This window comes from Drosophila sulfurigaster, chromosome 2R (genome assembly GCF_023558435.1).
Source record: "Drosophila sulfurigaster albostrigata strain 15112-1811.04 chromosome 2R, ASM2355843v2, whole genome shotgun sequence".
NCBI classification, from domain to species: Eukaryota; Metazoa; Arthropoda; class Insecta; order Diptera; family Drosophilidae; genus Drosophila; species Drosophila sulfurigaster.
Genome location: NC_084882.1, coordinates 9,032,518 through 9,104,382, shown reverse-complemented (window position 1 = coordinate 9,104,382; position 71,865 = coordinate 9,032,518). Strand labels below are relative to the sequence as shown.

At 37.9% G+C, this 71,865-nt stretch overlaps 5 protein-coding genes and 1 long non-coding RNA gene across 8 annotated transcripts; 5 read left to right on the top strand and 1 right to left on the bottom strand.

Annotated features, from left to right (window-relative positions):
• The first annotated feature begins 8,780 nt into the window (after positions 1-8,780).
• On the top strand, positions 8,781-9,577 carry LOC133838527 (uncharacterized). Its single transcript, XM_062269653.1, has 3 exons — positions 8,781-9,139; positions 9,191-9,313; positions 9,373-9,577. The coding sequence occupies exons 1-3, from the start codon at positions 8,865-8,867 to the stop codon at positions 9,506-9,508; spliced, it is 534 nt and encodes a 177-aa protein (XP_062125637.1). The 5' UTR covers positions 8,781-8,864; the 3' UTR covers positions 9,509-9,577.
• A 12,957-nt stretch (positions 9,578-22,534) lies between these two features.
• LOC133836899 (uncharacterized) lies at positions 22,535-25,558 on the bottom strand. 2 transcript variants are annotated; one of them, XR_009893756.1, is made up of 3 exons: positions 25,289-25,558; positions 23,270-23,728; positions 22,535-23,205 (listed from the first exon to the last, which is right to left on the bottom strand). It is a non-coding gene; the product is annotated as an uncharacterized LOC133836899 (long non-coding RNA). The 2 variants fall into 2 exon arrangements; XR_009893755.1 differs by having other exon boundaries at positions 22,536-23,205; positions 23,274-23,728.
• Positions 25,559-26,975: 1,417 nt separating this feature from the next.
• On the top strand, positions 26,976-28,941 carry LOC133836666 (ionotropic receptor 75a). Its single transcript, XM_062267258.1, has 5 exons — positions 26,976-27,244; positions 27,308-27,494; positions 27,575-27,705; positions 27,763-27,933; positions 27,996-28,941. Exons 1-5 carry the CDS (start codon positions 26,976-26,978, stop codon positions 28,939-28,941), a joined length of 1,704 nt encoding a protein of 567 aa, XP_062123242.1.
• A 14,034-nt stretch (positions 28,942-42,975) lies between these two features.
• Positions 42,976-44,953, top strand: LOC133837150 (modular serine protease-like). Its single transcript, XM_062267825.1, has 4 exons — positions 42,976-43,094; positions 43,163-43,451; positions 43,519-44,594; positions 44,650-44,953. The coding sequence occupies exons 1-3, from the start codon at positions 43,037-43,039 to the stop codon at positions 44,504-44,506; spliced, it is 1,335 nt and encodes a 444-aa protein (XP_062123809.1). The 5' UTR covers positions 42,976-43,036; the 3' UTR covers positions 44,507-44,594; positions 44,650-44,953.
• A 137-nt stretch (positions 44,954-45,090) lies between these two features.
• LOC133837149 (uncharacterized) lies at positions 45,091-54,178 on the top strand. 2 transcript variants are annotated; one of them, XM_062267824.1, is made up of 8 exons: positions 45,091-45,464; positions 45,529-45,698; positions 45,758-45,907; positions 45,966-46,175; positions 46,238-46,396; positions 46,454-46,740; positions 46,791-46,936; positions 53,765-54,178. In XM_062267824.1, the coding sequence occupies exons 1-8, from the start codon at positions 45,185-45,187 to the stop codon at positions 53,905-53,907; spliced, it is 1,545 nt and encodes a 514-aa protein (XP_062123808.1). In that variant the 5' UTR covers positions 45,091-45,184; the 3' UTR covers positions 53,908-54,178. The 2 variants fall into 2 exon arrangements, with proteins under 2 accessions (XP_062123808.1, XP_062123807.1); XM_062267823.1 differs by lacking the exon at positions 53,765-54,178 and adding an exon at positions 47,256-47,693 and having other exon boundaries at positions 45,092-45,464.
• Positions 54,179-65,822: 11,644 nt separating this feature from the next.
• On the top strand, positions 65,823-68,093 carry LOC133838722 (cGMP-specific 3',5'-cyclic phosphodiesterase). Its single transcript, XM_062269916.1, has 2 exons — positions 65,823-65,932; positions 66,998-68,093. Exons 1-2 carry the CDS (start codon positions 65,918-65,920, stop codon positions 67,703-67,705), a joined length of 723 nt encoding a protein of 240 aa, XP_062125900.1. The 5' UTR covers positions 65,823-65,917; the 3' UTR covers positions 67,706-68,093.
• The last annotated feature ends 3,772 nt before the right edge of the window (positions 68,094-71,865 follow it).

Genomic DNA, 71,865 nt, shown 5'->3' with positions numbered 1-71,865 from the left:
GAATTCAGTGCACTGCGTACAGGGCTCAGCTTACAGTTGTGCTTCAGTGCTTAGTATCGACAAAGGCCCTTCGACTTTACTGGTCAGCCGGGCTGTGCAGGGCAGCGCCTGCCTTAGGCGAGGGGCCAATGCTAGCAATCCACACATCCGGTTCCGTAGCCCATTCAAATCCACTGACGAGCACTACGGACCGGGGCCAGGACACTGCAGTGTGGGCTTACAATTAGGATCGGCTGTTGACCAATTGCTGCACTTAAATGGAACATTTTCAGCTCAGCGAGGGCTAGTCGCAGCATTTCAATTTAATTTTATAGATTAGATATGCAGATTCGTTAGACTATTGACATGAATTTATGTTAGCCTTATTTATTTATCTCTGTCGGTATCTCTTCAATTTGACATTTATAATATTCCTAGCTTTAAGTACGAGTTGCAGAAAAAAGTCAAAACTAGTTAGCCTGGCAATTAATGCTGTGTTTATGCCTGAAGGAATTGCGTTTGTAACTTCTTTTTGAGGGAAATTGCTTATTGTTACACTCCTCGTTGCCTGTCGGTTCTCCCATTGACAGTCAACTATGGAAATGATAAAACCCAAACAAGAGTCTCTGCTCTGACAGGCACTAACAACGACACGAACAACAACACCAGCAGCAGCAAGAGCAGCAGGCAGGCAAAAAGACAATCGGCTGCCGCCTGCTACTTACAACAACAACTACAACAACAGCAACAACAACCGAAACGAACAGGGCCAACAACAATGGCTAACAACCAACAACAACAGCAATGTTGGTTAGCTTCCGCTTTACTAACTTTTCGCATTGCGCTTTCAGTTGCCGTTGTCTTGTTCTTGTTGTTGTTGTTGCCAAATGTTGCCGCCGTTGTTGTAATCCTATTAAAATGCTAGCATGCCACTGCCACTGCCGCTGCCACTGTTGTAGCGGGCTTTGTTTGTTGTTGTTTCATTTCAATTCGCCGAAACAAAGACTTAAAGTGCTCATTCACCTGATTTTCTAGGTTTTAGTGGCCGCTCACTCGCGTTCAAATGTAGGCAACACTTTTTGCATTTTGCACAAGCGGCGCGGCAGCTTCATCTCGCATGTTTATTTTAAACCAACAACGCCGGCAATAAAACAACAAGTATGAAAGCCATAGTCGAGTGTGCTCGGCTGCGAGATACTCAATCCATATCATCTGTAAATATGGATAATATAAAACACATGTGGGAGCAGGATGATGCAGCAAAAAGAGAACGCAGATTGGCCGTTCACATAATACAATTGTGTGATGAATATTGAAGCTTTGGCTATAACTCAAAGTACATTTATTTTTGCTTCTAAATAAGCTTCCTATATATCTTTCATTCAATACACTTGCTGCATAAACGATAAATTCATTATTTTCAGTTTACAAAAGAATATTTCCTCTTTAAATAACAGTTCCCATTTTAACTAATATACTAACTAAAATTACTAACTATTTTACTGTCGAAATAGCTGAAGTCCCATATGTAATACAGTATGGCAAAGAAAACTATTCGCTTTTTGCAAAGAGAGTGTAAATTATACATATATTTTTTAATTTTACATATTTTAATATAAAATTTTGCTAGGATATTATTATTAACGCGATGCCAAAGTTCAAAATAAAAACAAAAATTTCTTGCTTTAAAATTATGCTCAAATGAAATTGACAGTTTTTAACTAATACCTTACTTATGAAAAACTGTAGTTTTAAATTTAATGCTTAGGAATTGTTGTATTAAGTAAATAAAAACCTAATAAATAAATAATAATAAATATACATTTTGCAATATTATTAGATGACTAACTCTCAAATATTTGTGTCCAATCATAATCGAACTTTCAAAGATCGTTTAGATTATGGTTATTGCTATGCGACTAAAAATACAATCTCAAGCTTCACAGTAACCACCGATATTTATTTCTTTTTATAAATGTCTTATCAGATGGCGCGTGGTCAAATTTAAATGCTAACTTGATCTGTGTCGCAGTTTAAAATCTATACGATTAAAATTAATATGATATCTGTGATAGTCGCTGATGAGAACGTTTATGAGAACAGACGAACGGACAAACATATTTGTTTACTTGGTTAATTTATGAGTTTCATTTCCCCTAACACTAAGTTATAATACCCTTCTACTGAATAGTTGGCGGGTATGAAAACATCGACAATAACAACAACAACAAGCTAAGCATAGCAGTCGGTTGGCTTTTGTTCGTCTGGCGTCGGTCAGAGTGGTTGAATTCTGGGAAAGAGAGAGTGAGGAGGGGAGAGCTACAACTGAAAGGTGCTGAATGGTGGCAATTGTTCAGCTCAAATAGGCCTCATTTTAGGCCAGCTATTTGTGATGCTCAAGTGTATATGTGTGAGTGTGTGTGTGTGACATACTTTTCAAGCTTCTGTAGTGCCTAATACTTGGCACAGCCATTGAAGTGGTGCCTTAATTGGTTTTGCGAATTATGCACTGATTGAAGTGCTTATTATGACCGAGAGAAATACATGGGAAACGCAACTTAATAACTCATTTTTAGTGCTGTTATTAAATAGGAGTTTCAAACTGAAAATTATTTATAGTGCTGAACTATATGTAGTACAAAGTATTCATGCTTGGAATCTCAACAGTGGACAGCAGCAGTCTTGTGAGCACATAAAACTTCACAAGAATTTTATGTGTGAGGCAATAAATTTCAGGCACACCACAAATACACACACATACATACACAGAGTGTACTCCGTTGGTACGCAACATTTGCTATTTATTACGATTTGCAGCAGAGCAACAGCTTCAATATGGCGCACTGATCGACCGATAGCATTGCCGCTTCTTTCTGCTGTATCCTGCATTATTCCTTCTTCCAAATAAAAAAGCACAAATACTCACGCCCACTGTTAGATTTATGGCAAGTTTTGGTTGTTGTGCTTTTTTTTGCGCAGCTTAGAAAACTTTTAAGCTGTTTTGATTGCGTCCTTGAGGCATTTGCTTTGTTTTCCACTTCTACATTGATTTCCCTCCAACCTCCCTCCTTCCTCTTCTATTGACGAGGGCAAGTCCTTGACCCTGCTTTGCGTTGTATTCTGTGTTTTGCCATTGAACTGCACCCGCAGACAAATTGCCGTAAAAGTCACAATAATCGTCAGTGGCATCGACATCGACATCGTCATTTCAGTCCATTGGGCAGGCAACTTTGAGTAACCAGAAAGTGCGTTGCGGCGGCCATCAAGTGAAGAAAAGATGCCATTGCCATGGCTTAATATAGCAATAGTCGGGAACATTTTCGGTCCTTCATTGGGGCCGCTGTCACGTATCTCTCAGCTGTATTGCCGGCCAGGCGCATCTATTTGGCCAGAGTCTGCAAGAAATCACGTCTCAGCTGACACAGGACATGTTTATGGCCATTGAACCGTGAACTGTGAGCTGTACGGGGCCAGCCAATTCGGGGAGCAACTCTTTAAACCATAAATAACCACAGAGCCTCTCATTATGCAGTCGGCAATTTCAGCCGAAAATCTACGAAAATGTACTCCATCTGGTGCTCCACAGTTATCTATTGCCCAGTTTCACGCACGTTTCGTCTATTTACGGCTATTGAACTGACACTGAGTAACAAAATACCACGAAAACACAATATTCTAGGAAAAGCATCTCTAAATAGAAGCAAGCATGTTTGAAGTATCTAAATTGCGTGCCAGACTGAAGTCGAGAGGTAAATATGAAAAATTACGCAGAAATCAAAGAAGTAATCGAATGTTTCACTATATGAAGGCTTTGATCCTTTCACTCGCTTTAAATGCGAGCAAATTTTGTAGGCTGGTGTAATTGAAATGGTCGCCACTTGCACCGCGAGTTCAATTGAAAGAGTAAACAAATCAGAATGTTCCGAAAAGCATGACATTAACACACACGCACACACACACACAGTCACATGGCTGTGGCACTATCATTTGACGGGTAGGGAAAGCTCCTCGAAAAGACCCCGAAACTCCAACTCAAAGCATTTCTAATTTGTCCAACACTGAGCTCTGACGCTGATGTATGGCAATAGACATTCGTGAGTGGCAGCGGAAGTGCCTAAAATGCGACAACAAGCTTTTCGAGGCGGACCCACAAATAGATTCCAAATGTGAACGCGGCAACGACAGTCCGACAATTGCGAATTGTTCTGTCCTGTCCGGCTGAAATGTTTTAGCGGAGGCGGCGGCTTCAATGGAAATGGTAACTGTCGTCGAGTCTTGACATTTCGGTTTGTTATGGCCGTGCGTGTGCTCGTATCTAGTATCTCGTATCTGTATCTGTGTCTGTATTTTTATATGTATCTGTTTGGCCACCAGCTGTAGATTTGTCAGCAGCAATTACTGTTGATCTCGAGTGTTTTTTTTTGGACGTCTTTTGCTGTTGCTGTTGTTATTGAAGTTGTTGTTGTTATAGCTGTTGGCACGTATTCCCACGTTCAACTCATCGCATTCAATTTGCTTGATTTTATTTCCGTTTTTCGTCGCTCGTTCAAGTCTTTTCTTCGTCCTTGTTGTCGTCGTCATCGTCCTTTGCCCAACGGCACCTGCAGCTTGTCTACCAGCATTTTCCTCATTTTCTCCTGTTTTCCTTTGTACTTTCTGCTCTGGTATTTCTTTTTTCTTTTTTTGTTGTATTTTTTGAACATGATTTTGATTTCGATTTTGATTTTGATTTCTCGCGATACCAGCGCAGCGCCGCACCGTTTGCAAGTGCAGCTTGCAACTTGAGTGTGCAATTTGATTTGATTTTCAGCAGTCACGGCAACTGTTGTGCCAAGTGCTTGTGGCATGTCCTCTTGATGGGCAGTTGCGGTCTCGTTTGCCATTAAAATTGACGTTGCCAAATTTACCCACTGCTCCATCCGATACCTCGACACACTCGCTACCTCGACATACAAGTACAGCAGCAACAGCAACAGCTACACAAAATTGCCATTTTGTTTAATATTCGACAGTGTATTTTGAGTGTTGTTTTATTCTTGCTTCTTCGTTTTATCGTCGCTTTTTGCAGCCTGAGAGGGCAACTATCTGTGCCAGGATATGTCGTTGCTAGTTGTTGTTGCTGTTTGTGCAACTACAGGATATGAAGTGCTGGTCGATTGGCGCTGAGTTACACTCACACACTCACATACTCACAAGCGCGCATAAGTGTAAGTGTGCCACATGTCCAACGCTGGCACACTATGGCTTATTTGGGCTACCGTCCCCATGTCCTAGTCAATATTTATGCTATCTCATGATACTATTTATTGCAATTGTCAGAGTGAGCAGTGGCAGAAAATCGGTAATGCAATTTGCCATGTGCATGCTATCATATTAAAATTGCACACATATGAGTACTCAAGTGGTTTTTATTAGAACATCACTGTTTAATTGAGGCTAATACGCGTTAATGGCAACTACTATATTCTTCTTCTTTTCTAACAAAACGCACAAGTTGCTTCATTCGCTCGATTTTCCTACAACAGCATTATCAAATTAATGATTGTATTTTGCATCGCATAAAACATCTAAGAAAGCTGCAGTCGATTGTTCTTGATTGTCAGATACCCGCTACCAACTTTAAATAAGAGCTAAACAGTGCGGTATTATTCTTAAAATATACCAAATTATTATTATTCTATTATCGAAAGTTAATTTTGGTATATTCAAGTTGTACTACATTCAAAATATACTATGGTATATTAACCAGATTGTTAGCCAAAAGCCTTTCTTAAATAACTTCTAAATATTGTATTTGATCGTTGCGATTGCGATGCTGATCAAGAATACATATATATATTGAATGGGTTGGAGATGCCCTCTACTCCATGTAACATATGTATATTCTATGGAGGTATAAATACGTGGAAACCCTTAAGTGACCCAATTGCATTTTGTATAATATCTTGCGACTTTAATTTGAAGGTGCTTGATTTATTTATTGTTTATACATAGTACACATGTATTAATTGCGATTTTCATAATTTGTTATTAATAATTTATAGATTTGCACGTTGCTTATTTAAAATCTTCTTGATCTGTATGCTCTTGTAAAATACAGTTTTTTTAGCAAAGGTTTCCATAATATTTTCTCTTCTCTACCTAATATTGTACGCACTTTTTTGGCTCAATAGGTTAACCTTTCAGTTTGTGATGAAATTCGGCAATTACAACTCTTGGACCTATTTAGATAACTGAAAACAATCTTTAATTGCAAAAAAATATCAGTGAAATAAATGTTATGTTTCTGAAATGCATAAATTGATAGCTTACTAATAAATAATTTGCGAATTATATCCTCGTAAATCATAAATCTATACAGATGAGCGGAAATGTACTATAATCATTTCATTATCTAAATTTAAATTGTCAAAAGTAAATTTTTATATGTCGACTGTTCTTAGCAGACTTTAAATAAAATTAAATACAGTACTTAATGAAAAAATATTCATTTTATATAAAAATATATTTAAACAAATTTTTTATTGTATTACTTTTATTAAAATTATTGCGAATTCATATTATTTAGTTTTCATACTTTATTCAATTTAATTTTTACATTATTTAATAGCTGAGCTCTCAATTCGACCACAAATAACCGGACCACAATCACTCAATAACCACACGGGCGTTTTTGCCACTGACTCCTTGACCTCTGCAGTGTTCGGTATTTGGCTGAACATGCTTTCAATAATTATTCAGATGTATTTAATACACTCAGCTGAAGCCCCATGAATTGACCCCATTGGCGGAACGGCAAATGGTGTCCTATATAGAAAGTGATGAGTTGACGAGGGGAAGTAACAGTCACCGTTATACTTTAACACACTTGCCATGCGTATGGCAGCCAAGGACATCCTCAGTACGCCGTACGCCGTAAGCCGTACGCTGCTTTACGCCTGATTTGGCAAGGACACACGGAATGACCTATGCCACGAGTCGCGTTAGGTCGGCGGGAATAAACAGACAAGATGACAACAATGTCTGGGGACAATTTTGTGTTTGTGTGTGTGTCGACGCTGTTGGTGTTGTCTCTCTGCACGTTGTTTTCGATGTTGCTTTCATTTTCAGCTGTCGCCCTGCCAGAGCCGGCAGGCTCTATTTCTATTTCTTCTACAGCCTCTCCTCCACTTACTCGACTTGGTTTTATTTGTTATTCATTGCGGGGTATTTGGTACGGAAATGTGGACTAGACAACTGGCAACCTAAATATGGCAGTGGGATTCCATTGTCAGCAGCCGAAATCCTCAACTATTTCATTTCATTTAATTTGATTTATTTGCTGGTCTCTCTCGCTTGACTCTTGTGTTTTTTACGCAATTTTTTTACTATGGAATGTTCGCCAGGGAACGCCCCTCGGTTAACGCCTCCATTCCATGAGAAATAGGAGCAGGAGCAGGAGCAGGAGTGGACTGCTCATTTATAATGAAAACACACAAATCCAAATCCACACAGTCACAGTCACAGTGATGCAGTCAGGCGGGCTGGCCTGGGCTGTATCCTTGAAGTGTGCGAACAAGCGCCACGTCCTTGAGCCATAAAATCTTCTTGGCTCATGTTGTAGGCCGGGTTAGTTGTATTTGGCATTGACTTGGCCAGAGAGAAAAAGCGTGAGCAAGAGAGGGTTGCAGAGACAGAGAGAAAGAGGGAGATAGACAGCTCAGCGCAGCTCTGTTGCAGGCATTTCTGTTGGCAGGCAAAAAATTTGAAGCCAAAAGATTAAAACCATAAATTCTGTTGCGCTTAGTGGAAGCAGTAAGGGCAAGACTAGGCCAAGGGGTACGGTGCCAAAGCTCTAAGAGCATTTCTTTGGCTAAAGTCAAATAGAAAATATAGGAAACTTGGAATAGGGTGCAAAATTAAATTATGAAATAATGCTACATCTAAGACCAAAGCAGACTGTGATAAGAATTTTATAAATAAACGATTATTTCAATAGTGCAGGAATATTCTTAACAACTAGCTTGGAACTTTATGTGCTTGAAACATTCTCTAAAAAAAGATGAACATGTAATTTAAATAAATCGATTCTTATTATATTTCCAGCTCTTAGAATCCCAAATTAAACTTTTTTAGTTTTTAAAGAAAGTGAAATAAAAAACGAACTTCAAGTAAAGTATAACATTAAATGTTGTCTTTGATATATTGAATTGATACTCACCTATTTGAGAGCGCTGGTTTCTTTGCTAAGAGTCAGATATTTGGCTGCTTAATAATATTACACATACGCCGTGTATGCACACGCAAATACAAAGACAGCACTTACATACGCGCACGCACACCCAAAAGCGTCTCTCTGCAATCTTTTGAAAGGTTTTCGGTTAAAATATTTTGCATATTTTTACGGAGAATGTCGAGCCTGAAAGGAGCGCTTACAGCGCAGACTTTTGCGTAGGCTTGCGAAAGGAGAAACGCGAAAGGGTTATGGGAATGGAAGTAAGGCCGCAACTCAATGTGGGCTCGTGTATATGATACATAGTTGATAATTTCATTATGGTTTACTGTAGTTTATTGATTTTGCCAGCAGATGGTAAAATGAATCGCATATATTAATGTCGAGGACTTGTTGTTCTAGGCTACTTAAGATTCATGAAATATTTATAACTCTTGCGGGATGCACATTGACTGCGGGCCTTTAAATAATATGGAAATTATTTGCCTAACAGGTGATATTGTCTTGAGGGCAAATACTCTTTAAACTTCAATATTTACATGGAAATACCTTTTTAATTTCCGTCATCTATTCACTTGTTTAAAAATAATTTAATAGTCAGTTTGTGTTTTCAGTTGGAGTTGAGATAGTCATTCCATTTTATTGTGTTTCTGTTCGTACTTTTGTTTAAACCATGTCTCGTCATTCTCGTTTTCTTCGGACAAAGACCGTTCGCTCCAATCCGAGTTATAAGCGCTATCTTTCATCGAAAGGCTCAAAAGTTGACGTGCCGCCAATTGATTACAACATTAGCTTTTGGTTCTACACTAATCGCCATAGTTTGGATTCGCAATATGTTGATCGCTCCTATGATGAATATGAATCAATTGATTTCACAAAGCGGAAAGAAAAGGAATTTTATGATGATATTAGCCAGGATCCAAGTTATTCCAAATTCAAAGTACCATTGTAAGTATTCTAGACACTACCCATGAATTATTAACAACCATATCATTTTAGCCAGATGATATGCCAAGAGCGTTACTCGGATAGTATTAAACGATATGATCAACAGTTTTCCCATGAGATAAGCAACATAATCGATAATCAGCCAACGGCCAGAGAGGCATGTTATTTTGTGCGGTATGGTAAAATGTTAATGAAAATTCAATACACGCATAATATTAAATTTCTCTTTATAGAACTGTCGCGTATACGACTTTATGGCCACCCTATCATAATGAAAAGGAACTGGACCACTCAAGTCGCCTTTTCTATGCACTGACTCCTGAAGAAAAAGCTCGCTTTCAATACATTATGTCGAATGATTTCTCCTAAACGTAAACTTTCGAGAATTCGAAATAAAATTCAAGTTAAATAATAGGTTTAAACAAGGATAAAATTGACTTCTTAACCGTGTGCCTCAATTTTAAGTTTCCACAACTTCACAGCACCCAGACATAGAGACGGAGAAGAAACAGCACATTGCATATTCACTGCCATTGGCATTGGCATGGCTGAATGTTGCAAAGTTATTGTAGACTCGAGTCTGAATATTTTTACAATTGTAATTTTTATAATGGTCTTTGGTTAGCTCCGAGTGCATTTCAAACACCGCTGAGTGGACAAAAACAGCAGCATAAATTCAGTAAAGATGTACAAGCAGAAACATTCAAAAGTGTTCATTGCATATTCGATCTACATAAACAGTTTCCGTTTCCGGGCAAACACATTTACATAGCGAGCTACTCCCTCTGCGCTCTGCTCTGTGCTCTTCTCTCGAATGCTGGCTTGGGGTGCTGGCTGGAGTGCACGGTGCTTGGATGGAGGAGCATCATCAAGGCGACCGCAGCAATGGCCACCATGCCTGTCATTTACATTAAATATTAACCCAAAATGCTGATAACCGCCACACATTACAAAACATGTTGGACAGCTACCAACAGTTGTTGTTGTTCTTGTTGTTGTTACACACAAAAGTAAAAATAATTTCCATCTTATAGTTTTTTTTCTCATTCATATTTTGTTGTTACAAAAATACCCGAAAAATGCCAACAGCACAACAAGAACAACAACAACGACAAAAATGAGGCAGAGCAAACGCAAATTTTTCACTTCGCTGAATTATTCATGAATGCAATTTTTGCCAACAAATAAAATATAAGCAGCAGCCACGCGCTGCCTTCTGAATGGCGACGTTATGGAACGGCGCGTGGGCGTGGCATACGAAACTGCAGCTGTGCGTTGTTCTGTCGCCTCAAATGTCATTGCAATATTTAGCTTAAATTAAAAAAAAAAGAAAAGTATACTGCAAAAATATGCAAGGGAATTGCTCACAAACTTTATGTGAGTTATGGAGTCGTATGTCAAAATTTCGTGAGTTTCCCCTTCCCGCGTACTCTGCTTTATATTTATCATTCTGTATTTCGCTACATTTTCAATAGGTCTGTGCTTAATTTAGTGGAAATAATGTTTGACGCAATAAGGTCGAACTATTTATTTACTTATTAGCTGTAAATAAGCAGCATGTAAACTATGGATCGATTATCACAGCAAAGTTAAAAACATGGTTAATATCCTTGCACGAATATCTATAATGTTTATGTTACATTCACATTCCCCCTTTTATTATTGGTGAAAGTTTGAAATCGAATTGAGTAAGGTTCAAGTTCTTTATTCTTTGAAAACTTTGCAGGTGTTAACTATGTCTGCATTGAAAATAAAGTGAAGCTATCTCTGAGCACGTTAAGTTCCAACTGTGACAGTAACTGAGAAGAGCCATTAAAATAATCGCTGCAATAACCGCATTTTGCACAAATTTGAACAGTTTTTTTTTTGCTTTTAATTTTTTTTTGTTTTTTGTTTTTGTTGTGGCTTTTGTCTCTTACCTTTTCGAAGTCAACAACGAGAGAAATTTGCATGCATAAGTTATGGATGCGCTAGTTGAACTCAGTTGGGCCGGGGCTCCGTTCCAAGGGATTGGGGCAACTGGCACAAGTCGAGAGTTGCTGCTGCCGCTGCTGGTACTGCTGCTTCTGTCAGCGCAACATATTGACACAGTAAACTGCTTAGATTGTCAGAGTTCGAGAGGAGCCGGCTGGGTGGCAGGTGCATTGAAGTTTCAGCGAGTGAGCGACTCAAAGGTAAACCCACAATACGCCAAGACTACTAAACGTTGCATACTTTTTTTGGCATGCAGACTCAGTCTCAGCAAGTCTACGTCTCTGTGTGTGTGTGTTTGTATGCTTGTCTGAGCTAGAGTATGAGTGTGCGTGTGTGTGTGTACGTGCCATGAGGCATATGTGTGCCAGAGCTAAGTCAGCAGTCGCTGCTGCTGCTGTTACTGTTGCCCGGTTCGCGTTGTATTTACCAACTTCAATTTCCACACGCTAAGAAATCCATGAGCCTCGGCTTTGCATTCTTTTTTGGGTTATTTTACTCAACGGTTTAGTTTGTTTAAGGTCTCGTCAGAGGACGACATGCCATTTAAACGAGAGAGTCGACGACACGCTTGTGTTCTCTCAGTCGCTCTGCTCTCTGACTTATTCTCTACCCGGTACCGATTACTCTAAAGCGCCATTTGGCCCGCTGTCTCGATGTGGTTCGGAATTGTATTTCCTGCTCTCAGCATAAAATATTCGCACATGCGCTCAATGTCGAAGCATAGCATGAGAGAAATTAAGACTCAGAGATATATTTTTAGAGAATTATTCCCTCACATTGTGATAATCATATGAAAATCTTTATATTTTACCCTCACTTTGGACCTGAGCTCTTGTTTTGAAATGTTAATGCAAATATAAGAAAACTAAACATCGAAATTAAATTATTTTATTAAAATTTAATTACACAGATTGCCTTATTATTTTATTTACATTTAGTATATTGCTTTACATAAACATGTTATTTAATTCTAATTAAAACATTTTAAGTAAGTACTTAGGAATGTTATTATTGATGTAAAAGTATAAAAATTCGCCCCAACTTTGTAATTTTTCTAGAGAAAAGGAAATGTCCCCTTTAAAAATATCCCTTTATTTTCAGTGGAAATAAGGAAATTCGGGGAAATAGCACAAAATTGTGCTCAATTTCCCCTCAAATGGACAGCTCAAGAGAGACATTCTCAGCAGCAATATTCTCTCCAGCATCCGACGACGTCACAAGGCGAGGCGTTATAAGCCGAGTTGAACTCTCTTGGTGTAGGTCATAAACAGATGCAGGTGAAGTGTTTGTTGGTCAGAAGCAACAACTGGGCTGGGGTCTATACAATTTAACGAACGCATCTGACCAACTGCAGCTGATGTGCTCATGTTACTTTATACCATCTGCACACACATACACACACACAAGCAAAGAGTGTGGCACCAATACAAAGGTAGAGATTTATATATTTTCGCCTCACACACTTGAAATGTCTTTTGGTTGATACTTGGCTACTTGATTTCTTCTTTAATGGCTTCGACTACAATTCCTTGACCTGTTCATCTTGGGGCTGCAGTCAAAAGCATTTACTTGCGGTCATTAATTTCGAATAGAACAGAGTGTATCGGAGGATGATTAGCATCAATCTGTTATGCGATGGTCCATAAACAGTTCGTGCAACTCGGGACTCAGCCAAGAGTTTATGCATCTCGTCTTTTCGGTCTGCGGGCTGTTGCTTTTGTAAATGTTGTTTGTTGTTGCCACTGCAAGGTGGCGTTCGTTGGAGCCGTAACCGAGCGACTTTAAGCTGGAACTGTCCCTGTCCTACATGTGACGTTGTTAATGTGGCGAATCTGACAGTTGCCATGACGTTGACTTTGTCGTATTTATCCGCTTCACTCCCCAACACACGGTTGCATATCACGCTTTTTGCTTGTCCCCTTTCCACCACTGTTTTTTTTAAACGTGCACGAGACTCAATTATGTTGGATTGACATTTGGCGAAGGTTTTTCGCATCAATCAAGTTAACTTTTTCAACTGCAACTGGGCGTATACGTAATGGCTAACAGCACAGCTGCAATACAAACACATGCAATTTATTGTCTTCCCGGAATGGTAGGAGTATGGTGTTAAAATGACCTGGAAGTATCTTTTTTTTTGCTATTCTAAAGAAATTGATTTTAAGTAAATCGAACCTATTAGCTGGAAGCTTGGCAGATTTCTTACTTACCAATATCATTTTAATCGACAAAAATATTGGTTTCTTTATAACAGTCTTCAATGATTATTATCGATTGCTTTAAATTATGACTCTCGTTGGCCATTAGACATATTATTGGCCATAAATATTTGCTTTCAAATTCAACCTACCAAACAAAAATTATTTCCGTTGCAAAATCCTTCCCCTCCCCTCTGAAGCCCTTTTAGGACACACCCATACACCCCCTGCCACAAGTCGAAATGTTATGGCCTAAACAAACAGCCAAGGCAGAAGAAGAAGCTAAGGCGAAAGCAAAAGCAAAAACAAAAATAGAAGCAAATGCAATCACCTGTAACACAAAACTGAATACACAAACAAAACAAAGGGCGCACATAAATTTAAAAGCCAGACTTTGATGTTGCCAATCGCTGTTGTCGGGGCACCAATTGAGGTCCGCGGATGTCCTGTCAAGGATTGCGGGATTGCGATAATACGGCGAGTGTCTGTCTGAGCTCAGGCATTTGTTTTAATGCTTTGATTATGGACAAAAACCGAAAACCCTGTAAAAAAAGAAAGAAACATTATACAACAACTGAAATGGTTTCAATGTCGAATCTCCTTGTCTTTTTTTTTCCACGCAAAAATAACCGCAAGGGGTGGCCCGAGAAAATTGGGCCCACTTTTTCAGCTCTTTTGTACAGTTTTGGTGTTATTGGCAAATTCCGTTTTTGTGTTTCTTATTTATGCACATTGGCTGGCTGCTTTGGCGTTTTTCTATTTCACTAAACTTTACAAGAAACCAAGTTTATTGTGTGAGCGCCCTGCAGAAGCTATGAAAGGAAAAAAAATGAAATCAAATGAAAGGCGACTGCACAAAGCAACAAAGTGGTACAAAAATGGGGGACACAACGGCTTTTCTGCCATTTCTCCGCCCCCCAAAATACATACACTCAGACAGACACAATAAGAAGTTGAATTTGTTTGTAAGCAAATACGCGATTCAGAATTTCGTCATAGCCTTTGCTATGATTATGTTCTCGTTTTGGGTATAATGCTTCACTCATGTAATGCGAATTATATATTAAACACAATTTATTTATATAAATATTTTATTATTCATTTAAGTTTCTTCCTAATTAATATAGAATATCGTTATATATATGTCGAAATAAATTAAATACAAATTGTTTTTAAAAGATTTCTTAGATTAAACATTTTTATAAATTTAAGTTCTTAAAAATAAATAAGCACCATTTCAAATTGTGTTTTTAAGTTAAAACTACATTTTAAGTTTTGCGTTTAAAATAACGCAATAAGGAATACCTTAAAAATATTAAAAACATTCTTGAAAACAGTAAAAAAAAACAAAAAAAAGTGAAGGCAAAGGGATATAATATATATACTCGATCATTTTTTGCAATTATCCTAAAATATAAAATTTAATTCCAAAATCATTCTTAGTTTTAATTAAAGTAGTTGCCATCTTCTTTCAAAAAAAAAATATGTTTTTATATTTTGTTTGTACTTAAACACAAAAAGGGGTTTTTAAGTACAATAAACTGCATTCTTGCAACTTTTTTTTGAAAATGATATTCATCAATTAATATATCCACTGCATGTATCTTTCAATCGTTTTAACAAAATTTATGAACGAATAACCAAAGCCCGACAGCAACAAAATATCCAATCTAACTTTATTTTTTTAGTCTACGACGTAGTCTTAGCAATCGATCCTTTCAAAAATAATTACAAATTAAATTATTTGAGCGGGATTATCAGGTAATCTTATCTTTGCCAAGATTCAGTTCTCGATCAAATTGATCTCTCCCGCCATCGCGGGTTTAAATTCGACATTTGGTCTGAATTACTGCCTGCGATTTTTACCATTTATAATTACAAATACTCATCTACGAAAGCACATTAAAGTTCTAAACTTAACTTGATATACTTGCATATTCTAGTCAATATATAAATAATAAATAATCAATATAATAATAAATAATCTATTTATTATTCTTTAATATTTGGATCAATGAGTCGAAAAAAATCTATTTATTATATTTTAATATTTAGATCAAAGAGATCCAAACTGTTGATGACAATTGCATTAATTTAAAACTCAATTTCTAAAGACTAAAACAGTATTTCCAAAAGTCAATAAATAATTCTTGAATAATGCTATTACTTTAATTTTCTATTCGTCGATATGTTTGTTAACCAGGGTACATAAAAGTGAAATTCTAAAAATGGAGTTTCGGGTAAGGGTAACTCAAAGTTGAGTACTCTCTATTGCAGTGTCTATGCTTGTTAGATGCGTCTTTTTTTGCAAAAACCTCAGTCGAGGATTTGAGCTTGCATTAAAATAAATGAAAGGAAGTAAATTTTACACAGAATATGCAAATAATGCTGACAACAATGACTCGGCTCTGTGAGCGAGTGGTCGTGGGGGCGTTTGGTGCGTGGGCGTGGCTGGTGTATGCCTTGCTATTAGCAAGGACTGCACTGATACAAACAAGTAAGAAAGCTACAGTCGAGTGTACTCGACTGTGAGATACCCGCTACCCATTTTGAATAAAAGAAATGAATTTTTCGGTATTATTCTCAAAATATACCAAATATACTGCAAAAATACTAAAAAATACCAAATGGTATATGTGGTATATCGATATAGTACCGCATTTAAAATATACCATAGATAGCTCAATATACCAGATTGTCAGCCAAAGCAACTAAGACCCCTAGTAAGTGGGCGTTTTGCCTATATAAAGTATTTCTTTAATAACTTCGACAATTTTATCTGATCGCATCATAACTACTATAGTAATTATTGTACATACCAAAATTCGCAACTCTAGCTTTAAAATTACGCTTGTTATTCGATTTTTTTGATTTTCGGGGGCGGAGGTGGGCGTGGCAAAAATTTGAAACAAACTTGATCTGCGTGCAAACATAACAAATGCTGTCGAAAAAATTATAGCATCTCTTATAGTCTCTGAGATCTAGGTGTTCATACGGACAGACGGACGGACACACAGACACACAGACGGACAGACGGACATGTGTCTCGGCCGCTGATCAAGAATATATATACTTTATAGGGTCGGAGATGCCTCCTTCTACCTGTGTCGGCACAAAGTTATAATACCCCTACAAGCGGGTATAAAAAGCATAAGATGTGGCCCATTGTATATTGTACACCCCCAAGAGCAGCTCCCTGCTTTTCCCACAGAAATCAGATATGTGCCTGAAATGGAATGTAAATGCGAGTAAATAATGCAACGAGCATAAATGGCAACAATTATGTTATTGAATTTGGAAAGTGGTAAATTGGCACAGAGTTTTCAATGTGCAGTCAGCTGTAAAGAAACTGGAACTTGCCACACTTTCACATTATCTTTTGTGCAGAAATAACATAGAGGTATATGTATATAGAGAGAGAAAGTGATTCTAATAAAAAAAGAGTCACTTTTAGCTAAGCAAAGATTGTACAAAAAATACTTTCTAAAGAGAATCGCAATATAAGTTATTGGGACATCTTCAAAATCGTGTAATTCGGAAATCCATCTAATTGATGAATTTCGAGAAAAGATATAACACTTATGGAAATTGATCCACTAAATCGCTTTTCAATTACTTAACCACTTCATTTATTCATTGTATTACAAGTGTTCAAACTGGCAGCTCAGCCAAATCCTAGCCAACTACAGCCCAAACCATTCAAAACGGAGCACTTGCCGGACCGACCACCCATTGTCAGATGGCAGCAGTTTGCCACCCATTTTCAATCCCGTCGTGGGCTGCTGGTGTTTTTATTGTGCACGCTGCTCGCTTCGACACCATTAATCCGCCTGAAATGAAAGGTGAGCGATTTTTTCGCAAATCCAATTTGTTGTAAAAAAAAAGAAAATGTAGAGAGAGAGAGAAATGAAGAAAAGAGCACGAAGCGGAGAGACTGAGATGGAGTTGGAGTTCCGCCCAAAAATAAAGCACATTTTGCAGCGCTACTCTGGACATGGGCGGGGCCAAAGGAGAGTGAGGGAAAATGTGTGATGCGGCTTTAATGCACGCCCATTTAAGCAGCTTTTCACTATGGCAGATGCCCCGCCCCTCCAACACCTGAGTGAACGGTGGTGTGGGTGTGGGTGTGGGTGACTGAGTGTGATGGGGTTTTGGGTAGGGGTTGGCCCATCGCCCATCGCTACTTGTCAAAAGTGTCGGCGTTAAGTGCAGCTTCATTTCTTCGATTTAGCAGGCAACGTGGGCGCCATTATCGGTTCCCGTTGGCGGGCTTATCGCCAGTTAACGTCAAATGATAATGCTCCCTAATGTGAACGTCTTTCTGGGAAATGCGCTCCATTGATTTTGCACAAGTTCTCAACGAGACTTGCCAATTATGCAGCTGCCATATTGGAAAATCAATAAGCGGACACTCGTCAGCTGAGGTCGTTAGTTAGATATACATGGAGAGGCACCACAGTCAGCACCTCTGCTGCCAATGGACACATCCAGACTGCCAACACAGAAAAAAGAAAGAAACCCAAAAGAAAGTTGCAAAATTGTCTCAAGTGTCTTGAAAGTTCTATAAAGTTGCCTCATGCTCTCGACCAACGCCGACGCGGCACAGTGCGTCACTTCCGCATTTCATGGTTGGCTGAGTCTCAAGGGGAAACAGCAAACCACCTCGCGCTTCTCACCTGCTCCCATTGGAGCCAGGTGGATGTGGCGCTGGCCACCTTGTTGAGCCAAGTGTGCGGTTTGTGTGCACCCAGAGGCCAAAGTTGCTTGGCGAGCAGCAACGAGGCCATCACATCTCGAGTGTTCACTCTTTGAACATTCTTCGATGAACTTAATGGCCATTGAGTGTGCGACTCCAAGTGCGAGTGCGCTCCTCTTGCCTGCTGGTCTGCTCTTCTGCCTTACCCAAAAACCGTTAAATGATTATGAAAATAGTTGGCAGCCCACTCGCAATGACCTTAGTTTATTTTAAATTATTTTCAAGATTGTTTTTTTTTTCAACACTTCGATTTCTGAAATGTGAAGTAGGTGTTTTAAAGACGTGTTAGAGTGAAATACTTTTTAGTTATTAAATTTTATAAATATGTATACGTAAAAAAAACGCAAATGATTGTCAGGCTGGTAAGTGTGAACTCAGCAATTGAGCAATTGCACGCGCTGAACTTTTAAGAGCTAATATTATCTTTCGCTCAAAGAGAACAAAAAGTAATTATAAAATTAGGTTAACAATCATGTGTTTATTAACACATTACATTACAATTAACTAAAATTACGTATTAATAATTAATATGACAAAATACTTCAAATTTGAATTATCTTTTAGTGGTTTTTTGTAAATGTATGTATGTATTTTTTATACAGAATTCTGTAGGGCGAATCAATATATACAACATGAGAATGGATCTGGCAACGTCAAGAGACTGTCGTATCGATTACAGCAGCGCGTGTCCTATTGATTAAAGAAGGAACGAGTATCGATTGTCAAGAAAGACCCTGGAACACCTTTAACGAAGATGAGAACTAAGTCGTGATACTTAATGAAATGGGGTAAACCATATAAGATAATAATAATAACCTTCATAAATTCAATCCTTAAAGAATAAAATCGTTTTGTGTTCGCATTTGATTTTTATTTATAAGGAATGCTTAAAATTTATTTCGTTTGGAATATCAGAATTTGTAATAAGTAATCATAAATAAAGTTAATCCAGGTTTAAAGCTAACTAGTAAATTACCTTTAGAAATTAGACATTTTGATTGTAATTTATCAATATACATTTATTCTTATTGTTAGTGACTTAGTCAGGTGAAACTAATTTACGAAGGCGGGTATTCATTATTTCTAGGAACCAACATTTTATATCAGGTTCAATCAATTCGAATTTTTACTTGATCCAATTCCGTTGAATGATACGCAATAAATATGCAAAGCTAAATTTACACACGCAAACAGAATAGAAGAAGAAAATAATTTAAAATTTGGATCTGCTCGTTTCCTGTTATTGTTGTTGTTGTTCTTGTTGTGGCTGTTGTCAACAGTCATCAATTATGGGACACATACTACATATACATGGAGTTCGATACATATACATCTATATAGGCTTAGAGTGCGCAGCCAACTGGGTATGAATCCGTTCGGGTCGGTTCGGTTTGGTTACTAGTAAAAATCCAGGCAAGAGCCAAGAGCACAAGTGTCGCCAGCGGATGCGTCCAACTAACTAAACTATGCAAATTGGTTATTTTATGGCCGCACGACGAAGACATCGCCGGGGCCGGAATGGAGAAGAACCCTTTTGTTGCCGACAAGGATAATGTTGGGACGCTGAAAATGGGTACCAAGGACAACGCCGGCTAATGGCACAATTTGAGCAACTAGCTGAATGGCTGGATGGCGGATGAGGATGCGAATGTAGAGTCGGAGTAAAATAGGAGTGGGAGTGGAAGTGGGAGTCGGATATGTGAGAATTCAATGAAATGGAAACTAACAAAATAAAATTGATGAAAAAAGGCAGAAGAAAACAGAAACCTTTAAAGGACACTCTCACACAGACAGTGACAAGAAATCAGCGCAAATCAAACGGCGAAGCACAGGAAAAATTGGGCGCAACTATGAAGTCCGGTCTTGGGACCGGTAAAAGGTGGGTGAGGGAGATCGAAAGAGACAGAGAGAGAGAGAGAGATAGAGATTTCGTGGGCGACGAAAAAAAGTAAAACGTAAAACGGAAGAGCAGCGACAAAAGGGCGGCTGCCCCTGAACAACAAAAGATGCTGAAACTGGCCGAGCTATGGACATGGAACAATGCCTCCGCCGCTGCCGGAGATTGCAAGTAGGCATGCCCGGTTGATGCTTGGCAGAGGAGAGGGAAAAAGGGCTGGATAATGGGCGGTAGGTTGCTAGAATGGAGGCGGTTGGGCATGGCTGGAGCATAACTCGTGCCGTGCTTCCGTTCAATTTGAAGCCTGTTTGTTGGCCAAGTAGAAGAAAAGCTGACTGTAAAAACAAAAGCGGAAACGAGCAGTTGGCGGCCGATTGGAACAATTGCAGCGCCAGTTGAGCAACAACAACAACAACAACGACAACATCAACAACAACCGACAGCAAACTGGCAACGAAGGCGCAGCGGTGGCAAAAATTAAACAAACATGGCCAGCAATGGGAGTAGCTGCTTTGCTGCCGCCATTGTTTGAACTTATTATTGGTACAGTTCTGAGCAACAACAAACACAATCATCGAATTCCATGCCATACCGAGAGCTGTTCGACTGACTTGTTATTGCCTTTCCTCATTGAATATCGCTTGATTTTCTGCACTGACTTTCTTCCCTTCATTTTACTCTGTCTTCAACATAATTTATACCCTGTACACATCAAGTTTCTCAACAGAGTTGCATATGCCATTATTGAAATTTAATCATTTTTAAATATTGAATCCATATTGAATTTAAATTCAATTTTAATTATAATTTCACTCAAATCCTTGTTGATCCAAAGTGTTTACAGGGTACCTTATAGTCGAGTGCATCAGCTTTTCTACTCATTGTTTGTCTTTCTCTGTGCAGTTGGCATGTGAGCGTATAATTTGTAAAAATTATTTGCCTTGCTGTCGTCGTCGGCATCGTCGACGTCGCTGTGGACTCCGGAAAGAAAATATTTTTTCATCATTGCATCGCTGAACCGAACCGGTCAGGGACAGGAAGCGTTGCGGTCAGCGCCTCAAGTAAAAGGGTTAAATTTTAAATTAAGCTGCGTTATTGTTGGCAAAGGGTTACGAACTGGGATAACAGCAAAAGGAGCCCTTTAATTGTCTCAAGTGTTCAGGGGATGGAACTTTAATTGAACAAAGATGATTGTCCGATCAATGCGTCAAGTGTGTCACTGAGAGATGGGCAGGTAAAAGAACACTCAGGCTCTTTGTTTGCGTATTCACTTGGTAAAAATGAAGTTGCTGGGTAAATGTGTACCTGGTTAGATGAGATATCTATTGATAATATTTATTAAACTTCAGCTGCAACTTGTAGCAATTCAGTTCAAATTGATTTCTGCAATATGCTGCAGACAGTTTCACACTCTGACACTAAAGAGAGCACTTTGACTATGTTCAATCAGCCAAATACATCTCATATTCTGCTCTTCATAACTTGACGTTACTTAGAGCACACCAATATTTTCTTCATTTTCACATTCATATTTTATGAAAATTCAGCCTGGATAGACAAAAATCAATGTTCAGTCCTCAAACAATTTGGGAAGGACTAAAAAGAGCTGCCAGATTTTAATGCAGCCATCATGAAGGACAGCAGCTCAAATGAGAGTTGGCAGCCAGCAGCATCAACATCAGCATCAACATTTTGTGGGCAACATCAATGGCCATGACTAAACAGCAAGTGAAAAAGAAAATTGGCAAATCCAAACCGGCTGACCAAAAATCATAAACGGCAAAATGTCGGAGGCAGCAACCGTAATTGAAAATGATGCTTCAAGTCTCAAGTTGCGTGAAGCATTAATGACACCCTCAAAAGCAACGACAGAACTGATTGTTATTGTTGTTGTTGCTCTGCTGCTCTTGTTGCTACTGTAGCCAATGACAACCGAACAGCAAACGGGAATGACGCTGATGATGTTTGGCGTCTGTGATAATGTGTTGCCGCTAAATGAATTGAATGCGATGCCTTTTAGTTGAGATTAAACAGCGGAACCAAAAGAGCCAACAGCACGCAAATCATCATCACCATCAACATCAGTCTCGGCAGCATCATTGCTGCAAACTACTCTACTTGCTGAGCACTTGCCGATTTCACTGTGCAACAAAGAAATGCCAAAAATAATCTTTCGATTATAAGCAACATTTTCAAATTGTTTTGTATTTGCAAATGCCATTCAGATTATTTCAAATTTACAAGTTATAAAATATCCGCGTTATATTTAAAAAGGTCGAATTTATTTATATACATCCATTAAGATTATCAAATCTCTAGAGGAATTGATTTCCGCTAACAGCACTTCCGTTTGAAAATATCAATGGTGTCAAAGGACTTCAAGTGATTTAAGTTTTTTAACCTTTAACCTTTTCGATCTTGGATATTCTCAGGGATTTCATTTTGTCAGGTTAAACAGCACAAGTGATAAGCAATTTCTTTAATTTTATCAATGGAGTAATTAGCAATAATATAAATACTCGTATAATATGTATAATTTAAATATAGTATGTAAAAATATTTAAATTATTGAGTGCTGAACCGTTTACCATAAGAATATATTTAAAATTTTTCTTAAGTGGTTTTTATCTGCTTAGCCCGTTTATAAAGCTTGGCTGAACAGTGTTAAGCACCAAGAATGCGAACAGCATTGCAGGAACGTTGGCAGCCAGCTGGGCTTTGCTGCCAATCTCTGGTCTACGTTCTTAGTTATAAAGCACTGAAATGGCATTTCATCTTTTTAATTGAATTTTAATTTGTTTAGAATGCGCTTAGAGAGAGTGAGAGATAGAGAGAGGGAGGGAATGTGTGAGAAGGCGGAAGATTTTCACGCCAAGTAGCTTTTTCTGGTGTTGGCCATTGGTCGTTGGTCCTTGGTTGGTTCCCGTTTGGTTCTCGTTGAAGCGCACTTCACTTAATTTTCTATGCGCCTTGGCAAACTTCTAGTTTTAGTTGTACTATTTCTGCAGTAGTTTTTCGTTGTTGATGACGTTGTGTTGGCTGGCAGCTTTTCACAAATCGATTAAATTTAATTTGTTTTCTTTGTCGGCTTTTCGTGCTTCCCGTCATCGCCATTGCGATTTTCTACTTATTTTCTTTACGGCTTTTTTCTTTGCAAGCAGCAGCAGTCGTAATTTCATAATGAGTTGACTTAATGTAGCTCAACTGCTGAGGGAATTCATTTTCTTTACTTTTCCCTCCACTCAATGAAAATAAAATAAAGAAAATTGTTCACGCGACCATTAAATAATAATGAAAGGCAGAACTTACATATATTAAACTGTGATTACGCTTAAAATTTGCCTAAAATTTCGGTTTAAAAAATTTAATGGCCGCTTATGACCCTGGGAGCCAAATTGAATTTTCTCATCAATTTTGCGTTTATTTAGTTCACATTTTCTGCTTTCCGTAGTTGTGTTTCATGCCTAGCACCATTTGTTGATTTTTATTTCCACGCTTAATTGAAGTAATTTTTATTTTTCCAACAATATTTCCTCTTTGCTAAGGCGCCTCGCATCGCCTCCGAAAAGGAAAGTTCCCAGTTCTGCAGGCTGTTAAATCATTTTATGGTACATTCGTAGCTGCAGGGGTTTTTCTTTCCTTTTAATTGTTGTTTTTCCTTTTTTTTTTTGCATATATTTTTATATCAAATACACTTCAGCCTACGTGCACAGATTTGCCAGAGCTTGCCGCTCGAAATGCCAAAATAATTGTGAGAAAAAATACTGTACGGAAAATATGCAAATTATAATAATGATGTCCGTTATTGTAAAATTAATTAAAATTTATTTTTCTACATCACATTGTTGATATTTCAGCTCTGGATGCATATCATTTGCCATGGCTACTCCAAAGCTCTTTAGCTGCCCTGGAAATTAGTCTTGTGTGGCAAAACTGTTGTGCTACGTAAAAGCTAATGGCGCAAGCATAATTTTGTGACAATTTTAAATAAATTATTACCCAGTGGCATGTCTGATATTAAATTCGAGTATAATTATACTTGCCACAAACAACACAAAAATAAAAAAATGTCAGAATATTCCGTGGGGATAAGACTGAGATACGAAGACATCGAGATAGCTGCCATGTAACCAGACAGCGCCGCGAGTATCAAATGCGTCAAATCCGCCAAAGGTTGTTTTCGCTGGGAAATTAACATTTATTAACTGTCAGAACATGCGGAGCTTACCAAGTCAGATGCCAAATCACTCATCAAAATGCATACGCTAAGGCAGACAGTGAAGGCAACTTCCCGGCGGCCAATTTAGCAAGGCGGGAAAGGTGGAAAAGCTGGCAAAACGCAGAGAACACTGCATGGAAACATACCATCCATATACGAGTATATTTATCGTATGAAAAATTAAATGAAAACTTTTTACCTTCTATTTCTTTTTCGGTGAATTTTTGCACGTTGTGTCTGACATGTGTGACAAAATGTCAAAAGAAAAAAACACACGATATAACCGCCGAAAAGGAAAAGAGAGAGGAAAAGAAAAGCACAAAACGAGAAAGACAAAATTTAAACAGAAATATTTAAATGTCACTTGCGCTTTTGTCGCGTACACGGTTAACATGGCGTATGCGCAATTTTTGTCTCTCTTCGGCATGTGTTTCTCGCTCCATTTTTAATAGAACAAATTCTTTTTGTTCCGAAAGCGTGAAGCGTTCACTCGTTGCCTTGCGTCCGTATGCAACTCGCGTATTTGATGCAAAAATCTGCGATAAAATGCAGAAACTTCCCTCCTCCTTCTCTTTGCAGACGGATTACTCCTATGTTGGCGAGGACTCCGACGATGTTGCTGTGTTGCATTTGCATGTGGCCTTGCAGCAAATGTTTTTGTCATTACCGGCAATGTGAACTAAACAGCCACGCCCCAGTTAACAACCACGCTCACGCCCATGTCCGCCGGAAGAAAACAAAACAAAGGGAAAACAAAGACGTTTTCACCCAAAATGTCAGCAAATTAAATGTAATTCATTTTCATTTCGTAGCAGGCTCTTAAAGTCCTGTTTGCCGTTGCCATGGCTGTTGCCGTTGCTGTTGCTATTTCTAGCTGCTGCCACAGCACGTGGCAAGCTCTGTCGTAGCAAATTGCCCAAACGAGGCTGCTGCTGCTGTTGCATGCAACGCGACATTGGCGTGCTATGAAATTAAGTTGCAAGCTGCAGGATTTGCTCTCTCAAGTTTCACCAAAATTTGCCGTGCTGTATTTTTCCTTTTTTTTCCTTCACTCTCCCGCTTACACACACACACACACACACACCCGCTCGGTTAGTTTACAAACCTCTATAGCGGAGCATAGAAAGATTCTACGTTTCCCTCGATGTTAACACGCGTTTCTGTCGTTTCTTGCAGCTTCTTGGCTGCAGTCAGATAATGTCACGCTAATGCTGCAAGCTTTGTCCTGCTTAATGTTCCATCTGCTTGTGGTTCTTAAAGTCGCCAAATGAAAGAAAAATTTAAAAAGCCAAAACATGATTTTACTGAAAATCGTGAAAGCAAAGTTTAACTGATATTAAATCATATTTTACAAAGTTTTCAAAATTAGGAACACTTTATTTATAGTATAGTTATAAAAGCGGATTTATGTAGAAATAGAAGTCAGGACACTAATGTCAATTAAACACAGAATGCATGCTTCTGCAACACTTCAGATTCTAAATGACTGAAATAATTACGAAAGCTGCAGTCGAGTGTACTAGGCTATTAATATTAATAAATCAATATTATCAAAATGTATTAAAATATAGCGATGGCTATATTTGGTACATCGATATAGTGCTACATTTAGAGTTCACTATATATACAAAAAAAATATCATATTGACAACCAAAGCAGCTAAAACTCTAATGAAGTAACTGTTTTTGACATGAAATCAAAGCTGTAGCTAAGATTGTACCATATGTATCAAAAATCTGGCTTTAAAATTACGCTTGCATTTCAATTGTTTCGACATCTAAAAATATTTTTTCACGTATAGTCTAGGTGTTCAAACGAGCAGACGCAAAACGGAAAGACAGACGAATATCTTTGACATTAATCATGAATATATGGTATACTTTATGGGACTTGAGATGATTCCTTCTGTCTTCTACATAAATTTTTCTCTTCTAACCTAACCAGGAAGCGGGTATAACATATAAAACATCTTTAACAAAAAAAGCGATTATAATTATTATATATTCATAATGTGGACATAAAAATTAATTCAATCTTAAAATTGATTAGAAGTGAAGTAATTATAGTTAGTTAGACATAGGATAAAAATACTATCACATATTTTGTAAGTTGGTAACAAATAATATATGTATATATTAAATGAAGCTATTGGTAAAAACAAGCACTTAAAAAGTTAAACCACTGGTAATTAAAATAAATTGTTCCTAATACCTCCGATTCGCATAACAATCTAATAATATTGCTAATTTTCTGGTATTTTTATGATTAGGAAAATTAATCTGTCATGTGGCAGTCGCAGTTAACGCACAATTTGCTTGTCTGCCTCGCAATTTGTGGTGTTACGTAGGATAAAGAGCCCGTTTCACTGACAAAAGCGCATAAATTATGCACATGCGATGGTATTTGTGATGCACTGCCCTTTGCTTTATAAAGCCGGCGAGGCCATCGCAAAAAGCCAAAGCAAGTCGCGGAACGAGAGAAATAATAAAAACGAGAAGAAAAGTGGCTTGGGCAAGTGAAAGTAGCCATATAAAATGATTAAGTTGCAAGTGAAAATAAATCTATGGATTTTTATAATTTTGGCAAAATTTTTATGTGGCGCGCAAATTGAAAACATAAATTCCAATGACCTGCTCGCCTTTGAGGACTTTTTACGCTGCCACCGCTTAAAGCATGCGCTTCTCTTGCGACTCCCACAAGTTGAGCCACCCAACTGGACCTGGACACAGCAAATGGAGGGCTACCGAAGACTACTTGTGTCCAACTATAGGATACAATTCTTTACACCCAGAATGGGAGTGAATTTTAAAGAGCTCTTCTACTATGAGGCGCCACGCACTGCAATTTTCGTCGATGCATTCGAGAGCGATGCTGCAAAACTTTGGGTATACCAAGCAGCCTCAGAGGCGGGTCTCTTTAACAATAGTCAGGCGTGGTTTATGCTGGGCTCCGGCCATGCGAATCGAACAGACGAGAGTATTATTAAAGAGCATTTGTCTGCATATAACATAAGCATTGATGCGGACATAACAGTGGCAATCAGAGGCGTGCCGTGTGGCAAGTGAGTTGTGTACAACGAGGCGTATGTGCAATATTTGGCTTTCAAGATTATAATTGCTTTCAGACACAGCAATCTCTGTGCAAGCTGGCTGTTGTACGATGTGTATAGGTTGGGTCAACAGACACCGTTGCTTGTGGAATCAAAGGGTGCATGGAGCTTGGCAGCTGGCTATCGACTTTGGCCGAAATTCAACCAGAGTTGGCTGAGGCGACGCAGTAACTTGGGCAACATAACGCTGATTGGCAGCACTGCGGCAAGTAGTTGCAACAGCTGGAAAGCATAAAAGCAAAAGCAATTTAATCACTTCAATCTGCAATCTCGAATCCGCAGTTGATTGAGAAGCCGCCGGGTTTTGACGATTTGAGCTATCTAAGCAACGACAGGCAATTGCTTCAGTTGGATCCGATGCAACGGAAAACCTTTCAGTTATTTCGCCTCATGGAGAGTCTGTTTAACCTAAGGTGAGCAGACTAACTTTAGAAATCTAAACCGCCAGACTGATTGACTCCAACTTGCAGCTTAGACGTTCGCTTCACCGACAACTGGGGCCAGCTGCAGCCAAATGGCAGCTGGTCAGGTGTGATGGGTGAAGTCACAAGCGGCGAGGCGCACTTTGCCCTCTGCCCCATGCGCTTTGTGCTCGACAGGCAGCGCTATGTGCAGTTCTCGCCCGTGTTGCATACACAGCTGTAAGTACTTCCTTCGACACATGTGCATCTCAATTAATGAAACTCGCCAATCTTCGATTCAGCATACACTTTTTGTTTCGCCACCCGCGCCGAAGCAGCATCCGCAACATATTCTTTGAGCCACTCAGCACACAGGTCTGGTGGTGTGTCTTCGCTCTGGTGCTGTGCAGTACCATCCTGCTGCCATTGCACATCAATCTGGAACGACGCGAGCACACGTTGCAACATCAATTGCCGGCAGTGGGCGGACACCTGGCATTCGTCTGGTTCACCATACTGGAAACGTATCTGCAGCAGGGTCCAGCCTTGGAGCTGTTCCGTTTGCCATCAACTCGACTGCTAATTAGCGCTAGTTGCCTGTTCAGCTTTATGCTGATGCAATTCTATGGCGCCTTCATTGTGGGCTCGTTGCTCTCGGATACGCCTCGCACAATTCTCACTCTCCAGGCGCTGTACGAGAGCAACCTCGAGATTGGTATGGAGAACATTTCATATAATTTTGTGCTCTTCACCAACACCACCAATCAGCTGGTGCGAGATGTCTACACCCATCGCATTTGTCGTGACCACCAAAATAACATACTGGACATCCAACAGGGCGCCGAACGCATTCGAGGCGGCGGCTTTGCCTTCCACTCGGCCATCGATCGCATGTATCGACTGCTGATTGAACTGCTCGATGAGCAACAGTTCTGCGAGCTGCAAGAGATCATGTTCAATCCCCCGTATGTTGCCGGCTCTGTGCTGTCCAAGAGCTCACCATGGCGAGAGCACTTGGCCCATGCTGTGCTCCATCTGCGCGAAACTGGTCTAATGCAGTACAACGACAGACTGTGGACGCTGCCAAAGCCAGATTGTTCGCTGTTCAAGGCCACCCAAGTGGAGGTGGACTTGAAGCACTTTGCTCCCGCTCTATTCGCGCTGCTCTTGGCCATGCTGGCCAGTGCTGTGGTGTTCCTTGTCGAGTTGCTGCTCGGATGGATCAATGCTCGGCACAAACCAAAGTAATCAGCTGTCGAATAGGGGAAAACTACAAATTTGTCGTGCTTTTTGTTTCTTTGCTTGCATTTTTAATAATATTCAAAAATGTTTAATAATGCACAAGCTTAGCGCATAAATTAAAAATTCCATTAAACTGCTAACACTTGCAAGCTGAGAGCAGTAGAAGGTGAAATTAAGTTCTACTCGCTGACCTCACTTTTCATTTTGGCTATAGTTACAAAGTTCTTCGAGAGAGCACAATAAATGTCAGCTATATAAGCACTTAATCTGACAGAGTATAGCATATTTAATCAACAATATTGAAGTTCAACATGTTCAACACTTAAAGTAAAACAGAAATGTTATTAATAAATCCACATAGCGACTGGCCAAAGCTCACTCAGTAGTAAACGGCAACGGCAATAATAATCACTAAATAATCGTATTAAAATGCAATTGACGACTCTCGCACAATCTGGCTGTATAAAACTGAATGGTTATGGCCTGGTTATATCTATTTAAGCATTTGCCAACTGGCGTCATGCATAACCTTCAATTAAATGTTCATAATGTGACACAGACAAATGGCCCACTGACTGGGGGTAATGTGCGTCTGGCTCTGATCTTGATAGCCGCAATGAGTCGCTACTGACTGCAATTACACCTGACAGGTGGAAAAGTGCTTTACTAAAGGCTTGTCGTGCCTAGCAATGTTCACTTGCGTAATTGGACTACATTACATCCTATCTAAAAGGCTGGCAGTGTTTCAGTTGGCATTAAAGTCAAATCAAGTTGTGGTGGCTCATTATAAAACTTGGCTTAAGCATATGAAAAGTTAATGAAAATAGGCTCAGCCTTAGTGAGTTATACATTTTAAATAGAGCCTATGTCACTTAAACGTTTTCTTTAGAGTTTCCAAGAATAAAAGAAATGAATTGAATTTTTTATTTAATATTTGTAAAGAAAGTTAACTATTCTTTCTCGTTTAAGTGTCAATTATTTTATAAAAAACTTTTTGTTTTAATTATCAAAGTGAAGTTGTGTATTTGTGTATTTTATATTTACACTTTAAAATGTTTTTCCTTGTTTTAATCGCATATCAACGCGTATTAAAAAGGCTTATTACGAACAAATCGAGACCCATATAATAGTATATTTGGTAAATATAAATTGTTTTATAATCGAGAGCTAAAATATGTATGTATAGTACATATGTATATGTAATTATACCCGTTGGTAAAAGTGTTTTATAACTTTCTGTGTACAGGAAATGTCTGTATATGTTTGCTATGTTTGCTTACTACTGCCCCTTTATGTCAGGCCGGGGACTTATTGAGCGATGTGTTATAAAGGTATTTTTGACCCAATAAAGTATATATAATGAACACCTAGATCTCAGAGACTATAAGAGATACACATATAATTCGACAGTAATTGTTATTTTTGCAGGCTGATCAATTTTGTATCACATTTTTGCCATGCCCACTTTAGCCCCCGACAAATCGGGACAACAAGATTTACAAGCGTAGTTTTGAAACTAGACCCTCGATTTTCGGTACATACATAATAATAGTTACAGTATTTATCTTTCCTGAATATTTGGCTGCAATCAGATAAAAATTGTATTATTATTTTACCTATTATCCCATTATTATTATACCAAAAATAGCCCTCGGCATATTTAGTTTTTTGCGGTATATGAATTCGGTTTATTTTAAGAATAATACCTCGTAATCTCACAACCGAGCTCGACTGTAGCTTGTTTTTATTAAATTTCACTAAGTGAGGTTATGTTTACTTATTCTGTTTTATTCTGTCAATTTCATGTGCACAAATTTAAATGAATCGCATATCAAATCATATTAAAAAGTTTAGTTACTGACATATCGATTGATATAATTTTATGCAATTTATTATTTGAGAGATTCATGACTCTTTTCAATCGAAAGCTAAAATATGTATTTCTGTTACAATTTATATATTGTTTTCAATGAAAATCGATTGTGTTGTGAAGAGCAGACGAATTGATAGTAAAGTTGATTGAAATATATACAAACACATTAGCCATCCATACATTGTATTTTATTCAATCAAATTCGATATATTCAGTTGTCTGGCCAACTACTTCTGCACACACGTCAAATTATGCAAATTTACAAAATGATTAAGTTCGTTCGTCCTCGGAATCATCATGGTCGTCGTAATCATCGTCATCGGCCTGTGTTTGTTTAGCAATTCAAATGAATTTTCTTCAGATCTTCTTCCTTCTCTCCTCTTCTGGTCCTAATGCCTTTTAGCTTGTTGGTGTGTTGGCATTTAACTACATGTCTACTCGGCTCTTAGGGTCTCGCTCCTCGGTCCTCTGGCATTCGACTAGATTCGTTGAATTTGTTCTCGATAGCCTGCCTAGCCATTGGCTTGTTCCTCTACCAAAGTATCAATTGTTCGGCATTGCCGTTTATTTATGCATTGTTTTTGTCAATGTTGCTGATGTTGGTGCTGTTAGTGTTGTTGTGTCCTGTCTGCATGTGGTGGCTTCTGAATGTACTTTATTGGTTATGCTTATAGTTTTGCCATTCTGAATGAATTTATATTGTTTTGTAAGTGCTTAAATGTTTGTATCTTGCTTGTGACGGCTACCGGGGCGTCTGTGTAATGGCATTTCTGCACATCTAATTCTATTGCGATTACCGTATTAAGCGCTGGAAGCACAGACATAATGTTACCAGCATAAACTGGTTTATGTTAATCTCAGAAAGAGTACATAAGCTTTATAGTATGTCCAAATAAAACAAAGTAAACAAAAGTTTGTTGGATACAATACACACAAATTTAATAGAATAGAAGTCTGTTGACCTGATTTAATATGATCCACGTTTCATCAATATGTTTTAAAGCAAGGCAAAGCGCTGTTTAATTTGTGTTCAGTTTGAGTGCAATTTGCTCAGCTGGGTAAAGTTTCAATGAAACTAAATGCTAATTGTCATTCTGTGGATTGAAATAAAAACTCCATTTACCAAATGAAATTAACTTTGTTTATAAAATTACAAAACATTTTCGTTATTTTCTTGAAGTCGCTCGCTTTGTGTTCACTTGATGTTCTTTAATAACATTTGCAATTATTTAATGTCAGCCGAGGCACTAGGGCAGACTCAAAATCTGGCCGCAAGTATAAAAACAACTTTTCCAAATCAATATTAATTGCTGAAATTCATTCAACCATATATTAATAAAGCGATAGTGGAAGCGACATCGTGTTAGCGAGAGAAAGATTGTGAGAGAGTGAAAGAGAAAGAGAGATAGCGAGAGAGAGAGAGAGAGAGAGAGAGAGAGATATCCGCTTTGGTTGCTGTGGAAGCAAGACATAACAATTTGTAATATTTTCACAATTTATGCTGTCTCCGTTTACTTGAGTTCTGCTCCCCTCTCACCCTGTTTTGTTCTGTTCTGTCCGATTGCCGAGTGGAAAAACTTTAGAAACTTTTGCGCTGCATTTACACGGCTTCCTGCTTGCCTTATACTACAACACAACTCCTCTCCCCTTTCCACCACTCCAGCGTGAGCATCATCTTTTTTTGTAGTTTCGTTTTCTGCTGCCTTTGGGGGGCTGCGTTGCGCTTGTAGCTCGCTTGTGTTATGTGCTTATTATAAAATAATTAAGTCCTTTAGGAAATTATAGTTCTTGTTGCTTTTGCTTTTGATTTCGCTTTTTCTACTCAGTTTCTTTGCGTACAAAATCTGTGCACGATTTTCTTTTTGCTTCTATTTCTTTTTGTTGTTTCATTCCCCACTGTGATTTCTGAACATTCTCTTTACTATCTGAACTTTTGCGTTTTCGCTTTTAACAGAATTCTCAAGGCATTTTTTTTTAAGTATAAATGCATTCATATGAGTTTCCTTAACCATGTTAATTCTTAGACTTTCCAAATTACAAGAAAATCGATATCAAAAATTGAAAATATTTGATTTTTCCTTCTAGAGCATAATTTCAAATTGTACACCACATATTCTTGGCTGTGAATGAACTCTGCCCAAACGAGTCATTTAATGCCGTATCTTGTGATTTTTGTTTGTTTATCTGCTGCTTCTGTCGTGTGAGTAATTTATTGTGTTTCTAATTAATTTCTGCTGTCTGCGTAAGTTTTGTTTTTTCCCTCTCTCTATTTCTTTGCCACTATCCGAAAAGGCATTGGCCACTATTCATTGACTTAATGACCAAGCCACACAGTGTCTATACCAACGTCTCTATTAAGAGCCAAACCCAAATCTGTTGACATCGAAACTGTGACAATGCCAGTCAGTGTGTGTTATATGAGTTTGTATCTCGGCCAGCCAAGCAGACGGTACATGATCTATGCGATGCTCTAGCTTCATTTAAATTTATGTCTCGCCGGCTAGAGCACACTTCAAAAATGTATCACATGAGCCGCCCATTCATTTAAACATGCCGTGGAGTATGACAAGTGTCGGTCAGCTCTGCTCTATAGAAACAGATTCGGTGTGACACCAGCAAAAAAGGCAGCAACTGCCGTTATGAGGCGACACTTGATAAATGTCGAGGACGATACACGGAAACAGACAACAACCCAGAGAAGTAGCCATGACTGGTACAAAGGAAGTTTCAGGTGCATGAGCAGACAGAAGAACTTTAGTTCTCTTTTTAAATTCTATCAAAGTGTGTGATTTTAAATAATAATTTAAGTGAAAATTTATAAATATAGGCATTTCTTCATTGTGAGATTCTAAAAAATCAAATTGGCAATTGTTCAATTTTCGAAACTTAGTCGATTTTTGCTATGTATATTATTAACTACAGTAATAATGAGTCATAAAAATTTGGTTGCAATCAGATCAAAATTGTAGAAGTTACTTAAGAAAAACTTTTGTATGGCAAATAACTCATTCTGTAATCGGGTCTTAGTTACTTAGGTTGATAATCTGGTCCATTTTGTACTCTATGGGTAATTTGGAATGTAGTATAAAATCAATATACCAAATTTGTATATTTTAGTAATTTGGTATATTTGTAGAATATGGTTTTATTGTAAATGTATAGCGAGTATGTCACAGTCGACCACACTCGACTGTAATTTTCCCACTTGTTTCTCAATGGCTCAGATTTCAATAACGTTTGTAAAGCTTGTTATGCATTTTCCAACTTCAAGAATGCCATAAATTTAGTGATTTTTGCTTGTGAGTATAATGAACTGAACAAAATACAATTTTATTTATTTGTACACATCTTTATGAAGTGAGTACTGAAAAATGAAAAGGGGGCGTATCAATTATCAATGATTAAAAATAGCCTCACTTCACGGCTGACAAACTAGATTAGAGCGCAAACTGATTCAATTTCAATTCATATCCACAGCAACCACACACTCACACTAGTATTCGGTTGCAGTAGTTTCTCTGAGGCCCATAGCTTATAGTCAATTCAACTGATAGTTCGCTGCCAGGCTTCACAGATGGTGTGTGTGGGTGTGTGATTTGTGGTTGCTTTGGTGAGTGTGTGCATTTACCTGCGAGGAATTGCAGCACTCTGGTAAATTGTTTGCACTGCAAGAGCAACAACAGAAACATTAGTAGCAGCAGAAGCAGTAGCAGCAGCAACAGCATCAACATCAAACCGTAAACAAAGCCAAAACGCGTTAGTCCTAGAACGTGACAAGGATAATAAGCGCTGGCAGGCCTTTGGTCCAACCTATCAGATGACTTGACTTGTTAACTGAATTGAACACAAACAAACCCACATAGCGAAACAACGAAATGATCGAAATGATCGGGTAGAAAATTCGCTAATTTTGAATTCGTATACTCCAACTAATGAGTAATAATTTCACATTCAATTCAAAATCAAATTATAAAACTTTGTGGCTTAACGATTTAATTGTATACTATTTTACATAAATGGAATTTAGAATTTCTTTGTTGTTTAATAAATGTTTATCATAAATTGTCCAAATCTTGAAGTATTTACATGAAATTTGATTCATGTCTTATGTGTCTTATTATATTGCTAATACAGACTGCATAATTTGGAATTAAAATACTTATATCTATAATTATGGGCTTTTTTTCTGAAGTTTATCTATACTAAAAAAAAAATGTTTCGAAGCTTTGTTTACTATTTTTGATTATTGACATAAATTTGCAAAAACCTAACAACTTCAGCCCATACACGACCAAAACTCAACAAAAAAATCGTTAAATCGTTAATCAAATTAAAATTTATTTGTCGTTTGGCCAAATGCAACGCAGCTAACAAATTAATCGTGGTCGAGCACTGAAAAGCTACCAACATGTGTGTATCACCAGCTGCAGTTCCAAACTGCAAAATGCATTCGCATCCGCATTTTGTATCTTCGACTGCGACTGAACGAGTATCTGCATCTATAACTGTAACTGTAACTGTAACTGTAGCACAAGTAGTTGTAGTTGTAGTTGTCTGCATGTACTCTGCATAATTTGGACGCTTTGTTTTTGGGTCATGGTTTGGATTTGGGTCTGGTTTCGGTCATTGGGAGGTTTTTCCTTTGCTAGGGCCCAGTTGGTGCATAAATTTGCATGCCAATTGGCTGTTATTCGACGAGCGTCGTCGTCGTTGTCGTCGTTGTTGATGTTTGTGTTATTGTTGTTTTTGTTATTCTTGTAGTCGTGGGTCATTGTTACGCTTCTGCTTGTTGTTGTTGACGATTTGCCATTTTAATTAGCCGTCCATCCGTGCATCTGCCTGTTTGCCTCAGCTACCCAACTGTCTACTTTACATTTGCTTTGATTATGATTACAGCGCGTTGATTTGATGTCGTTGTGTGTTTATAACACCTGATCTTTCTACAAAATTGAGATCAAGCTGAAAGTTCCAAATCAGCTTCAAAAAACTACATTCAAAGTAATTACAATATTTGTGTGGCACGCAAAGTCAACTAAATTATATTAATTGTTGGTTGTCGAGAATGGTACCACATGAATTAAATATGACACATGCCGCAAGAGTCTGTTTCCGTTAAAGTTACGCATCCGTGGAAAAGTACAGTCAGGTATGTTTATGGCGCTTGTGTGCATATTTTACTTGCTAATTTCGAAACCTTTTTATTTTCAGCAACAAACTTTTGCATCCGTTAATACTCCCACAAACATGTGCAATACATACAAACACGGAATATTTGTCAAAGTGCTGGCAACACACACTTATGTATATACACAAGCATACATACAATATGATATGTCTGTATGTAAATAGTCACAGACAGCCAACCGCGTTGCCATATCCGTTTCCGCTTTTTGCAGCACACGTGTGAGTCTGCGGCCCTTTATATGTAACTGTTTCGGTGCAACTGTATGAGTGTGGCGATGTAGGCGTATGTGTGAGGCGAGCTTGTTGACAATTCTGCGGTAAATTGCAGTCAACTTCATGACAAGCTTAATAAATTACAATAACAAGTCAACATGAAAAAAAGGCAACAGCTCGTTTGTGGTTAGAGTAAAAATCACTTCAGAATTGCCCAACTTGCCGTGTCAAAAGTTCGATGCATATATATACAATAATAAACTAACCAAATAAATATAATAAACAATAACCTATGCAAATTTTTTATAAAATTAATTTTTTTTTTTTTTTGGTAAAAAAATCTATTTTGGTTTAAGTTTTTAGCTATTTCTTGGTTAATTGTTTACCAATTTAATTTCATAATTGATATAAATAATGGCGTTAAAAAAACAGGAGGAGAATTAAAAAAAAAATTATACTTTACTCTGAACTTTAATCTTATAAAGTAGATTTAATGCTTTAATATATATATAAAACTACAGTCAATTGAGCTCGACTGTGAGATACCCGATACCCATTTTGAATAAAAGCTAAATATTATTGTCAAAGTATACCAAATAGACTTCACAAATACTAAAAATATAACTTCGACAATTTTTATTTGATCGCACTCAGAAATCACAATTTCTATAGTTATTATTGTATATACCAAAACTCGCGAAATTTTTTGAAAGAAAGTTGATCTGCAAACATAACAAATACCGTCGATTATGGCAATCTCTTATAGTCTCTGAGATACAATGTTTCATATGGACAGACGGACATTCAAAATGGGTAGCGGGTATCTCACAGTCGAGTACACTCGACTGTAGCTTTCTTACTTGTTTGTATTCGATCTTGAGGTTATCAACATACATGAGGGGATATATTTATATTGTTTATATTTTTTATTAATGCTTAAGAATATGTTATCAAATATGACATCAGAGCTGCGACAGTTCGCAGAAATATATGTTTTGTTGAGAAACACATATATGATATATAATTGCAATCTTAGTAAGTAGGAAGGCTACAATCGAGAGTGCTTGGTTTTGAGATAACTGCCAACGGATTTTGATAAAAGGAAAGCAGTGCTATACTATCATTTATATACCGAAAAATACTGAAATATTCCTATTTTATTTTCTGTTTATTTGCTATATTGATATACATACTTCGTTCTACACAAGTATATAATATATCTGTGAATAAAAACAATTTAGACTCAACTGCAGAAGCCGTCCATTCTCATCTCTAAAATTAGGTCTTGAATAACTGTTTTTTATCTAATCGCCATCATATTATGTAATTCAGACAATAAGATTACGCTTGCTATTTGATATTCTTTCCATTTTTGAGGCGGAAGTGGCAAAACTCTAAGACGAATTTGATCAACAAAAATAGGTGTTGTCCACAAATTATATCTCCATCTCTCTGAGATCTATGTGTTCAGGCACACGAACAGTCATGGGACATGGCTTTATCGCCTCGGCTGTTGACACTGATCAAGAATATATACTTTTTCTCTATGTGGGGTCCGAAAAGGTTCATTCAGCCTGTTACATACATTTCCTGTTGGAGAAAGGTTATAGTAGCTTTATTATGGGTAGCAGGAATACAAAAATTTGCATTTTGATTTAAGTGTTTGTATTGTGAGTTAAAATATGAAATCTTTCAATTCATGAAATATGATTATATTCTTGATATAAGAATATTTATATCCTAAAGACAATCATATTTTAAGAATGTCGATGTCGACATTGCTTTGCATTGATTACATAACATATTTCTTATTTAAGTTTGGAGATTTTATTCGCTGTGTGTAACACTTACTTACGAATTTGAAATTATTATATTATATAATATAAGATCATACCGTAAAAAAAAGTTGTATTTTTAATTGGAGTAAGTTTTCGGAATTACATTTATGCTATTCATTTCAACAAATTTGCCAAGTTAATAATAAATAAATGCAAATGTAACTGAATTTTTAGTTCTTTACGAATTTAGGCAAAATTTCAAACCTCAGGAAAAACATGATTAAAATGTTGCCGCAAAAGCTAAAATATTTTAATTATGAAATTTAACGCAAAATTTGCGGCCGTAGAAAAGACGTGAATTGCAATTTAACCGAGGCGTGTTCATAATTAAAAGTGTTGCCTTCTTGCTGACATCTAAGATGAAAGACTCGAGACTTCTACGAGAATTATGTTGCACACAGGCCACACGAAGTTGGTTGGCACTGGCAGCAGAGGCAGCTAGGGCAGCTGCACCGGAAACAGTCCAAAGAAACGGAAACTAAGTCAACAACTTTCCATTTTGTCAATGGTTATGCTGTTTGGCTCGGTGGGCTGTCGAGTTGTCTACTTGTCTGCTCTTGGCTCGCCTGTAAATGACACACTCTGCATATGAAACTAGAAATAATTTTTCAATTCACAAATGAAACTTTTCACACACAGCTGCAGAGATCTGAGCAAACTTTAAAGTTTGCAATTGCAGCAATGGGACTCCCCAAAGAGTAGTGGTAAACCAACCGAGGTCGGGCTGTAAAAACGAAGGGATTGGGATTGGGATTGGGATAGGGATTGCGACTGCGACTGCAACTGCAACCGAGACTGGGGCTGTTGCAATCGTCATTTGCAATGCACTTCGCCTGCTGTTGTCCCTGCTGTGTATTTCTTGGGGTTTTTCGCCATTTCTGGCTGCCTTCCTTTTGGCGTCGCAAACTCCAGAAGGAAATTACAAACCAAAGTAAACGCCAAAAGCGCCGAGACCGCCGAGATCCAGTCCGAGTTCCAGCAAGGAAGTTGTTGACGCAGGACGAGCGTCGGGCGCTGAGTGTCAGTGTCATATCCTGTGCCAAAAGTGCACACAGACAGCACACACTTCGACCTTCGTCCTGCGTCCTCGCCGAGGAAAGCTCCTGCACATTACAAATGAATAATTTATGCGCGCGTTCATCTGCAGATGGATGGAGTTGGAACAGCTCGCAGCCACTCACACTCGCACTCGCACTAGGAACTGTGGGCGACAAGACGGGAAGTTGAAGCAGTAACAACAACAACAAGAACAACAACAACAACATAGACCTGGTCAACGCCAAATGAGTTGTGGCACAGTCTCACTGGTGCCGTAAAAGCCAAGCGAAGCCAAGCCAAGGCAAGGCACAAGCTTGGGTAGCTCTGATGCTGGGAATAAACTAAAATGTTGGCCGAAAACTCTGGCCTGCAAATTACACGACTACGTGCTGCTGTTGTTGGCGTTATTACTGGATGTGGGTCTGGTTCAAGTTGCAGAAGATGGGTGGTGTGAAAATTATCTGCTTGGCGCGGAGCACCACCAAAAAGTGGATGGAAGAAAGCTCCAGCTCAAAAGTTATTAGAGCTAAATTTTTGCCTTTGCCTAAGTAATGACCAAGTGCATATCTCTCAGCACATATTGAGTTATGACTTAATTGGATAAGAGCCAGCTTACCTCCTCCCATGACCTCCATTTCACATATACCGCAACAGTTCAACGTCTCTCGCTCTCTCGCTCGCCAGTCGCCGGGAAACTTTGCTAAAAGTTTTCCTGACCTTTTTTCTCTCACATTTCCTCGTATTTTAAATGGCCGCAAGATCGTGTTTTGAGTTCCGGTCGGGTATCTGCTCATAACTAAGTGCACAAGGGATATGGGCAAAGTTGAAGATGCTCTTCTCTACAATTTTAAGTTTTATTAATTGAGTAATATGTTTCTTACCCGTAGGTTTACAAGTTGATTTTATGCCATAAGTAAGAACTACTCAAGACTTTTGTTTCCATTATCGTGCACTTTGTCGCATTGGCGGAAATAATAATAAATAATTATGTACAATGCTATGGTATTGGTAAAATTCAAATATTTATATAAATGGCCTGTGGGAATTAGTTTGACGCAAATCATTATACATTAATCATTATAAATACATATATTTTCAATACGACAGCTATTTTCCCATTTTTATCTAGAGAAATGCTTACACGCAACGGTACAAAGCAAAACTTGACTTCAATCCTAAAATTATTATAGTAATTTTCAAAATACAATTGATATTAATAATAAATAATAGTATTAAATTACAATAATCTGGGCCTGATTGAAGTAAATGCTCCATTGGGAATTTGTAATTAGTTGGCGATATCCACTCCCATGGGGATGTAAATAGTACGCTTGCTGAGGGTATTATAATTATTCTCTAGGGAAATGCTTAGTGGGTACGAAGTAAAGTTTTTCTTCATTCTTAAATTTAATATGGTCATAAATCAAATTTAAATTTGATAATAACAATTCGGTCTTTCTTGTGAAAGTATAACTTAACATGCAGAATAACAGTTTACTATTTTAGATAAAGTTTTAGAAGTTTATGTACAAATAGTTGCACATTCCTAATGTAAATGCTTTTTATCTGTGTTCGCTCTTGTTGCTGACACAGTTGTGACTGAGCAGCAGCAAAAAGAAGAAGAAAAACTAAACAACATCACAAATGAAGGAAATTTTACAACGACAACTGACAGTGCAATTTGCGCTCATTTGTCTGTATGTCAGCATGTGTGTGTGTGTGTGTGTGCATCAGCTCATGTCAATCCAGATAAAGTATACGCCCCTTTGGCCATGCAAATTGCCGCTTGCAGTATGGTGAATCACAAAAGCGCATTTTGTTTGCCAATTTGCAAAAAAATCCATTGTCACTAGTGCACTTCTGCACACGATTTTAACTCTCTCCCACTGTTCCACAGTACATTTCCCGATGCAACATCAAAGGCTGCCTTTGCTGTTCCACAAGTATTTTATTTTACAATTCAACACTCTCGGCTAGTCGTCTATAGCCTTTTCGATTCACAAAAGAAAGAACTCAAACTATTTCGTATAAATTTATATTAAATCAAAATCACATAATTTATACTGAAGTTTAAAAGATAAGAATTATACACACAAATAGAAAACAAGTAAGAAAGTTACAGCCGAGTGTGTTCGACTGTGAGATACCCGCTTCCCATTTTGAATAGAAACAACAAAGTTTGGTATTAATTTTGAAATATACCAAATTAATATTCCATAAAATACTAAAAACTACCAAAAGCGACTTTAAGAATATTTATATGAAACTACATTCAAAATATACCATAGAGTGCAAAATATTCGAGATTATCAGGGGTATCGGGTATAATAACTAAACAACATCACAAATAAAGAAAATTTTACAACGATAAACTGAAAGTCTGTATGTCAACGTGTGTGTGTGTGTGTGCGTCAGCGCATGTCAATCCACATAAAATATACGCCCCTTTGGCCATGTAAAATGCCGCTTGACGCTGCCGCTTGCTGTTTGCTGAATGACAAAAGCGCATTTTGTTGTCAATTTACAAACAATTCCATTGTCACTAGTGCACTTCTGCACACGATTTAAACTTTCTCCCACTGTTCCACAGTACATTTCCCGATGCAACATCAAACGCTGCCATTGCTGTTCCACAAGTATTTTAATATATAATCCAATACTTTCTGCTAGTCGTCCACAGCATTTTTGAAACACATTTGAAAGAACTGAAATTATTTGGTATAAATTCATTTAACAATAATTCCAATTAAAAATAATATTTTAGAAGTTTAAGGCTTAATAATATTCTTAAACTTAACAATTTTATTTAAAAATAATAGAAAATACTAAAAACAAATTCAAAATTTAAATGGGAAAAATATTCCTAGACGTTCATTATTCTTTTTTATTAATTTTTATACAGTATATGTTCTGTGTTTGTTATAATTATTTATTTAATTTACGTAGGGCATTTTCTAGTCAGTCTTTCAATCACCACTATTTATGTGAGCCGATTGCATGGCTTGTCGATCAAAACATTCACACACTCAAGTGCACACACTTTCATTTCAAATTCATAGTTTTTCAATTTGTTCGTGAATATTTTTTTTACTTTTGTACATTTGACGGCTTTGTTAGTGAATTGATCAAAGAGTTTTTTTTGCACTTCAATTTTTCAATATGCTCTCGTTGCATGCCCATTGATTAAAAACTAGTTTCAACATTTGAATGCAAATTAAAGGCGGCCCTTACAATTGGGTGCATGGCATAAAAATGGGTTACAATTGAATACAAAAAGGCAGAAGCAATTCTTGGCAACTTTTAGTCTACTACCACTAAGCTTCATTAAGTTAGGTTATGTGGGACCGGCTGCCCCTGTACGGGGCAAAGCATAGCGTTAGAGTGTATCTTCGTCTCAGAAGTCGCACAATATGGATGCGTGTTTGGCAAAAGCCAGCAGCATCCTAGGAGGTAGCAGTGAAACGTCACGAAGATCGTTGTGGCACGGCGAATTGAGGTATTTTAGCCCGAGTCTGGATAACGCTGGGCATCTACAGAGAAGATGCTCAAGTGTTTCCTTAACCCCGGGCTCGTTGCATTTCCTGCACTGATCACTGTTCGTGATACCCAGCTTTACAGCACGGACATCTGACAGACAGTGACCAGTTAAAATGCCAGCATTAGCCTGCAGTCTTTCCTTGAAAGCTGCATGACGAATTTGGTTAAGTTTCTGTTAGTAGAGCCACACATCAGCCCTGCAGTATTGCACGAGTTGGCATTGCTCCAGCTCGCGTCCAACTGAAATAATTTCCTTATCGCTCTATTTTTCCACTGACGTCAATAAAATGTTCGCCCCTCATTTGAATAAGCTGATAGCCAATGTATTGAATTATTTCGATAATCAGTATAAAAAGTTTCATACACGAGAACAGTTGACTCAACATAAAGCGGAATAGTTATTTAATACGCATTTAAGATGCAGAAATATCGCTTTTGTGAACTACTTGCTATTAGTATTCTTTTATTACAAATTGGTAAAATTAGTAAATATTTTTTTAGTTTTTCTAAGTTTTGCACATTAAAAAAATGATCATATTTTCAGTGGCTTCACAAATTCAAAATGGCTGCTCTGAAGATCAATTCAAATGCAGAAATGGCGATTGCATAGCTGCTACTTCGATGTGTGATCTTAAAAAAGATTGTCAGGATTATAGTGATGAATCATTTGAGGCGTGTCATGAAATGAATTGTCCTGTACATAAATGCTCATATGGTGGCTGCTACAGCCAAGAGCAATATTGTGATAGTCATCAGGATTGTTGGGACGGTACAGATGAATTTAAGTTCAATTGTGCAGAAAAGGATCAAAATCAATTGATGGGCGATTGTCGGTAAGTAAGCATACCTACATATGTTTCTACAATTGTATTGCATTGCCTTTATTGCATTTACCTTCAGTAAAGAGGTTTATGCGGAGTTTCAATGCCTGACATCCAAGGAATGTATACGTTATACTCAATTATGCGATGGAACTGAGAACTGTAGGGACGGGTCAGATGAGTCTAATGAATTATGCGTTGGAGCGCAATGTGGGGAAGAATCCTTTCGCTGTTCCTACGGAGCCTGCATTGCAAGAACAGCTGCTTGTGATCATAATATTGATTGTCGCGATAGTTCGGATGAGTTGGCCCCTATTTGCAATAAATGGAATAAAAAACCGTTGGAAATTGAATGGTCTATATCCCGATGGAAGATTACAAATGCTTCCGTTATTCATAGACCCGAAATTGAATTACTTACAACTAAGACTCCAGATCTATTAGGCAATGAAGAAAGCTGCAGTGTGCCATATAATAAAAATGTAATCCATTTGAAAAGCATGTACAATGCAATGCCATACATCAATGGTAATCCAGTGCCCCATGGGATGTCGGTTCGTCTCTCATGCAGCGAGGGATATGGACTAATAGGTGACGACGTAAATACATGTGATAAGGGCAAATGGAGGGCATCCTGGGCTGAATGTATTAAGACCTGCGAACGTTACAAGATCATTAACGATCCTAGCATTGAAGCGACTTGCATCTTCGATGGACAGGTCAAAGATTGTGCAAAAGATCCACTTTATGTTAACACAGAAATAGAAGCTCATTGTGCTACTGGATATAAACCTAATAATAATCATCGTCCAAGCGGAAATCAAATTTGTGACATTACTGGCTCGTGGCAACGTAAACCTCTCAGTTCTCCTACCTTCAAATGTAAACCTGATTGCGGCAAGACATTTAGCACAGTCCAAGGTCGTCCGTGGATTGTCAGCATTTACAAACATACCCACAATGAGGTTTACGAATATATGTGCCTAGGCACAATAATAGATCCGAGATATGTGATTACTGCTGCCAGTTGCTTCGCTTCAGATCCCCCCCCGCTCACGCAATACTGACTGTGCTGGGCAATCATACAATTGGCTTTAACCAGGCTGAGGAGAACGGCTTCGATACAATGACGATTTCTCATATTTATGCTGGCAGGTGAGTCGTAAATATAACTATACCGTATTACATTTGATTAATTGTATATTTGCAGAAATCGTACGGTGATACTCGAAATGATAAATCCTTTCAAACTCTCTGCCAATATTCGTCCCATTTGCTTGGGTAATATTGCTAATAATCTCATAAATAATAATACTGAGGATAACGTGTTGCCTGGAACGCCGTTGGAATATTATAATTCAATTTCACAAACTTACACGCTGACGCATATTGCTGATAACAATAGAAATTTTATTGATCTCAGAGGCATCAGTAATAACATAAAAATAGATTTAAGGCGGTATGAAATAAAAAAATAGGCATTTGTAAAGTGAATTAACAACCAATGCATTGAGTTTAATAAATATATACATATGTATGTTATGTACCATTTATTACTGTTTTCTAGTTATACTTAATAATTTTATAGTAAGCATTTGAGCAACTGTCTGTAAGTGATAGAAACATCTGTTGAAATATGCTTAAATCAGTTACTGTTTTGCCGACACACATTTTATTACATGATTTTTTTAATTTTTTTTTGTAGATTTTATATTTTATTTTAAAACATTTTTATTAATTTTAAAATGTCCGGAAGTAACGAGGCAATCGTACCTTTAGCCGGATTAAAGCCTCATGTTCAGCCATGGGAAATGCTTAAATGGTCCAATAGTCAGTTGTGCAGTATGTATACAGATTGGGGCATCTATTACGAGCGTACGGGCAATCTTCCAGCAAGCATGCGATATTTGAATAAGGCTATGGACTTAGACCCCAATGATACTAGCGCTTTGAGAAGACGAGCTCATGTGAAAAGGATGCAGGGACGAGCGCCAGCTGCTCTTCTTGACTGTAGCTTTGCCAAAGGTGGCAAATAACTTACATATGGCACCTATCTATAGCATTTGATTATCTTTTCTATATTTTACAGCAATCTTGAGAAATAACAATCCAAAAGGATTTGACCATAAAGTTAACTTGGAGGTTTGCGATTCACTATACGAATCGAACAAACTTGAGAATGCTTTGCGTAGCCTTCACCATAATATGAGGCTATTTAGTTATTCCAAAGTACAACCAGTGCAAAACCGCTTGACTGTGGTAAGTGCGAGCGTAATTGTTAATAATAATTGTCCAATTGAGGGCGTCTCACTTTGCAGATCACGGAAAACATCAATGATGCGCTTTCAGATGCCACATCGCCAGCTGCTCATCGTCTTATTAACAAGATGATGCATATGAAAGAAGGTAACAGAATAACAAAATCCTCGAAGCCTGCATGCGATGTGCTTAGCATTTTGGAAACTGAGGTAGAAACTGGCTCAACATTAAAAGACGTTTCCCAAAATTATTACATTTGTCACACAGCAAGAGTTTCTTGTGCCTCTGGAGAAGAGCAGACGCAAACGTCAGTTTAAGATCTACAATGAAAGATATTTGGACAAATTCTGGCAAGATGTTGGCTTCCTTAAGGAATTGCGCGAAAATCCGAATCTCTTGATAGATCAATTTTCCGAGTCGTCAGCAAACTTAAAGTCGATGGCGGAGGATAGTTACAAAATAGCGCGAACATTTACCGTAAGTATTCCATCGTCATACGTACGTACTCGTAAATAATTTCTAAAATACATTTCGACTAGAAAATGTTACATACGCGTTGTCCAATGTATTGTCGCAATGCTGGTAAAAACGAACTGTATCAGCAAGAGAATCTTTTTCGCATTCAATATCAGACGCGACGAAACATGTTCAAGATACTGCGAACCATACGAAATCTAATCCGGTCTAACAAAATGAACGTAAGTTGACATGACGAAAATTGTTCAACTGGGAGATTCTCAATTTTTGTTTTGCAGAAATTGACAAAGTTTGTTGATGAGGTCATGGGCAATTATGTGACAGTCAAAACAAATCGAATCATGCCCTGGAAATTTGAATTCGTTAATGAGGTCTACAACTACTTGGGTTTGGCCCGCATTAACGAATACAAAATTCCAACAGACATGAAAATTTTGGGTGGCCGACAGCGTCTAATGAAACTTTTTAAGATACCAACAGAACTAGATTTGAGCAGACAGAATAAATATGAAAACATATTTTTAAGGCGGCAATTTGTTGTTGATCCAAAAACAGAAAAATTCAAGTAAGTCATAAAGCGAATGTTGATGCTATTTCATACATTTTACTTTTTAGAAAACTTTCTGCACGCTATGAGTATCGGATGAGATTTGCCAAGTATCCCATTGAACGCAGTTATCTTTACCATGAATACGCCCAGGCGCATTTAAACATTAATTCCTTCGATGCATGCTGTTTATTGGCCCGCAAGTCTATAGATGGTAAGTTCCAGCGTTTTGCCATAACGTTCTCAATTAGTGTGAATGGGTAGGGGGTATCTCACTGTCGAGTACACTCGACTGTAACTTTCTTACTTGTTTTTAATAAAATTGTACCATTAAAATAAAAGAGAGACAACACACATAAAAGTAACAACTGAAATCGAACAAACGAACGAAAGATCAGAAACGAGAAAAGTTGAACAAGAACGAACAAAATCAAAAGTGATTTAAAAAAAAAGAGGACTAACTTATTCAGTTTGTTTATTTTACCGTTCTCATTTACCGACTTGTTAGTTAATATGCTCCCTTAATTCCGTAGAAGCCCTTAGGTGCAATAGCTATGTTTGGGCCGTGTTGAGCGCTCTTGTGGCCTGTAAGGCACATACAATTCTTGGAAAGGTTGAAAAACAAAAGGAAATGCTCAACGAGGCATTTAGGCTGGCCAAAAAGCTGAAGAGCATTGATCTATGCCTGTTCATCGACATCTGTTTGAAGGTCAACACTGAGGAAATAGATCTCAAGAAACATATGGTGACACCCGATGGCAGTATAAGGAAGAGATCACGTCGTTCCGGCAGCAGTTCCGAGGTGACACCTTCGGAATCTTCACTGGAAGCTATTTAATACATTTTTTTTTTTTGTACTTGGTGTGTCGCAATGCAGCTGCAATTTTAGTGTGTCCAAATTAAGAGCTTCCTCTTTTGTGGGAACTCCTTTCGAAGTTTTATCCAGATATACAAAAAAATAACCACAAAAACACTGACGTCTCTTGGTCATTTAATCATGGCAAGTGCTGCAACAGCAGCACAACAACCAGGACAACTTCTCTGGAAACTTTCAACTTTAACTTTTATAAACATAATATGTTGTTGCTGCTTCGTTGTTGTTGGCAGCATTTTTCAAGGTAAACTTTTCACACTTTCGCATGGAACGTAAATCAGGATTTCTTCAAATGCTCTCTCGCCCACGATTTCTCTGTTGGCCGGAAGTCGCGCTAACATTGCACAAAAGACGCAAATAAATGAAGCCATTTGTTGTGATGTTAGCTGATTTTTGATGCAAAGGCTGACGCAGCTGGGAACTCGCAGGTTCGTTGGTTGAAAACTTTTTGCCACCTGCCACTGGAAATTGTTAACAATTTCCATTAGTTGCTTGTCATTTAAATTTCGTGTGTATTTTTAAATTCAACACGCCATCCAGCCATCCCAACCCGACACGCCTAACTCAACCCCAAATGAACCGACGCAACGCAACGCGACGCGACGTCAGCAACCCGAACCAACCTCAGTCCCAGGCCATCTTCCGTTTAGCCCATTTTCGGCTGTCAGCCACTTTTAGCTGGGGGCAGGTCATGTTGCAGGTGTTGGCCAACTTTGTTCATAGTTGAAAGACGACATTTAAGGGCGGAGCAGGCACGGGAGAGGACGGGGTGGAATACAAATGATGTACATGCAACGGAAGTGGATAATTTAACAGCGGAAATCATTTGTCGTCTTTTTGTCAGTTGCAAATTTCACATAATTTTTCGCTAATATTCATGACACGACTGTAATTAATTAGAGCCCCTATAAGCTGCAAGCCGCTCCGATTACTGAATATTCTGCACTCTGATTACAACTACTTGTATTTTGATATTTGTTGGATTTGACTGCACTCACGAACACGAGGGGAAAACACTCTTTAAAATCTGCTTAAAGCTATAACAAATTACCGCAAATTGTTCTAGATCTGAAGCTGAAGCTGCTGCGGGGGTAGGATCAAAAATGTCTTCAAGCTTCTGCTTTGTACTTTTTGTGCTGCAAAATTACACAAAGCCAAAGCCATAAGAACAAAGAATGTTGTAGATTGTTGGAGTAGTCGTCGGTGGGGTCGATTCGGTATGGCAACAAAGAGCACAACGAAGCCAACTGGCAGCAGGCAACTAACAAACTGCAACTCAACTTTGTAGACAGACCGGAGGCAAATGTTTGCTGTTGTTGCTATTTGTGTTGCTCACTTTGTTGTTGTTGTTTCTGCTGCTGCTCTTGTTGCTGTTGATGATGACGGTGACGTCGATGTGGAAGTCGACGCATGCCATAAAAACGCAGCACAAAAATGTTCTGCTGGCAGGGCAATTAAAAGCGCAGCAAAGCAAATAAATGGCCACGCCTCCCCATGATCAAGAAACGCCCACAGCTGTTATAAACTTAAACTGCATGAAAGTCGCACTGTGTTCCGGCCCATGTCCCTGCCCCTGCACACCGTGTCCTTTGCCACACACTACTTGGTGTTTATGTAGTTGCCAACTTGACGTAGTAGCTGACTAATTAGTCATAAAATTACATGACGCAGTACAAGAAGGAGACGAGGTAACAGTGCTGGCTGTAGATATAAGGTGGCCCTCAAAGGTCCTGCAAACAGCCACTGCACGGGGAGAACGGTCGGAGCTGGGGGATTGGCGGCTGGCAAGTCAAAGTGCAAAGTGCCACCGGAAGCAGTTGGCGCTGGCGGAAATGCGTGACTGTCCCACTGATTGGGGCGGCGGAGGCGGCAGCTGGCTTCTCTCGCCTGGAGGGGCGACTGGTCTGTCTGTCACTAATTGCTGATTTCCCGTTGTTGGGAATGGCAACCCACACACACACCGACACACAAGAGTTAGGTATGGACCACATGACGCACATTTGCTACTTACAAAAACTTTGTAAAATCCTACTAAAAACTACGCGCATATTTAACTCAACTTCAATCAGCTGCTGTAGTTTAAATGTGTAACGATACCAATGTACACCATATAAATAGCAATTGTAAATTGTAAAATGGTGTATTTACATAATTTTTTTGATATTTGGTTCTATTTCACAACGTTAGTGTTAACATTGATCGCTTACTTGATTATCGATTCTTTAGTTTCTTCCTTCTCTTATGATACTTACATATTTTAAGTGCTGTGAAGTACGCAATGATTACTTATTTTAAGTGTTACATAATAATAATAATTAATAATAACTTATTTTAAGTGTTGAGAAATGGTAATGAAAACTTTGTTTAAGTGTTGAATAGTACACAATGTTAGCTTCGTTTAGCATATTTGTACATTTATAAAATAAGCAATTACAAAATTATTCTTGCATTAAAATATAATTTTAAGATATTAAAATAAACCCTTTTTTAGTTTTGTTTTCTAAAAACTTGAGTATTTGTATCACAAAATTTGCTGAAAGCAACAAGATATAAATATCTTTACATTTATTTAACATCAAAGATGCGCATTAAGTGTGTACGCAGACTTTTTCTGATTAGTGTATAACTATATATACTATTTTAATCATTATGTTCATTATCATATTTTCATATTACTAATTCTTATTAAAAACTTAAAATAAATGAATATATAAATTGTTAATCATTTTTTAACTACACTGTTCCGTATCTGATCACTATTAAATAAGTTTAAAAATGTGGATCCGAAGAGAATTTTATCTGTTTAACATATTCACGTTGCCATCTCGAATGGCATTCATAGTATGTAGTATTTATATGTATGTAGAAGTGGCACAGGGTCTTTTATGGTTAAAAGCCTCCATGAGAACATAAGCCCAGATAGGGACAAGAATTGTGATGGTGGAGTTGATGGAAGGGGGTAAAAGAGCTGTGGCAGAGGCGAAATGGAAAGTTGAGATAGGGGGGAGACAAAGAGAGGCCGCACATTTGCCACATCACTTATTAGCTTTATTGCTTTTAACAATTTGAGCTTCCGCTGCTTGGCAGCGGCAACTAAAACGTGTGCTGATTAGTGGCAGAGTCGTTCTGGGCTGTTGCAATGCTCGTTGCCATTGCCGTTGCAAGTTGGTGTTCGTTGTGTGGCAACGCCATAAATTTCTGTGGTGCAAGGCAGGCAGGCAGTCAGAGCAGGCGGACAGACAGACGGCCGGACGGACAGTCGGGTTGGCGGGCAGAGTCAAAGGCAACCCACGCTGAGAGGCGCATGCAACATTTAACATTGCAGACAATTTATAAGGACATTCATGGCACACGGCACAGGCGGCAGCAATGGCAATCCAGATGGGGATGTGTGCAGAGGGAGGGAATGGCGACGGATGCGCTGCAATGCGAAGCCAGGCACATGCTTGGCACTTGGCACAATGCTACGTTCTCTGCTGCGGACCCGGCCATGTCCTTTTTTCTCGCATTGTGTTTGAAATTCAACATTTAAGCCACTTATGGGCAAGTTGAACTGGCATTTCATAGGCTGCGAAGGCAGCGGCGGTGGCAGCCGCAGGACAATGCAGGTTAGCAAGATTTATGGCAGACATGGAGACAGTTAGAGAGAGTCTGAGAGACCAAGAGAGACACGGAGTGTACAATGACGCCTTGACGCGCTTTTACGTGCCTCTTGCGTTTCTGTGGCACTCACATTGTGGCCATGGCTGTGACTAATCCTTGAGACCGTCACATGAATGGTAAACGCCCGAAAGCGTTTAAAATAAAGCAACAGCATGTGGCATGTAATAAATGGTCATATGCCAACTGTTAACTGCAATTATCTGGGCATTAGAGTAACTCCCATCCAGAACTCGAGAGTCTCTTGTACTGCTATCCATAAATCCGCATACACCTTTTTCACCTAACCGACAGCTGTTAAATTCTCCTCGCATTTCGAGTGTGTTGCCAATTAAGAAAAGTGTTTTTCCCCAAACACACACACAACTTTTTTGGCTCACTCAGCCATGTGTGTGTATGTGTGTGTGAGGGAGTGTGTGCATTTTGGGCCACTTATATCTGTTGGCCAATTTTATGAACGGCACTTCCTGCATCGAAGACAAAGCTGTCATTTAAACAGTAGCCATAGCAGCCACACAAGGACTGCTCCTGCTGTTCTCGCTTTGGAGCCCTGGAGATGGAGAGGGAGCGGGATGGGGAGGGAGAGGCGTCATTGGGGACAGCTTAAAGTGTTGGCTAGAAAAGTGCATGCAAATTAGAGTCCAAAAGCCAGGGACTATGCAGGCAACGAGGCAACCAAGCGACAGGGATAACTAAACCACAACTGAATGCGACAAGGATTCCTCCAGCTGGGCAAGTTTGCCTTGCCACATGGCAAAATCTGCGGAAAATTAGATTCAACCTGGGTGGTGGTGGTGGTGGTGGTGCTGGTGGCCAATGAATGGGGTCCTATCTGGTCTCTGGGGTCTCAGGAGGGCCATATACCATATACATTTTATTTATTTTGTCTGCCACTCCTATAAAATATAATTGTGGCAAATTCGGAATATTCTGAAGCCGGGGCGAAACCTTACATGCAAATGGTGTGTAGATCTGCCATAAAATAAGGCTGGCAAATGACGAAGCACAACAATGTGTTAAATCACAACTCTTGGAAGCCCGCAAGCGTCGACGTTGCTTTTGCTGCTGCCACCGAAATTGAATTCCCTGCAACTGACAGGCCACTTTAATCGTTGCTTGATTGTGGCTGCTTTCGAAGACCACAAGGAAGCAAATATTAAAGAATTTTCTATTCGCAATTCTGTAATCAACAATTTCTAAATTTAAGAAATAGATATTGTAGAGTATTTTAAAAATGCTTCGGGCTGTTTTAGTAATCATTTGCTTCAGCATTGAGATAAAAGATGAGACAATGACGCTCCCTGAATTAGTGAAGCTCTACTAATCCTGCCACCCGCTTTCACATTGGCTTCATGTGGATTCCTTTGAGGACACAAAGTAAATCAAATAAATGCGCATGTCGCTGCCAGACAACTGCGAGCAGACTCAGGCACAATGAAACTCAACGATGGGGAGGTTCGAAATGATATAGACAATGCTTATAAATAGCGAGAAGGCAATTCAATGCGTGACTTGACTTGCCAACTGACGGATGTACTTGAGATCAGCTTCAACTTTTAATCAGCGACTGACAACAACAACAACAAACGAACGAACCAACGAAAATACGGAATGAAAGAAAAACACGAAAAAACACAACTATTAAAAAGGAAACGTAATAGTGTCGCACATAAAAACCGGTTGTCGAGTGTTGCTTCTGCCCTTGCCGACTTTCTACTTGAAAAATAAAAGGATGGCGATGAATTTGATAAGCCTGCTGATAAGCACATGGCAGACGCGGTGTCGCTTAGTTCACTTCAAAATGGCGTCACAAAATACATTTTGAAACGAGCAGCGAAAACGTGAGTTGATTAGCAATAACCCAGCTTTTTCATATACATATAAGAATGTGTGTGTCTATGTGTGTGCGAGAGTATTTTCTCCTATCTGTCTCGCTGTTTTGTTCCATAGCCGAGACATCTTTAATGGGTGCCCCTAAAAGACTTGAACAAGGAAAATGACTTGCCACATTAGTGCCTCAAGTCTGATGGCCAATAAAACGGTGTGCATTAAGAGATGCGTATGGTAAACACGTTGTTAGCATATGTCGTTAAAATAAACTTTGACTCAAAATTTAAGTATATTTTTTATAGTTTTTCCCTAAATTTTAAATGATTTCCGGCATAAGAACTAAATGAATATCAATGTGCATTTTATAAAATATTAAATTATCAAGCTAACAAACAGTTGAGGGAATGTAAACAAAATTACATTAAATTTCAATTAACTAATTTACCCTTTGGGAACCAACCTTGCGCATGAAAATATTGTCTTAAGACTACTTTATTTTTTTCTCCAATTTTTTTAATATTACTTTTAATTCGATCAGAAAAACTACAATTTTGATTGTATATTTTCAACAAATAAATAATTTGTTTCATATCCACAAAGATTGTTTTTAACGTATAATTTTAAATATTATAGCATAGTAAATTAAAGTTTAACGTTAAGAGTTTCATTTATTTACAGGGTCAAAGAACCCATGTAAATATACATTTTACGGGGCCGTTGCGCAAAGAACTATAAAAATATATACTGGGTCAAACGAAATCCAAAAATTGCAAGCTTATTGGAAAAAGGATTTTATATTGAAAAGTAACTGGGAGCAATAAAGGATGTGGCCTTGTTATGGAGCTGCTTTGTGTGCCAAACAAATCTAGCTGACAAAACTCACTCAAAATTCCAGGCAATAAACCCAAATGGCAAACCCCAAATGCAGACATTGACAAAGTTCTCAAATATTGGCTGTGTCAACGGCCAAAGCACAACACAAAAAAAGACTAGGACAGAGAGAAAAGAGAAGTCAACGAAACACATGAAAAAACAGAAACACAATGAAAACAAAGGAAATTAAAAGCATAAATAAAAGAGTCAACCCTCAAATGTAGCTTTTCCTCCCATCCCCCGTCCACTTGCCACTTAACCAATTCTCATGACCTTACTCAGCCAAGTAAACGAAGAAGACGAAGCAGAAAAACAAACTAGTGAAAATTATGAGCCAGAGAGCCTGGTCTACAAATGGGATTGTGAGTATGTAAGTATTGTAATTCATTTTGCTGAGCAGTTGGGCAGCTGAGCAACTGAAACGCAGCGAGCGACAATGAAAATACAACTCAAGAAACAATAAACAAAAAATAAAATACAAAACGAGAATTAAATGCAAGGCAAGAACAACAATAATAACAGCAACAACATGGCCATAACAACGGCGACAAAGTGCACTAAAAATTCAACACTTTTCCATTTGTCTAGGTTGGGTTTGCTACTGGGTTTTCAGAGGTTTCTGGGTCTTGGGTGGCTCTACTTTTTCGACTTGTTGTTGCTTTTTGGTTTTTGTTTCTGTTTCTTTTTTTGACCAGCCTGCTTTCCTAACGTAGATAAATTGCGTTAGAAAAAGAGTCGGCGTCCCGGGTCCATTCGTATAATTCACTTTTGTCAGACTCATAAAAATTGTTGAGTGACATTTGTTTGTGTTTCCCGTTTGCCGGCTTTGCCTGTTGTTGTTGTTGTTGTTGTTGCTGTTGTTACTACTACCACTGATGTTGTTGCTTCTCACTGATTCCGTGTCACTGCAGCCATCTTTTTCTTTTCCACAAGAGCTAACACACAGACATACACAACACAGACATGCACACACCTACACAGCAAAGCATTTCATTTTGTTTTTGCCGCTTTGCTTGTAGAATCTTTCTTTTGCAGTACTTTTTCGCTTTTATTATTTTTTTTGTTTTGTTCTTTGCCAGTTGTTGTTTTTGTTGTAGAGCGTTTCGTGTTGCTGTCTGTTTTGTGCCCGCATAAAAGAAAATTAGTGAGTTTTGTTGCAAAAATATAAAACATTCGCCTTTTAGGGTTCTTTTTTTTCGTTGGTCGTTGTTCGCTGTTCGTTCTTTTTGCCGCTTCTGATGTTTCAGTTGCTTGTGGAGGTACGCGTAATGACAAAGGCTTCCGCTTTCAAATGGCTGCACAAAAAATAAATCGCATGATATAAATATGAATGCATGCGAGCTTGGTCGCCAGTCGGACCTGGTTTCGCTTTGGCTTTGGTTTTGATTTGTCTGTTGTTTGCAATGTGTTAGAAAAGTTTGAATATGAATTGCAATCTCTGTTCGACGATGAATAACATCAAATCATACATGCATATTGCAGCAATCAGAAGTGTTAGTATTAGAATCTCTCATACACACACATACCCATCCATACACGTCTAGGGAGCGCACTGCAATTTACGTGCTGTACAACTATATGTGTTTTTAAAGTCAACATTGGAAGTTGGTTTGGCATATTGAACTTTTAGCACCTACCCTTTGCATTCTTCTAACGAACCGCAAAAACATGGCAGACACCCGTTCCGTCCCCCCTCTGTTACCAATCCTCTCCTATATAGTATATATATAAGTGTGTATATATTGCCCACTCGTCCACATTCAAGTGAAATCACAGCTTGTACGTGCAGAGTCCCAACTGTCCAGGCAGTTGGTCGCGTCCCCAATTCCAATGCAACTGCGCTTATTAACAATCCTCGCTTGGAATTGCCAAGTCCCCTCTCTTCATCTCTCTTTCAGCACATTTCCTAACGTTTTCGCATTAATGAAGTGCTCGTGTGCGGGTGAGAAGCAAGAGAGTGAGAAGCAGAAGTCGCTATAGTAAGTTGTTGGCCAGCTTCCAATCCCAGCGTTGATTACATAAGAAATTCATGTTCAAATTCAAATTTTTGGGGGAGAAAACATTCGAGCTAAACTTCGTTGGCAGGTAAAAGTATGCTCTATAACAACCCGTGCTTCCCTTCTTAAACAACTATTTAGTGTACTTGGTGTATCTTAAAGATGCTCTCCAGACAACTGCTTGGCCACGTCCTTTGACTGACCATTGTTATGCTGCCCAGTGCAGTATAAAATCTTCCAATGTGCTGCATTCAAATATTATCAATTTGGTAGCTAACGATTTCTTCTCGACGCTAACTGATTGAATTGTTACAACGTTTTACGTGGGCCGCATTGCCAATGCGCTTCCCTTTTTTATCGCTGCTCGTTTTTGGTCTGCCTGCCAACCAGACATCGCACAATCCACGAGCGCACATCAATGGTTCAGCAGGGCGGGGCGGAGTGGGGCGTGGCATCAGCAAAATCAATTTCATTGAAATAAATTGTCGAATTTCTGGTATAAATTGCAAAACGCTTTAGCAATACTTTCCTGCATCCAACAACTAGCAGCCATTTGTTATTGCCCCCAGTTCGTTGTGGTTATTCGAAATGATTATTAAAAAAAATAGTAAACAAACCACAAAAAAAATCTTTAAAATCATTTACATATTTCAAAAAGCACAATAAATTCACATTACAAAATCCTTTTTCATGCTCATAGGTAATAAATCAAGACGATGCGTCCTGCATGTCATTCAGGCATCTCATTAGGCTTCACCCTTGATATTAGTTACTCATTAATCTATTTAATTATTTACTCAAAGGTTTGGGCGCTATCGATTACATAGAAATCATTTAATACCCCTTGGATTACATCATGATTTATTAATCAGCATATTAAGGAGAAGAGAAACCACTAAAAGAAATGGCAAAAGCGAACACTGTCTAATACGTAATGTGATGAAATTATTAAATACATCTTTCTGCTTTGCTTAATACATTTTACTTACCCTTTAAAATTAGAATATTATTTTATAGCTTATTAGGTTATTTTTGTTTTAATTATTAATAAAATCCTTTTACTCTTTTATGGTTTCAAATAAGTTAACGTTCTTAAACATATGTTTTATTTCCTTGAAAGAGACTATGGAAAATATTAGAGTTCGTTTAAAGTGAACTGTTTTAAGTTAAAATTTGCAAAGAGATGCTAAACTGCTACTAAAAGCAGTATTATGCGGTATATACTAACAAGTAATGTATCGTAAATGAAAAAACCGTTTTTAGTCAAGTGATTAAGTATAATTAGTTTTATGCGTTTTAAATTAAAAATAATAAAATGACATACTGGTAAAATTACTGGAAACTGAAGAATATAGTATATATAGTATATTCTTAGTCAGCGGTAAAAGTTATTTAAGAAATACTTCTGTATGTATGTATTTAGTACTCTATGGAATATTTTGAATGTAGTATTATATCAATATACGAAATATAGAGCTGGATAAAATTGTTATTTATTTTGTGGTATATTAATTTGGTATATTTTAAGAATAATACCGCAATATTTGGATATTTTTAAAAAATGGGTATCGCACAGGCGAGTACACTCGATAGTATCTTTTTTACTTGCTTTGTTGCACACTTCGCAAAAACAACGGATACTTAGCTCTAACATTTTAGATTGTACGTTGATAGATAAGATAGTAAGTCAGGTCACCAAATGTTAAACTAAAGCTATATAGTCAAATTTACTCGTGAAACTAAATATAACAATAATATAAATATATTTACCCCATTGAATAAATAAGTTAAATGGTTGAATAAGAGTTTTGCACCAAAACAAACTGTAAGCTATCCATCAGCAGCAGCTTCATTATATTTGCGTGACGATAAAAATACAGTCATACATATGTACAAAAGTGTGTGCATAAATATGAACAATCACCATTGCTCATATACCGTGGATGTCATGCTGTGGTAAAATAATGCTCTTGTTGCTAATTGTTCCTAAATGACAATGCATTTGGACAAAATTCTATTGGCACGTGGCTCCTTTTGCTGTTGATGCTGATGCCGCTGGAGTTAGTGTTGCTATAAAATGCTGCGCAAAATAGCCGAAAAAATGTGTGTTAAATAAGCGGATAAAAGCAATGAAAGTTTTGCCACTTGCCCGCATCCAATGGCAGCCTGTCTGTCTGTCTGTCATCCATCCAGCTGATGGCCAACGCTGGGCGCCGTTTCCTGTTGTGTTGTGCCAACTCATCATCGCCACACAGCACTGCGTTGGCGTGTGTTAAATTTAAAGCCTGCTCTTTCGGGCGCCTCCTAAGTGACGGCACGTTTCGAGTGTTTATTTCGGGGTCGCTCATTTTGATTCGCATTGCCATTGCCTTTCTGATTGCCCCTTTTCGCTCACATTTAACGTGAGCTGCTTTTCATTTTCAATCCCCAATTGTTTCACGCCAGAAGTTTGATTACTTGCCGGTTGCCCTGATTGAGTTGATTACCCCACGCATGTTGGGCGCATTAACATTTTTATTCAATTTGCGTATGACGTTTGCTCAGGTTCCATTTCCATTTCCGCTATGACACACAGGACTCCATTATAGTTGACAGCATTGCCAAAACAAATTTGCTCAAGACATGTCATCGCAGAATCTCCCTTACTCACTTTCACTCTCGCTTTCAATCTCAATCTCTCTCTTTCTCTCCCTATCATTTGCTTGGCTTAGCGAGAAAACAATGCCGAAAAAAAAACAAATTTTTTTGTTTAACAACCACTTATTTAGATTATATTTGCTGATTTCCACTTATGTTGCACTTAATGTGAGCATGCGAGAAAGCTGCCTCACACACACGCACATGCACACGCGCACACACACACCCACATACGTATCTTGTATCTTTTATCCGTGCAGCGTATCTGGCGGTAGCGATATTTGCGCTGTATCAGTTCCTCAATGTTTGCCAAGTTGCCGCCACTCGAACATGATTGATAATTCTGATGATTCATGCGTGTAATTCGGCTTATGGTTTGGGATTTTTCTCTCTGCTTCTCTCTGTCAACCTCTTTGTCCTTTCATTCCTTTCACTGTCGCCATCCCCAGAGGTCATATGGCGTACATATGTCCTGACATTTATGATAAATTCATGTGCCAAATTGTTTATTATGTCATACATAGTCTCTATGAGATTGCGATTCTCATATAAGCCTGCGTTCTGTATCAATGCAGCGACTCTCCTTTTTCACTATTATTCAAACTGCAAAATTTGTTGGCTCAATTAAGTGGCAAGGCATTGTCAGGGAACTTTCTACAATGGGCATCAACTAAGTAAACAACCGCAACCCATTAAAATGAAGCTAATTAAAATTCAGCACGTTCTCAGAGTCTCGGAGTCCTAAAGGAGTCACCCAACCACTCAGCCTTCCGCTCTCTCTCCATTTCAAGTCCGTCCATAAGCCAGGCCATAAAATAGTCAACAGTCAACAGTCAGAGACCACACCGATGCCATCAAAAATATTGTAACACATTTTGCCTATTAATTGCGAGCATCCACAATGCTGACCCCAAAACTCTCTCACTCTCTCTTTGTCTCTATATATATATCTCATCCCGGGCCAAGTTTGCCATCAAGACAGTTGCAGAATTCGCAATTTGCTACCTTGCAAGAGGGAACAAGGAGCACTTCAAAAAACAGGCAGCAAGAGCTGTTGATGACCATTGGTTTGCCCCCCCAAAGCATCCGTCATAATGAAATTTTGCAACTTTGAAAGCACAACTGAGCTGCCGATTCAAAAGGTTGGACAGATACTCAGATTGAGGCGCTACATTTCACACAGCTCGAAGTTCTTTTAATAATGAAAATGGCAACTATAAATTCATTTGGGTATTGGGAATCCAGCCGGCTACGTGATTCAAGCAATGAAAACTTTATGCACACCTCAACATCTGGGAAAGCCATTAAAGGCGAGCCATAAAGTTTGTGTACTTTAATAGATATGTATTTTGAGGATTTAAGACGTCTTCAAATAATATTAATTGTATTATATAAATGGAGCTTGGAAATAGTTTTTGTGAAAGTGTGTAATTGCTTTTATAAGTCAAAATATCTAGATAGATTCAACAACAAGCTCAGCCCACTGTCAGCCCAGATGTCGCTTTGGGAAGGCAAATAAATTTTCGGTACTGAAAATGTTGTATGCAAAGCAAACTAAGTACACGTCAGTAAGTTCAATGCGTCAACGTTTGCAGAGATGCACTGAAAGATACAAAACTTTTGCTCCCCATAGAGCAACAGGGCAAAATAGCAGCTGGCAAACCGACAGCGAAATGACGAATACACGACCTCCATTTTCGCGAATGGCTGACTGAATGACTGAGTGAGTGACTGAGCTGGAGTTTGAGCTTGAGCTTCCCTTTCTATGTGTGTGTGTGTGTCGCGCAAAAGTTCAGCCATATTTATGGTAATTAAAATTGATTCGAAAAGTTTAGATTGTCTCTGTGGTTTGATACCGGTGTGGGCTCTAAAACTCGCTGCACAGATTTCATCATGTTTCAGCCATGTTACAAAGTGCACAAGGTATCTTCTATCCTTGCCTCTTTTCCGAAAACGTGAAGGCAAATTTTGGCAACATGACGGCGTCGTCAGTGGCATCGTCAGCGGCATCGGCACCCAGCATGTGACAAAACTTTCTAATTAAAGTTTTTGTGCGGCATTGCGAGTAAACCAAATAAAACCCAAACCCAAACCCAACGCAACCCAACCTCAAAACCAAGTAACTGTAGAGAAAGCGTCGAAAGTTATCAAGTTTTCACGTGTATATCTATCAGTGTCTGTGTGTTATGTGTTTGTTTTTGGTGCTCGAGCAGAAAGTTTGTCGGTGTCGGCTTTTAGGCGCAGTGCGTAATGTTTTTGCGGCGATTATGCTGGCAATTCGAAATCATTTGCATTTTGGCTGAGGTTGAGTTTTAATTAGCTCCCTGGCCAATTAGACTTCCCATATGGGCAATCAATAGCCGCCAAATTAACTCAAATTCAATATGCCAAGCTTTTTCTTTCTCTCTCACTTTCTCTTCACAATTCTCTTTTTAATTCGACAAGCGTAGTGTCGCGACGTTGATGTTTCGTTTTCATGCACAAATCGTATTTACTTGTTCAGCCAAATTCAATTTAATTTATTCATTTGCTATTTGCCAACGTGACAAGCTCCGAATGATTAATCTGTGTTTCAGGCACTCTCAGTACAAGGAACCGAATGAAAATACAAAATTAGTTATTTGTTGAGTTTAAACAATGTATTTAATTGATACAATTTATCAATGAAAATGTTATATAATTAAATATATTTTGTAGTAATTTATAAAGAAAACAATTCAATATTTTCTAAATAAAACTATTCATCAAATTTAGTTTTTATAAGAAAATTTATATTTTGTTTTATTTACAAAAAATATTTCAAAATAGTGAAATAATACAATTATAAAAAAAACTCCCAGATACACTATTTGAAATAAATAATAAGATTACAAAGTACAAAATAAGATTACATCGATTGTTAGGCTTGAATTTCAGGACAGAAAATTAGTCAAAACATTTAAAAATTATATAGATTTAACTTAAATAATAATCGATTGTTCTAATGATTACAAAAAACGAGTCAGATTACCTAGAAAAATAAAATGAATATTTACGATTTTTTCTTTAATTGTTTGCCACAGTGTCAAATATTTTTAAAGCTGGATATTGTAAATCAAATTTCATCCGTCTTTCGTTTCGCTTCTATAAAGTTTAAGCATTTAAAACTCTATTAAGTTTCTTCATTACGCCTGCAATATTTTGATGCCAAATTGAATTAAATTATATGCGCCCAAGTTGCGAATAAAACTTGCAACTCCTAAAAACAGAAACTTTCGCTGAGCATTAAGACGAGGAATAAAAAACGTAGACGAAAATATGTCTTATGCAGTTATTTTTACAACCCTCCTTGTGGCTCTTTGTCCTGCGAGAAATTCTCTCTGTCTCCAGTTGTTCTCTATAGTCGAGTAGAAGATGCAAGTGCAACACAAAAACTGCAAACAACTTTCATAATTCATTTCTGCCTGAGTGTAACAATTTTTGCACTTTATGACTTTCGAGTGCGCTCAGCGAGTGGCTTGACTTGGGCTTGCGCTTGGGCTTGAGCTCTCGAAAATCATGCCACATTCCGAACGCGATGCCGAAGGCAACCCAGTCGCCTAGTTACTACGCAGCGGGATGCCGCGCTGAAAACTTTAAGTTGCCAACATTTGGGTTACGCTTTTTTGTGCTAATTACAAGGAAACTGGCAGATGCAGCTGAGAGCCGCAGTTGTTGGGGCAGCCGGTTGGCCAGTTGGCCTTAGCTGATGGACGGGGCACTAGAGTTGGCAACAGCCGAAAACGAAAACAAACTTGTGGCCGAGAACAACAAAACAGGCATGGCAGTAAACGGCTTTAACGTTAAGAAGCAGCAGTAGAAGAATAAGAAGAGGGCAGGAGTTGTTGGCAAAAGCAAAAAGTCAACGACGAGCAAAAAGGCTGCCAAAAGGCAAAGGCAAAGGCAAAGCCAAGTCAGTGCAAGGCGATGCAAGGCCAAAAGCGTGACCAGGAAGTTGTAAACGGCTCAGCCAAAACAAAAGCACCGACAACATAACCCCTCCTCTGCCCCTGCTTTGTTATGCTCGTCCACAAAGCCAGTTCGTGAGCAAACAGATTGGCAGGCAAAACGACCTCGCCTGGTCAAAATACATGGCAGTAGGAAGTGCTGCCAGGGCTTGTTTACCTGCCAAGTGCTAGCCAAAAACAACTAGCGACTCCAGTTGCAAAGTAAAGTGTTGCACAAAGGCAAAGATGTTGTTAGCTGCCTCAGCAGGAAGTGGGGCGTGTTCACAGTGCTTGCAGATTTCACCATGAACCCATGAACAACCAGCCAAAGCACAGCACTTAATCAGTTCCCCAAAAATACGAGTACGGAGTTAACTGAAATGAATATACTACGAGTAAACGCATATAAAATGGCAATATCTTACTTTGCTTGTTTTCACTTTTATGCAAGCTTCAACTGAGATGGATTTCATTTGGAAATCCCATTCGCTGCGAGAATTCAATCGACCAACTCTCGAACTCTTAAACAATGTTTATGTCACACATTGACACGCATCTCTGGCCACAGTTCTCCTCGATTGATAGCAACAACAATTTTTCGATTTATATGCCCCCCAAAAGAATAACAGAAAAACAACTGAGGACTCTTCCAGACAGTCAAGCCGCCTGCCTGACAACCTGCCAGCCAGGTAATCAGAAGGAAACGCGTGAGAGTTCAAATTGAAGGAACCAAGCCAATAGTCGTCAGTTTCCAGCTCGCAAATGGGAACACAACAACCATGAGTTGTTATACTATCCGCATACAGCTTCACGCATACCCTTAACGCATGCAATTGCCACACCCAGAGCTACATAAATATAAATAAATACATATAAATAAATAACACAAATGGGAGTTGGAGTTGTGCATAAAGCACAATCGAAAACAATAACATGGACAAGAACAACAGCAACAACAATATCATGAAGAGCAAACGAATTCGTTTGCTGGCAATGGAAATACTTGAACCTATGGTTGCCATGAGATTTGGGGCATAAATAATTTGCTTTTGATGAAATTGCGGCACGTGAATTTTGAATATATATATAAACTGAGCGGAATTGATAGGGTTCGGCTGAAGAGGCTGCAACTCAGACATCAAACACTTGAAAACTCAATGACGAATTACCAAGTTTATTTTTTTAGGAACTTTAATCGAAGTCTTCTAGTTAATATAATATAATATAATATAATATTTGATGCTTCATAAATTAATTTTTTCCCTGCACTATTTTACTCCATAAATATCTACACTTGTAAATAACTCTTCATTTTACGAGAAAACAAACAACAAGAGGGAAAGCTAAAGTCGAATGTGCTCGGCTGTGAGATACCTCACACACATACCTGAATAAATGAAAGATAGAACGGTATTATTCTTAAAATATACCATGTTAATATACCACTAGCTCCAAATTACGCTTGTTATTCGACATTGTTCGCTTTGAAAAAAACTTGACAAACAAGTGCTCTCGAAAAAAAATTATACATATCCATATTAATTATATCTATTCATACGGATGGGAAACAGTCCATTAGTATTCTTAAAATATACCAAATTAATATTCTAAGAAATACTAAAGTATACAGACGAAAAAGACTATATCCTGTAGCTTATAATACCCTTCTATCCAATGGGTAACGGGTATAAAAAAAAGTTATATCAGAGTGAATGAGGAACAGGTTATATAATTCTGTTATTCATAATTCAATCACACTTCAAGAATTTAATCTGAACAGCTTAAAATCAATATAATTTCACACCACATGTCTCAGATGTAATTATACCTGACAGGAAATCCTCCTTGAATAAAATAAATTGTTTACTTGCAAATTATAAATAACACCCAAACATTTTTATTTGTTGCTAAATAAAGCAAACAAGTTAATTTAAACTTTTAAACATGTTTTCAAAATATACATATGTATAACTTTTTTCTTAATTTAATAAATGTTTTATATAATTCTTATAAGCTTATAAGATGCAAAATCATAGTTAATAACCGAGTCAAATCAAATACAGATAATTCCTAAGATGTTTGGAACACTATTGTTTGGTTATAAAATTATATTGCATCATTTTGAGAGACAATAGAATGTTTTATGACAATCTTTTAATCAATGAGCATATCCAGCGAATGCTAAAACAGAGTAAGAAAGGCTTTAAATATTTATTTGATTTGATGACCGACAAAATGTTTTAGAACTAAAGTATTTTATCAGACATACCAAAAGTCGCATCTTAACAACGTGCTGCCGAGCAATTAATCTCATAGAGCAAATTGAATGCTAACATAAATCCGGTTCGGCATTAGTCGAGCCAATAACACTCAACGGTGCTCGCAAATTTATTTGTTTATTTAATTTATGAGCCTTCACACAAAGTTGCGGTGTTAAAAAATCAACGCCAAATCATTTGCATAAATTGCAGATGTATCAAGAGAGAAGGGGCTTAGCATAATATAGACAAAGCTCAGAAAAAGTTGTATTACATTTATATTTATGTTTTATAGAGAGCGTCTAATACGCTTGCATCTCCCCTGCAAAGGGGGGGTCAATTTGTATGCAAATGAGGGCGTTCACATTGCTGAAAAGAAATTCCGATATACTTAGACAAGCAAATAAGGCAAATATAAAAAGGAAAAGGAAAAATTTGTGGTTAATGTGTGAGAACCTGTTCACATTTGCATTGTCGAAAATCAATTAGTGAGTTAATAAAATCAATCTTAATATGCTGCTCACACAGATAACAGATGAAGATAACAGGTAGCAAGTAGGAAGTAGTTAGCTTCAAATTAAAACAAGCTACACATCTTGACAGTTCCATTTATCGTAAGATGCGGGATAAATTACATCCGGCACAAAAACAACAATAATGAGAAACTGTAACAAATATATATGTCGCATGTTATCATGGGACCAGCTGCAGATACAGATGCGACCGTGAACCACAAGAGTTCAAGCCAAGTTACGAGTCAAAAGAGACGTCGCCATCTCTTACCTTAAAAATAAACGTTGCCCCTGTCCCCGTAACTGACCAGCAGATCCAACAGCATCATCACCAGCATCAGCATCAGCTCGTGCTCGAAGCAAACCGAAATCATTATGGGCAGCAACATCGGAAACCCGTTGCCAAGCGTAGCCTAATCCGGTTATTAAACTTTACACTCGTCGTCTGCGTAAATTCTCGCTCTTTAAATGTGCTTCACTTTTTAGTTTTCAAACCGGCGACTATAAAAACGAGGCGCATGCGCAGCGCATCTTTTAGTCAACTGGAATTCCCCAACGCGACAACTCGAAACAAACATATAAAGCAAACATGTCGAATCGAAATGTGAGTGATAAAATCATAAATTTCAAAATGCTGCATCTGAGAAAATTGCAATCAAACATTTGACTTTGAAGTTCGCAAAATTATCAACGTGACTCTGAATATGTGACTGAGTGTTAAGACCCCTGGCAAAGGGTGTTACGTGTGGCTTTTAAGCATAACTAGTTAGTCCGTATATCAAGCGACTATACGTTTGGAATAATATAAATAAATTGATATATGTTTTTTGCATTAGTATTTGCATAACAAACTGGAAAAATATCGTAATTTTTTTCATCATATCAAAAATGCAGGAAGGCAAAACGTATCATCGAAATGGCAAATGTTTTATCATATATCAAATGAGTTTTTAAACATCAATTTATTTGAAATATGATCCCTACTGGCATATAATCATCTTCTATCCGAAACTAAATAAATATAATATAAAAAAATTCCATTTGCGAAACCCATTAAAGAAAATATAAAACGAGAACCAGATGGCTAGGCAGAATGAAATTTGCATTTAAGTTTAGCCAATACGTTGAGTTTGTTCATAAATTCAAACAAAACGCACACAAAAATTTATAGTGCCTACACTCCATTTGTGTCACTTGGTGTTATAATTTATTAAGGCGCTTTAATTAATTTGTAAAAACCATTAAGAATGCCACTTGGCCTCCAAATAGCTCGCATGATTTTCCAGTATTTATGTTCTAGGGGGAATGTCGCTCATAGCAATCGATTAGCATACAATGCAAGGTTACTACTCAACGGCTTGTCCCCTTCACGCAGCGATCTTGAAATTTCTGCCCACAGCTTAGAGTTGGACACATGCCGAAATACATGATAAGTGTTTAGGCTAAGAGCATAACCAAATGAGCTGCCATAACAATCAGTCCAAAACTAGACGACGCACAAAACTGCATAATTTTGTGAACTAAGCGAAGAGCCAATTAGATTATGCATACAAAACATCATCTCTTCACTCTAAAAGACCATCATTCATTTTTCGTTTTGTTGTTTTGTTTTCGGTTTTGTTTAGACACAAGAGAGACAAGCTAACATCATTTCCCAACTATTTCACAGTTATTAATCGCAGTTGCCGCCGTCGCCGCACTGATTTGCCTCTGCACGGCCGATGTGTCCCACATAAATCATAAGCCGCCTCAGGACGTATTGGTGCCATTCAATGATTTATTGCCGCCGCCGCTGGAGGAGTCCTCCACTACGGAAGCAACAACAGCAGCAACAGCAGCAGCCTCGACAACAACGCCAGCAACAAAGCCCACGAAAAAATCATACTATCAGCAGCTGGCCAAGAGCAAGGATGCCCACCACTACCAAACCGAGGAGAAGGCTAGCGCGAAGAGTCAGCCAGTGATACAGTTAGCTTTGGATTTACTGCCACCCTTCGCCGAAGCACCAGAGCAGCCACAAATTGAAGATGTTCACACCACAACACATCAGCCACTTGTTAGCAGCCGGCCAACACCAACCGCAACCACTAAGAAGAGTGTACCGCTTGTTGCAAAGCCGCAGCCTATCCCACAGCGTCAGTTTGTGCCACAGCCGCAGCCGCATCAACAGCCACATCCACAGCAGTTGCATGCACGTGTGTCACGACCCAATAGCATTGCCCACTCAGCTGCTGCTTCCTCAATAGTCCCAGTGAAGTCGAGTATCTCGTCCGATCTCATCACGCAATATCTCACAAACTTTCAGTTCACAACGCGGCGACCTTCTCGCGGTGCTTTGCCAACGCTGACGCCGTTTCCCAATCATATTAAAAAATAGGAAATTTATCTAAATTATTTTTTATAAAAGCCAGCAATAAAATAAATTAAATTAAAACATCACAACACAATGTTGAGAGAAATCTCTGCAATTTAAATTCAAATGGCAGATTCAATTTATTCTTGCAAAATCAGAAGCTAAATTAGACGGCTTCATGTATAACAAATGAGTTAACATGCAGATAATTAGTTAAAAAATATTGCTGAGTGATTTATTTTTGTCCCAAGGTTTGTGTTTGAACATGAAAATGAAGACATCATGACCCACCAAGATTGTTTAGCCCCAACTAAATACCAAATGTGTGGATCTTGTAGACTACGACAGCCACTTGAAACACAAGCTGAAGTTGTTGAAAGTGAAATATGACAAAAAGGGAGAAATATAAAAGCAAATAAGAGCAATGTAAGAAGAAACATTTTATGAAATAAATATATATTAGTTCCTTAATAAAATTCATCAACATATAGTTTGAGTCTTTTTCTATATATTCTATATACATATATAATGTATAATGTATATATATAATTATTGTACTGAATAATAAATGTATTTTGATTATTGTAGAAGGGTAATAATAATTTTGGACTGCAGGAAATGTTTGTAACAGGTAAAAGGTGTTATCTTCCACCGCATAAAGTATATATTATATATTCTTGATCAGCGTAAACAGCCTAGGCGATATAACGATGTCCGTCTGTCCGCATGAACAATTTGTGTATCTAAACAAGCGAGCGAAATAATAACTTCAGTATTAAAGATTTCTGAAAATATGGATAAACGGCTACTACAATTGGGTATATATTATTTTCATTTTGGTACATTTTTAGAAAATATCTTTATTAAAAATGGGTCTCGGGTATCTCACAGTCGAGCACACTTTACGGTAGCCTTCTCACTTGTTAAAAGTGAAAACATATTCAAACATAAAGCTCATAGCTCGTAACACTTATAATAATAATTAATTACATTTATTCACCTGCATAAATATTTATTTCATACATCTCAAATGGCTGTAGGGTTGCTTATAATGATATGCTTCTGATGAGCTATAGTGATATGTTTTTTCTTGCACCAGCAACTTTATATAATGTCAATACCCGACCGTGCTCAGGGTGTTTGTGCAAGGCGGAATTCAGCACGGCGTTTAATTAATTGCTGGAGGCAAATAACTTGGCGCCGCTGGTCGACACTGAAAACCTCTTTGGCTTCTGTCAAATCTGTACGTATGTATATATTTGCACATACAGCTACATACTAATATATATACATATGTTCACACATAGAGATACAAAGTTCTTGTAGTTGCACAATTTGACGCTGTCCTCCGCTCGCCAACCTGTCAAGTGCTAATTATTGCCTTCGCTCTGACGTGTTTGACGTCAACATTGTTGTTGTTGTCGTTATCATTGCTGGATTGTGGATTGTGTTGCTGGTATAGTTGGTGAGGTTGATGATGATGTTGCTGACATCCGAGGTGCCGCAAATATGTCGCATTTGCATCGCAGCGCAGCGCTTGACAATCCAGATCTGAACATGAGCCATGTGGATGCTCTAATCAAATCATTGCCAAACAGATTAGCCATATTTATGGGTGTTGTTTGTCACTGCGATTGATTATTGTTGTTGCCACCATTGTCGCTGCTGCTGTTTGCTATTGTTCAGTTAACCGCATTAATTACCCAGCTGATTGACATTAATACGAAAATGTATGTAGCTGTTGTGAATGCAACTGATGATTTTAATTTTGACCTCTGGGCCAATCTGTTTAAATCATTTATCTATGATTAATGACACTCACATTCACTTAATCTGCTATAATGTGCATTTAATAAATGCTAAAAGGCAACCAATAAATAAATATTCATATTCAAATTCATTGATGTAATATATTTCAGAATTTCTCCTTCGTTTTCTTTAGCTTTCTTGACATACATATAATCAAATATTCTCATTTATTTGATTTTCAAAACTATAATATATTTTAATTCAAGTTATGTCTATGCTTTGTCATTAATTCATTCATTTAAACCCAATAATAATCTAAAATCGTAATTGATATAAATACTCATAATTACTTGAAATAGTTTAAGCATAATTACTTTATTTTATTTACTTCCAGTTTCTTAATATATTCATTTTCTTTTAATAATAACAGATAATTATTCAAAATAGATTTGCTAATTAGTTTATTTTTTTAGTTATTTATAAACAGTGAATTCTAGAGGCATTCTAACATTTTTCGCCATTTATGGAATTTGTTTTGTGTCCATCAAATATGGTATGAGAATGAATATTTGTATGTTGTGTTATTTACAACGAAAACCATTCACAAACATTTCCAAAAGCAAATAAACAAATATAAATTCAGTTAGCAAAACGACACTAGATTCAATTTCAGATATGCAGAGTATTTCATGTTATTTACTTTTTAAATTAAAATGTCCAAACCGTCAGTAGCCAAACACTTTATGAGAGAACTTTAGCAAATTGATTAGACGCCTGCAATTGCTCGTGAAGCTCTCCTTAATCCGGTCTCAATTTCAACTAAATCCCGCCAATGCCGAGCTGCGACAAAAATCATTTAATTCCAACTGCGCTTTAACTAATTATGAGGCAGCGAACGACTGTCTGTCTGATCTCTTCACACACATATTGAATGTTGGATACCCTTTAAGTTCAAAATAAATTTGAAGCTTAGAATTATATAGTAAATAAAATTATATTTCATAAAAACCCGCTTGTCCCCTTTATAATGCCATACTATATTGGTATGTAGCTTTCCTCAATTGTTTCTAGCTAATTGAATTAACCACGTTGACATTGTAGAGCATTCTATAACCGCACACTCATTAAAATAAAAAAAAAACTTCTGCGTCTAATGCATGGAAAGCCATTAGATGTTTCAACCATGGCATTGGTAGTGCCAATCTTCGCCAGACTCCATGTGTGTGTGAGCAGAGGTTTGACTGTTGGCGGGGGACGAGGAACGAGGAGTTTTTGAAGCTGCATTAAAAATCGCTTTTAACAAATGGTGCCATAAGCTCTTAGGCAAACTTTTAATGTGCATACATAGTTGGCTGCTTGCTGCGAGTGAGTTTGTGTGGAAGAAAGATTTATGTGGACCGAAGTGGAGTCAGAGTGTTTTCAACTTTAACACACAGGCCGCATTCAACAACAACACCCTCAACAGTCGCATTCGCCAAGGCCAAAGTACGAATATATTTATTTTATATATATACAAATATATAAGTAAACGAGTATATTAGAAGTGTCTAGACATTGCCACATTATACGTATGGGCAAGTTAGGCTGAAAAACAACTAAGAGACATAAATTTCAAAAGGGCAACAACGAAACAAATTGAAGGACATGAAAAAACGTTTATCCTTATATTGCTAAGAATAAATACTTGTTCCAACAAGCAATAAAAATGCTACATTAACTTTATAAAGCGAATTAATTAGTTTAAAATTATGGCCACACTCGATTTTAAATTACTCCCAATGCATAAAATGTAATTTGAAATTATAAAATGATATAATAAACGATTAATCTGCTGAGATGTAAAGCACCTTATGTCGGTACTATCAAAGATTTTTAAATAAGCAGCTTTAGAAAATTGTACAATGAAATTTGGGTAACAGATTACATATATAGTAAACACATATTAAAGCAATTTTCGCTTTAACAAAGTCAATTGCAAGGGCATCAATTACTGTCCTCGTTGAATTAATAAGCCGATGAGGTTGCAACGAAAAATAAAAATAAAAATAAGCAGTGAGCATTAAAGCGATGAATGAGAAGATATTTCTCTTTGCTTTGCTTTCAAATGCAATTTTCCCAACTTTGTTCATTCCAAAATTTAGCTTTTTTCAACCACGACCATTTTCATTTTGCCTACATATACAAAAATAATTTTTAATATGCACATGTTGAGCACCAACAAGAATGCTGCGGATGCTCCTGCTGTTGTTGTTAGTGCTGCTGCTGCTGTTGCTGATGATGATAATGATAATGCTGATGCTGTTGCTGATGAGCATAAGAACAGTTACTGTCTGGCCACCCACATATCACTTTAATTGCGGAGAGGCAAAATCAGGAAGGACCAGAGTTGCTGCTTAACTGCAACATATACGAATCTATGATACCCTTAGTCATAT

Excerpts from the sequence above, each read along its gene's own strand:
- LOC133836666 (XM_062267258.1), top strand. The coding sequence starts at position 26,976 with ATGGGAGTGAATTTTAAAGAGCTCTTCTACTATGAGGCGCCACGCACT. Across the intron at positions 27,245-27,307 it reads AGAGGCGTGCCGTGTGGCAA|ACACAGCAATCTCTGTGCAA; the intron begins GTGAGTTGTGTA and ends AATTGCTTTCAG. Across the intron at positions 27,934-27,995 it reads CCCGTGTTGCATACACAGCT|CATACACTTTTTGTTTCGCC; the intron begins GTAAGTACTTCC and ends TCTTCGATTCAG.
- LOC133837149 (XM_062267823.1), top strand. The coding sequence starts at position 45,185 with ATGTCCGGAAGTAACGAGGCAATCGTACCTTTAGCCGGATTAAAGCCT. Across the intron at positions 45,908-45,965 it reads TTAGCATTTTGGAAACTGAG|CAAGAGTTTCTTGTGCCTCT; the intron begins GTAGAAACTGGC and ends TTTGTCACACAG. Across the intron at positions 46,937-47,255 it reads GGCCCGCAAGTCTATAGATG|AAGCCCTTAGGTGCAATAGC; the intron begins GTAAGTTCCAGC and ends TTAATTCCGTAG.
- LOC133837150 (XM_062267825.1), top strand. The coding sequence starts at position 43,037 with ATGCAGAAATATCGCTTTTGTGAACTACTTGCTATTAGTATTCTTTTA. Across the intron at positions 43,095-43,162 it reads TATTCTTTTATTACAAATTG|TGGCTTCACAAATTCAAAAT; the intron begins GTAAAATTAGTA and ends TCATATTTTCAG. Across the intron at positions 43,452-43,518 it reads CAATTGATGGGCGATTGTCG|TAAAGAGGTTTATGCGGAGT; the intron begins GTAAGTAAGCAT and ends ATTTACCTTCAG.
- LOC133838527 (XM_062269653.1), top strand. The coding sequence starts at position 8,865 with ATGTCTCGTCATTCTCGTTTTCTTCGGACAAAGACCGTTCGCTCCAAT. Across the intron at positions 9,140-9,190 it reads TCCAAATTCAAAGTACCATT|CCAGATGATATGCCAAGAGC; the intron begins GTAAGTATTCTA and ends ATATCATTTTAG. Across the intron at positions 9,314-9,372 it reads GAGGCATGTTATTTTGTGCG|AACTGTCGCGTATACGACTT; the intron begins GTATGGTAAAAT and ends TTCTCTTTATAG.